Raw genomic sequence first — 67,101 nt, 5'->3', positions numbered from 1 at the left:
TACCAAGATGCCAAAAAGGGATATGAGACAAACCTGTCTTGCTCTTTTGTCAAGAGGTGTCCACGCAGTAAGACGAGGAGCTGAGTTATTTTCATTTTTGGGTGAGCTTGACGATTGTAAAGGTTGGTTCTGCCTCTTTCCTTCTGGTAATTTTCTTGGAGTGTTGCCACCTTGGTACTTGTAAAAATCAAGAATAGACTGACTTCTTCTCTTGGTAACCTTCGATACATTCTCTGGATAACCCAAACTAGGGCCGGTTAAGTCACCAGGAAGAGACTGCTGACGCAACCTGCTCTTTTCCTTGATTCTGTTCAGAAACTCTATTGTCCAGGGAGTATTTTGCTGTGAACTGCCTGAGCGGAGAGCTTTTGAGAGTGGTGTTCCACCATAATGTGATATATCATTCTCGTAGATTTGTAACCCTTTCTTTCGTCCATAAGGTGATATATCATTCTCGTGGAAATGTATCCCTTGGGATTTTCCCCCAGAACTCTTCATGAAAGTCTCCTCTGAGGGCATGTTACGGTTTGTTAAGTGGAAAACATCATGTTCGAGATCTGTATCTGAGTAATTGTTGGCTCCAAGTTGCGAATTTTTTCTCAGGCCTTCTGCAGAACACCAAACAGTTGGAGTTGAGTTGATTTCAGCAGCTGTTGGGAAAGTATGGTGACTGCTCGAAGCAAATGACAATTTTCTTGCAGCTTTAGACCTCCTTGTGGAATCCATTTCCAACTTAGGCATCTGAGATGAGAAGTTCATGGAGTTGCCAATAAAAGAAAAGTCCTCATCTAATACAAGACTGTCTGTTAAGTCAATAACTTCCCCTTTTAGGTCCTCATGCAGAACCTCAGGGTTCTTGTTATAGAAATCAAAATTCTTCTTGATAGGCATATCTGATCCCCGTTTCTGACCTGACAGCTTATCCTTCAACGATGAACAGGACCTTTTTATCTCGTTTAATACCTGAGGCCCTTTGGAGATTTGAGAATCATACGACTCAAAAACCTTAGAAGGATACATCATCATATCCATATCCAAACCCTCTTGATCAAACAAGTCATTCTGAGAGAACCTAGACTTTCGGAACTCATCAATTATTTTGGGGCTTTTTGACATACATGAATCAGTTAGCTTGGAAGCTGTTGAAGGATGCAAGATGCTGGTACTGAATTGGTTTAACGGCTCCAGGTGCAAGAATTCATTCGTTGGTAACTCATATTTGTCAGGACTACCATTGTATTTTTGCTTCTTTCTTTCCGAAACAATATTCAAATTACATCTTCCCGAGTCCAGACTTGAAGACACTGAAGAGGAGCAGTCTGTCATAATTGATTTAGAATCTGCCGGTTCACCATATTTGCATAAAGCACTTAATAGTGTGATACTTTCATCAGGAACGTGGTATTTTTGGAGTACACTCATCCTGGTTTCATGGGACGATTCAAGAAACTCGTTGAGCAAGCCTCCTGAAGACAGTATTGCATGAGCTGTCAAAGCATTTACTGAAGGAAGTTTGGTAAGGAATGATTCTGCAAGACTTTCCGACTCAGGCATTCGAGGATACATAAAGCTTGTCAACTTCGTGGCATGTCCCATGCAGCTCAGTGCAATTTCATCAGTCAACTCAGATGAATACGAGTTGAAAATCTGCAAATCAATTCCCAGGCACGCTGCTGCTGCATAAAGTCCATCTGAGGACTCCATTATAGTGGAGAGGAAGCTGTTTTCTCCCTCAAAGACCTGTTGGAAGAGAAATACAAGAATAAGAAGAATTTCTATCAGTTCAATGTAGAAAAAGCAAACAAAAAAAGTAAAAACTACGAATATAGTTTTGTTAACTACCATAAAGCAGCCACTGAAAGTGAAACTCAGCAACGCCAAAACATTTGTGGCAATGTTATCAATGCACAGAGGTAAGTATGAAGAAGCTTCATCAAGAGTGGTTGCTTTCTGTCCAATGTTTTTAGAGTCATACCACACTAAACAAATTGTAGAACTGATTATGATATCCACAGGTAAATCTGAATCACGTTCTACTAATTGTACCCCTTCTTTCTCCATTGCAAGAATTTTTTGGTAGGTACTTCTTCTAGACACTATCACTTCCTTATCAAGATTTTGGGTGTTTGCAACAATGACCATCTCAGGGAAAGACGCCATGCTGTGCTGAAAACGGTCAGCTTTCATTGCAGATGGCATAGAAAGATTAGGTAGGGGCATACTGCTAGCTTCTGCTTCATCTGCACCTTCTTTATATCTCATATCATTCTTTTCATGACCAGGAAAAATGTCCAAGAGTTCCTCTGATTGCTGATCATTCATGTTCACAACTGGAGGAGATATAGAATAAGACTGCTCTCCCTGGGCATACACCTGGTCTTAGCATATTTGAATAGAGAGGTAAGTGAGTTAGAATTAATTAGCTATCCATAAATGAAACAAATAAATAATGAGATTAATGAGGGACGGATATATTCAAATAATTAATGATTAAATCTTTGGAAATGTAGCATAGCAACTCTGGAAACTGCACAATTACTATTTCCACCTGTAGAGGCCTTTTGGGGATTCAAGAAAAAGTCGATATCATTGAATCGTGACATAGACTTGAAAAGTGAGGAAGCCCTCTCAGCACCTCTTTTATCAATCTGCTCTCCATTTTTTTTCTGTGGAAAAGTGCTGCCTGACAATTCGGCTGAAGTATCTCCAAGATGACCAGCAAGCATAGGAATGCCATCAGAGGGCAACTCCTGTAATTCTTTGGTTTCTTCTGCATTAAACTCCTCTACAGCATCATCGGAGAAAGCAAAATCATACTCCTGCATTCCATCATTATAGGAGTCCCAATCAAAACAGGTGCTCAGTGAATTTGTATCCTCCAAGATTTTCTGATGGGAGAAAGAAATTTGACAATTACATTTATCTTTCTCGAGAAAATGCCAATCCAAGTAAATCCTATCTGATGCAGATAGGGGCAGCAGCAGTAAGTTAGTTAGTGTTTCCTCCATAACAACATATGATGATATCTTTTCATGATCAGAGAGAACGGGCACGGGCAATGATTTGAATGTGTCATTGACCAGGGCTAGCTCATGACTAACAATCAAAGTATTGAAGTTTATGTCTCCACTAAACATCCAGTCACAGGTATCTGGTTCATTTGCTGTTCGTGTACTAATGAGGACTTCAAAATGCTGAGATGAGTCCAAATCAAGAATCTGAGATTCTTCAAAAACAACCGGGCTTAGAGATTGGAAAGAAGCAACTGTGGACGCCCCTTGATATGTGATGTCTCCCTGAATCTATGGCATTTCCACCGTACTTAATAAATCCATTTCAGGAGTAATGTCAAGGGACCCAAGATCAGATCGAAGATCTAAAAGATACTCTGATATCCCATATTCCTTTGTACCCAAAAGCTCCTCTCCATTCAGGTTATCTTTTTTATCCCATTGCTGGGGCTCAATATTTTCATAAACAGAAGAAAGTTCACCCTCTACAGACAAACCCGTGAAAGTTGGCAGAGTTATCTCATTTGGTTCTTGTAGACATCGAAATTTCGGTGAAATGAATGTTAACCAATAATTAAAATTTCAACGCTCACGTGTCACATAAATTTTACATGTAGCGTGTGACTCAACGAAAAATCGAAATAAATTGGAAAGGTCATCAAATAGGACACGTGTCATTACCTGGCAGAAATGATTTATTTCATTTGATTATTTAAATCCAAAAATCAAGTTTTGGAATTCTATAAATAGGAAGCCAAGGCATTCATTTTGAAAAAAAGAAAAGGAGGAAGAAGAGAAAGAAAGAAGGGAATTCACATCACACCAAAACCTTGAAGCCTTGAAACTCTAAAGCTCTCAAGCAAATCCCGAAGGATCAAGAAAACACTCTTCGTTCTTCGTCAAATCAACCTTCAGGATCAAGCCCCAACGGCCCTTGAAGAACTTCCGCCGATTCAAGATCAAGCCCCGACGGCCCTTGAAGAAAGTGTTCATCATTCATCATCCGTTCATTCAAGATCAAGCCCAAAAGCCCTTGAAGAAATCCACACAACCATTATTCAAGATCAAGCCCCGACGGCCCTTGAAGAAAGTGTTCATCGTTCATCATCCGTTCGTCCTAAGATCAAGCCCCAACGGCCCTTTGGATCAACAACCTCAACAAATCCACACATACACTCAGTCTTCAAGATTAGGCCCAAAAGCCCTTGAAGATCCGCTCATCCATCAACCCTCAAGATCAAGCCCCGACGGCCTCTTGAAGAAATCCATACACTCAGTCTTCAAGATTAGGCCCAAAAGCCCTTGAAGATCCGCTCATCCATCAACCCTCAAGATCAAGCCCCGACGGCCCCTTGAAGAAATCCATACACCCAGCCTTCAAGATCAAGCCCAAAAGCCCTTGAAGATCCGTTCATCAACTGTTCATCCCTAGATCAAGCCCCGACGGCCCTTTGGATCAACAGCTCATCCACAAACCTACACCCTACGAAGATAGAATCAGAGGATCAAATTACAAAGAGATTGTAACCCCAAAATCATTAACACAAAAAATATATTTTGTACACGTATTCTTGTCTCTTGTTTCAGGAATTTTTCGTGTTCACAGTTCTAACACAGGGAAATTCTGATAGAAGTGCATTTGGTCCTTGTAAGAACAATCATCTTCAAACATATAAGCCTTTTGATCCGTGGAATACTCTGAATGAAAGTCTTCAACCGTATGAACTGACTCATGAACTTCCCAAGGACACTTCACTGTAAGATTGAGCATTTCCTGAAAGACACATTACCACATAACAGCACTTACACAAAAATTAATATCAGTGACTTGTTAACCATCAAGCTGACTAAGGAGAATGGTAAAACAACAAAATTTGCACCGTAAACTTGATATATTACATGAATCCCAAAATGAAACTTAGTCCACCCAACTCCTTCCATAACCATAATTATTCCAAGATCCACCCCTTCCTCATCAAATGTCTATCCAAAGAATGACATAAGTTAAAAACCTTGGAGTCGCTTTATCTAATATGATAGTCAACAAAAAAGAAACTACGGTTATACTTATTACAAAGTCAATATTAAAATTTAATAACACGTATAAGAAGGACAAGTCACTGGGAGGTTGGGACATGCCAGTGTTATTTGTCATGCGTCAACTAATTAGAAAGACTGAAGCAAATTATAACTGAATCATAAATTTATGAGAAACATGCTAAATTATTCTCAGTTTCTGGAAATTCTTCTGAAAGAAACGGGAGTTACTCTTTCTCATAAATGTAAGCATTTTCCTGCACATACGAGACAAGATATTATGGATGCAGAACCAAATTGTCCATTAGCAACTGGTTAGTAGACATTCAGTTTACCAAGAATACATCCAACTCCGGTGTTTCAAATCGGAGCACTTCATATGGGTGTGCATCTTTCTCTGCATCTCTTCTGCCATTATCCTTCTACAGTAACATAAGCTTGACTTCTCAGACAAGCACAAACATGATAAAAAGCTGTTAAATATGAGAATTCCATTGGCATACTTTTCGGAATGCAGTCTCCAGAGTCTCGGAGCCAAAAGTTATCTGATCCTCCAACCCCTTCTCGTTTTTGAGGTCCTCGGCTTTCTTCTGCAGGTCATAACAATCAAACACGCTATACAAACACGTTATACGAATACTACTAATTACTCGAACTACTTTAGCATATAAGTTCAGTTTCAGAATTCGTAAACTTCTATCAACTTTGACATCAAAGCAAGAGCTGCCCTATGCAGTTAATTAAAGGAGTAGTTTATAAACTTCATACAATTCTGGATTTATTTTTGTTCTGATACATAATACGACAGCAGCCAAACAAAACCTATGATTAGATTGAATAATAAAACTCCGTAATCTATTTTTCTTTCAACAATAACAAACGCAATAATCCGATAATTTAAATTTTAATCCAAATTAAGTTCAATGATCAACTGCATTACGCATAATCAACAAATTCTTAATCTGATTCAGCACATTACCTCCGAGAACTGCAGCCCACGGCTTCCGGAACCGAAATTTCTAGAACTCGGAGACGGATCGCCGGGCTCGAAGTCCGCGACATCGAGAACGATATTCTGAGGAAGAACTTCGTGAGAGCGGCTCCCATCGGCAATTGCTCGATTTGGAGCGAGACTTCGAGTTCGGAGTCGAAGAGGAGGAGGTGGAGGCCGTCGAAGGCGGTGGAGAGATTGGAGGGAGACAGGGGAAGAATCGGGAGGTGGAGGAAGGTTAGGGATTCTAGGGCTTGGGTTGGAGTGGTGGTGAAGTAGTCGATGTTGAGGTAGCGAGTACGCATTTCAGCTTCAAATTTTTGAGACGCGACGGACTGGTTTGGTTTCAGAGGAATTCAGTTTGGCGCGTTAAATTTCCGCTGTTATATTGATACGATGGGGTCGTTTGAGCTCAATGGCGCTTGGTGCGCACTATACCACTGGAACGTGGGCACTCTATCTTGCGTTAGATGGATTATGTCCAAAACGGTCTTCGCATCCAACGGTATCTGTTTAATCACGGTTAACATTATGGTGATATTTTCTCATATAATACATCTATACATTTATCTAAGAGAATATATTTTATAAATTTTTTTGATGTTTTATTTATTTATCAATATATTGTCATCATCTAAGCTAACAAACTTCTCTTTGTCGGAAAAGGATCCTCGTTGGATTCTTTTTCTAGAGATCTTAGAGATTCTGCAATTATGTCTGTTCATTGTACGTCGTACGATCATTTTTCGTTAGATACTATTTATATTTGAATTTTAAATAATTTATGACCACACGATGTACGATGAATAGACACACTTGCGGAATCCCTAAGATCCCTAAGAAAATGATCACCGCCATATCCTCTTCCCTCTTTGTCAATTAAAAAAGCGTGAAAAGACAATTTAATATTCTATTACAAAATAAAATTATAGACAATAATGTAATCAAACTTTCAAGTGTACGTATGGATAGTCATTATCGTGTCAATATTCAATTTTTTTCTTAAACTAAGATTTTTTTATAGGGTAATGCTAAACAGACCAACGATTTAACCTAAAATTTATAAATTATATGATATAGTTGTTGATAATTAGATTCTTTAACTGTTAATTAATGTATTTATTTATTTTAGAGATATATCACTTGATTTACAAATTAAAATTTGATTTACCTAACGTTACTACTTATGTTACCAAAAATATCCTCTATAGTTGCATATCTCCAACATGTCAAATGTTGTAACCCTAGCTAGCATTCAGTTATGGCAAAACTGCATGAGATTATCCATCACACAAAACCAGAAAGCCACGTATAGTGGGTAGGGGCTACGTGGCCGGTTATTCTCCTACGTGTCTCGCTCCCAGAACGACAGAGCCATGCAAAGGTGGCGGAAGGAGCCTCTGTGTTTCCCGTTAAAGCCAGTCCCTCTAAACCTCCACTTCCACTGATCTGTTTTGCACACTACTGATCTGTTCTGCAAACTTAAAGCGCAACACAATCTTTTACTCGCATTTGAATCATGGAGTCACAAATGGTCCGTCCTCACGATCACGAGGACAACCGCCACACCCAGCACCTTGGCACGCACCAAGGTAGAAAATGAGAAACCTCATTTTCGTAGAATTAGTTCAAGTACTTAACAATGGTGATTGGTTTTGTGTTTTTTGTAAATTTTATTTGTTAACTTTGGATGAAGGCGAAGAGGAGGACTACCAGGAGAAGTCGGTTCTGAAGAAGGTAAAGGAGAAGGCGAAGAAGATAAAGAACAAGCTCACACAGCATGGTAATGGCCATGGCCACGAACACGAACACGACCAAGATGATCTCGGCGAGGAAGATGATGAAGAAGACGAAGACCCTGAAGTGCACGGTGCAACAAGTAAGTTTTTCCTTTGATTTATTTTGATCTTAATAATTTAGGGCATGGTCATGTCAGTTTGCTAGTTGGTTAGAGGTGGGTTGGAGGTAGTATTTGTTGAGATCGATTTAATTTAGATTAGATTGAATATAATCGAATTGATTATCTTTATAGATTACAAAAGTTAGATCCAGATTCGATCTACGTTAGAGCAGTTTAGAAATTCAGAATGCCAGTGTGCGTCAATAAAAATTAATCTAAATTAGTTATAATTTCTACTTTCATGGGACATGTTGTGAATATGACGTGCAGCCATAAGGAGTGGTGCACCAGGGCAAGGAGATATTTTGAAGGTGCCAATGGTGAAATTCGGGGACACGAAAGCAGCGATTCAGGATCGCGATCCCAAAGTGCCGCATTTGGAGAGGACCGAACCGATGAAGGAATATGTGCCCACCGGGGGTCATTTGGGTCAAACCAGGGTCCATTTGCACCACCGGGGCTTGGACGATCGCACCCCTATTTCTTCTCATGGAGATCACCAGAAGACCAATGTCAATGTCACCGACCCAAGTCATGCTTTTGCTACAGAGAAAGAAGGGCACTTCGGTCAGTCCAGGGTAAATTTGGACCGACCGAGAGGATTGGAAGAGGATCCACATGCGCCAAAGGCCAATCCTCAAGGTTATACTCCTTCAAACTATGAGACTAAAGTCACTGATCCAACTCATGCAGGTAAACTGTAACATATATATATAATCTTGTCATAAATTCTAAATTTTTTGCTAAAGCTACAAACTAATATATGAGTTTTTGCTAGTTGATTATAATTTTTATAATTTTGTTACATGTGAGTCATGTGACAGGTGGTGAAGAAATTGGAATTTCGCCGATTCTCCACTCGTTTGGTAAGATTAACATTCATGGTGGAGATGCCAAGCCATCATCGAACCAGGGCAGTAGTTACACGGAGAAAGTTTCATCTGCCACTTCCGCTATCGTTGAAGAGGCGATATCTGCAAAAAATGCAGTTGCTTCCAAGCTTGGGTATGGAGGAGGGAACAATGATCAACACGAAGATGTTAATCCGCATGCTTATTCTCCAGCAAATGATTCGACTAATACAGGTAACTACGCGATTAGTGCTTAATTAAGTTGTCCATATGTAGTCGATATGGTTATAACTTATACGTTGTTGATGTGTAAGTAGGATTACACCATTATGTTGGAACAAATCAAAACCCGAGCACTGAAAGCCATGATCAATTTTCTCCTGAGCACCCATCAAACCAGGGCGGTAGCTACACAGAGAAAGTTTCATCCGCCACGTCTGCCATTGCTGACAAGGCAATATCTACCAAAAACGCCGTCGCTTCAAAGCTAGGATACGGTGGGGACACTGATCAACAGCAACATGGAGATCAGGCAGCCGTTAGGTCAGGGTCAGCTGCACCTGGGCAACAGGATGAGGGTATTACAGCCGCAGTTACGGAGAAGCTGACACCTGTCTACGAGAAGGTTGCCGGGGCAGGGAGTGCAGTTATGTCGAAACTCCCCGGCGGTGCTGGGACAGCTGGCAAAGAAGAAGTCCACCGGGGTACTGGTACCACTACTACAGGGGGTGAGTATAACAAAGCCGGGCAGGACAAAGGAATTTCTATGAAGGGCTATTTGTTTGAGAAGTTGAAGCCTGGTGAGGAGGACAGGGCGCTGTCCGAGGTGATATCGGAAACCCTACACATGCATAAGGCAGGGCACCCTGGGAGCGGTGCCCGGCCTGTTGGGAAAGTAACCGAGAGCATGGAGGTGACTCAGCGGTTGGGGCCGGATTATGGGGATGATGACGTCCAGCAGTCTAGCTATGGGAAATTTGTGGCGGATACCCTTAAAGGGGCTGTTGGTTCATTGCTTGGGAAAGCTGATCAAAGCGCCACTTCTCCTCAGTCCCTTGGTTCTTCAAGTGGTAAAATTTGAACCTTATCCTCCCTAAGAGTACTTGGTTAATTTGAATGTGAGCAACGATTTGTTTTGGTGTTGACAGGTACAGAGGGTTTCTCTAGTTCTGGCAGTGGAGTGGCGGAGCGGCGAGGTCGTGGTGGTGCGGAGCGGCGGATACTTCAGGGGTCCAGCAACTGAAGATGGCCGCGGATGGAAGTTTGTTGGTGAATAAATGGGATATTTAGGGTTGTACTACGTGGGAACTTAGACAATGTGTTGTAGTTTGAAGAGTTGTTTTGTGAACTTGAATGTTTTGTTCCCAAGTCGTGTAATATTATCATGTATCTAATGAATTAGAAAACGGAGGGTACTTTAACTTAAAAGCATGGGATTTTAACTGTGCGCACCTTCAATTATCCTCGGCGTTTAAATTTCAATTAAATTACGATCAAGTTTGGAGATGATTTTTCTTGTAAGCATTTGTTTTTTTTTTTTTTTGAATGCCAACGAAATGCATTACTAGAAGCCTACAGAGAGGCAAACACCAAGAAAACATACAAGTAGTGAACAGGGTTAGACCACAAAGACCCCTCCACCAAGTGGAAGTGTCACCCCAATCATCACCACAACTAAATTAATGTGGACATGGCAGATCATCATTATTCAAAACAAAGACCAACGAAGATGGGGGCCAATCGATCCAAACATCACTCATCTCCGAAAAACCAGCCAACGCAAGTTCATGCGTTGCACCATTAGCTGATTTAGGTACTCAAGACCAGCGACAGTACTGAAACTCACCCCCTCCTCCCCCCCCCCCCGGCGGCTGCTTGACCCGAGCCAACACAAGGAAAGACTCCCAACTGCCCATAGACAGAGAACAAGAAAGACAATTAACAGCTTCAAGTGAGTCCGATTCCATAATGACAGAATTAACACTTAAAGCAGCTTCAAGTGATTTTTCTTGTAAGCATTTGTTAATGCTATTGTCTTTAGGCCTTTTTGTCTTATGATTCGCAATGTTTAGCTCCGTTGTCCCACAAGAAAGGCTCATTTCAATTGCGGGACTCAAACTTCTCCCCAAATGGCATGCTAGTACCCGTGTTTTCTTTTTACATCATTTAGTAGCTTTTTTGCCTCTTCATTCCAATCATTTTGAGGTCCGAAAAACTCAAGGAGACATTTCAGGTTCTTTCTGACTGCATTATGTGATTTACCAGCGCTAATAATCAAGTCTATGAGATACCGTGTGGAGTACAAATCTAGAATCATTTCCGATCAATATACAATTTTAAAAACGTGACAATCTAATTTCCTCAAAAGATTGCTTAAATGATAAGGGAAAACAGATAAAATTACATATATACCTATATAATAGGCAAATTTACTAACCTATTAGACTTATTTTGAGTTTCGTTCTCTGGAAGTTGATTTTAATCGTGGAACTTGAACACAGCTTGAGCCATGAGGACCAAATGGAGGGCGTGGGCCAAGAAAACCATGTGGGCCACGAGGAGCATGAGGTTGCTTCTTGAAATCTAAAAGTCATCACTTTATTTTCTGAAACTTGATTTTGATCTTACTTTATTTCCTGAAACTTAAAAGTCATAACTTTACTTTATGTAACTTGATTTTGATTTAACCTTCGTTCATGAACTCAAAACTAAAGTGTTTTTGCTATTTTTCTTACTTTCATATTTTAGTGTGTTATGCAATGTTTGTGAATTTTTTTTTTTTTGGGTTTCAATCTATCTGACACCCTTTTATTGGATATGAGTTTTATACTCGTGCCACGTCAGTCATAAGTGGGCCTTAATTGTGCCACATAAGTAAACTTAATGATTATTCATGAAAATATAGAAACAATCCAAAGTAGAGTGAGTCTTAAGCGGAGTGATAAATTTTGAGTTTCAGAAGACAAAGTGGATCGAAATCGACTTTCAAAGAGCAAAGTGATAACTTTTGAGTTTCAGCAGACAAAATGACAAAAAATGACGAAGGATGCCAGGTTGCAGGGGAAAAAAACCCTATCCATCTAGGAGCATGGCATATGGAAAAGGATCCTCTCTATATTCCTTCCACCTAATCCTCCTCATCAAACAATCTGGGCCCTTGAAATTTGATTCAACAGCTAAAATTATTATAACTTTAAAGTGAGCCGATGTTTTTAGCCGTTTGATCAAATTTCAAAAGTTCGGATTGTTTGATGAGGAGAATTAGGTAGAAGAGATCCCGATCCCTTTCCGTGGCATATAGTGTTTGGTGCTTCACGGGGCGATTCTACTCTCGAAACACCGAATCCCTCCCCGCTTCCCCTCGCTCGTAGGGGTTCATCTCCTAAGCTGCAATACTCCAATGCTTCACTCACTCGCACAGCTAAAACCTCCGGCGGGACTCGAAAGCCAAAAGCTTCAAAAGACCGGTATCGCCCTCATCAAATTGCTTAATCTCCGGTAAGTCCTCCACCACCTCTTCTCACTCTTCGAAGATTACACAACTCAATGAACTGCTTCTGCTCGATTCATTCCGTTTCCCCCAATTTAGTCCCTCCAGTTTAATGGGCATCCCTCAATTTTTGAATACAAAGCATCTAAATTTATTTTTGCTTTCAATTCCTGCTGTATTATTGGGTTTATCGGATTTGATAAGTGCTGCAAAGTTGCAGAGATAATGGGTACCAGTCATGAACTGTATATATCTGTTTGGTCCAAGGGTTATTCGAAAAATTTCGTGTTATGTTGTCGTAGTACGAAAGTTAAGTGACGGGTGCTTTCGCGGCGATAAGGGGGATAATGGGTATGAGGTTGTGGAGGAAACCTTGAAGACAATGTGGAAAAGTTCGGAATTTGATTCGGGTTTGGATGAGAAACATGGTGTTTATGAATCTGAGAACCGTCCCCGGGAACATTTCTCGCTGCAGGGGAACTTTTTTGAGAATGCGAAGATTGATACGGCGAGGGTTCTTAAGGTTCTTAGAGAAGATGGACCTGGTTTTGATACTAAAGCAGCTTTGGGTGAGTTGCATATAGAGGTTTCAGGGCTTCTTGTGAGGGAAGTTCTGTTTGAGATTTTGAAACAGATAGATTATGGGAGTAAAATGCGGTGTGCGAAGTTGGGGTATAAGTTTTTTGTGTGGTCTGGTCAGCTTGAAAATTACAAGCACACAGCAAACACATATCATTTAATGATGAAGATATTTGCTGATTGTGAAGAGTTTAAAGCAATGTGGAGGTTAGTTGATGAGATGATTGAGAAAGGGTATCCGACTACAGCACAGACGTTCAACATTTTGATACGCACTTGTGGTGAGGCAGGCTTGGCTAGGAAAGTCGTGGAAAGGTTCATCAAATCGAAGACGTTTAACTATAGGCCATTTAAACACTCGTACAATGCAATTTTGCATTCCCTTCTTGTGGTGAAGCAGTACAAGTTGATTGAGTGGGTCTATCAACAAATGTTGGCGGAGGGTCACTCAGCAGATATTCTAACTTATAACGTGATGATGTGTGCAAAATATAGATTGGGGAAGTTGGATCAGTTTCACAGACTGCTTGATGAAATGGGTAGGAGTGGATTCACTCCAGATTTTCATACTTACAATATTCTGCTTCATGTACTTGGTAAGGGAGACAAACCGCTTGCAGCTCTTAATCTTTTGAATCACATGAAGGAAGAGGGTTTCAAACCAAGTGTTCTTCACTTCACAACGTTGATAGATGGACTGAGCAGGGCTGGAAATATGGATGCCTGCAAATATTTTTTTGATGAGATGACAAAGCACGAGTGCATGCCGGATGTTGTTTGTTACACTGTAATGATCACCGGGTATATTGTGGCTGGGGAGCTTGAGAAGGCCCAAGTAGTGTTTGATGAGATGATCCCTAATGGGCAGCTTCCGAATGTATTTACATACAATGCCATGATTCGTGGACTTTGTATGGCAAGAAAGTTTGAGGAAGCGTGCTCCATGCTCAAGGTTATGGAATCTAGAGGTTGTAACCCGAATTTCACTGTGTACAGCACCCTAGTAAGTTATTTGCGAAATGCTGGAAAGCTTGCTGAAGCTCATGAAGTAATAACACGCATGATGGAGAAAGGGCAGTATACCCATCTACTTTCAAAGTTCAAGGGATATAGGAGATGTTAAAGTGGTAAAAATTCTTTGATTTGCAATATTTACTTGCAATCTCATAAGAAGAAATTAATTCATTCAGCTCGGTTAACAATATGTAGCCCCAGGGTTTATCAGTTATGCAATGTACCCACACCTTGTATCAGTTATCTCTCGAGGAGAAAAGTAAAGTATGCACTAATTATCTTTTTATCATATTTTTCTAGTGCGAAATGATCCATATATATAAACAGCAGTTTTTAAGTGTTTTGCTTTGTTGTATGTTGCACTTATGCTGTCAATATACTGCTTACGAGAAGTGGCAACGCTCTCATTAGAACATAGATATAGTGCTGGAGGTTTCACTTAATGTTCGAAACACACTCCCTGTGCATTCCCTCACCACCTCTCTTTCGACTTCCTGGTCTCTCTTTTCAATTTTTCATGTCATTTTTATAATCTTTCTCAGGTTCATAAACCACCACACACACGCACACACCCAGTGATACATTACGGTTGCACGTACGCATAGCTGCATACAAATTTCATTTCCAGTTACATGAAGCAATAGGTGCACAGATTGATAAATCAAAGTGTTGTTTTGCTCTGTGTATGTGAAAGACTAGATTCTCATGCTTGGAAACTGTAGCACCGTTCTGCTGGTAAGCAGTGAGAACCGAAGGCAAGGATCGACAGGGAGAACTGAAGTTTTTCTGCAGATTTTCATGGCTGGTATGTATCGCTTAAGTTTGCAGTGTCAACACATAAATTAACAGGTTGTTGAACCATGCAATCTAAATTTGTGAAAATACAGATATATAGTTACAACAACTGTAACTAATATGCTGAACTGGAAGCTTAAGCTAACATAGTTTATACCTTAAATTGGGGTGTAATCCGAAATGGTGTAGCAATACCTCGTACAATTCCGCCATGGCAATACCTTTACTTCTCTCATTTCTCGCAAGTAAACATGACAAAAAACGCTTGAAATTGTGGACAATTTTGTATTATTTTCATTGTCACTCTAGGGGCTTGTGTAAAACTGCTTTTAGAATGACTGAAAACACTTAGAGAAAATGTTTTTAGGTTCCAATCAAGTTTACTTGTATTTTTACTAAGAATTGGTTTAAAAAAACATTTATACTAAAAATGCTTTCAACCATTTTAAAAGCACTTTCAGACAAGTCTTATGACATAACGAGAAAGTAGGTTTTTGTTGCTTTCCAATTCCAACACATACTGATATGACCTTTGCATATAATAGAAACCATATAAAAAAAGGGAATTGTTATTGGCACTCCAAAAATCTTATTTTGCACTCCAAACTTTCTATAATTAGGAGTATAGAATGAAAATTTTGGAATGCTAATAACAGTTTCCTATAAATAATATTCTATATTTTCTGCAATGGTCATATAATTATAAAATTTAACTAAAATCGCCACTTTTTTAAGGGGATTTTTTCTTACATATAATTTTGGAAAGGTTCCTCTCTAGATCATTTCCTCCTAATCCACCAAGTTCGAGGATTTGTGTCGTTGAAATTTGATCCAACGGCTACAAACAGGGGCTTACTTTGAAAGTCATAATAACTTTAACCGTTGAATCAAATTTCAACTGTTCAAATATCCGAATTTAGTGAATTAAGAAGGAGGGATCAGAGAGATCCCTTGCCTATAATTTTGTGCGTTTCGCATGCAGGAAAGTATTTTATTTCCAACGCAAGAATCTATAGAACTGGCTATGGCTGGCCTCCTGCTGTTTGTAGTTATTACAGATTAAGCGTCACAGCCTAACAAAGACAAACGAATAACCAACTGTAACAAGTTGCTGATTTAACCACTAAATATTTTCTATTTAGATTATATCTCAATTGAAAAACTGCTGGAAATAACAAGATTATATATCCTTTTCACCGGCCGTCTCTTTAATAAAACCATATATCCCAATATATCTAAATTTCCCAAGGTTGTAATCCAATGCAAAACTTTCAAGCATTGGTCACCAGATCTGACAATTTTTTGTACGACTCATTACACAAAATGACATGAATTGCACGTTATGGGTCAACTCGTTAACGAGTCAGGTCGTTATTGAGTCATTCATTAAGAACTCGATAAGATAAAGAGCATGACACAAACAACATCCGTTTGTCAAGTCTAGACATCATGATAATTTCTTACATGACTCATTAATTAGATATGACATGACCTTATAATGAATTAGGTCGTTATTGGTCACCTGTTAAAAATTTGTTAAGATAAAATGTTTGACATAACACGACCTGTTAAGATAAGTATGAGACGAGTCATTAAACATGATAATTTATTGCATGACCTATTAACCTAATACAAAAATACGACCCGTTAACAAATCAAATCATTAACGGATCATCTGTTAAGAACTCGTAAAGAATTTAACACGACATAATTCATTAAGATAACAAATATGACTCAAAACAGCACAAACACGACAAACACAAATCAAATAGCATGAAACAGGTCTCTCGCATTTACCACACACACTCATAACCGTATGAGACTCGTTTTACGCAGTGTGTGCAAAAAAGGCATGGGGCTGACTCAACAAAATCATTCATTTCCAGCTCGACGCTAACATAAATTATAGAATTCAATGCTTAATTGCAACCATATCCATCTCAATAATTAATAAAATTAATAAAATACACTGATTTTTGCGCCATAATCAATCACATTCGTACCAACAAGAATCATGAAATCATGTTCATGGAATTCCTTTTCAGGTGAGTGCACGGGGCGTGCCCTGGCTTAGTAGGCGCCACACAACATATTATTCGCACCTTTTTCCTAATTTCAAGTAAGACAATCGACGATCTTATCAATTGACTTGGACTTCGACGGTGTAACCATATTTGATTCTGAGTTCGAATCGAATGTCACTTTCATTGGAATTAAAATCAAATTAAAATAGAATAACGCTTGCATAAAAAATAAAAAAATTAAAAATTAAAAATTAATTAAAATAATTTGAAAACTTTGAATTTTAATGAAAATGACAAAAATGTATTGTAAGTAAATAGTACCATGATTGATTTTTTAGAGTAAAAATGTGATTTTTTGTTAAAATGAATAATACCATGAGTTTTTCGTTAAAACCTTTTAAAAATTCTTATCAATTGATGCATATGTAATCACATTTGATTTTTTACAATGAGTTTAAATCGAAAATCACTCTCCCTGTAATTAAAATCAAATTACAATAAAATAGAATATCGCTTCTATAAAATAAATCTTACCAAATGATGTGGATGTAATCGCATTTGATTTTTTTACATTGAATTAAATAGAAAACACGCTCACCATAATTAAAATCAAATTAAAATAAATCATGTATAAAAAAATCCTAACCTCTCTACGGAAGCCATTTGCTTACAGGCCTCGTTTGGCAGCTCAGACTGTACTGACTATTTCTGTCGGATAGGATAAATAGTCACCGGATAGTACTAACTAAATTAGTCAGGTGTTTGGTGAAGTATCGGACTAGTGACCGTATTATTTATACTGTGTTTGGTATTATACTAGATAAGAGGAATCAAACTTAAAAAAAAAAAAAAATTTTAAAAAGTGAAATCATTTTTTGTTCCTAGATCTCTCCGCACCCCCCAAACACCCTCCTTCTCTCTCCCTTCTTCTCCGACTGCAGAAGAATCCCAAATAATTGTTCCTCAGCTCTCTCCGCCACACCCCCAAACTCCCTCCCTTTCTTTCCCATATTCTTCTTCCCCGACTAAATAATCCGGGCGTTTTGGTTGGTTTTATTAAGTGGGTGTATACCGTGTTATCCTATCCGACCGATTAAATTAATCCGGCACTTATTTAGTACGAGTGAACGACAAACACCCGAGTCCGTATAACTAATCTTATCCGATCCTTTATCCGATCTGCCAAACAGGGCCTTATTTGCTTAATATTATCAGAGTACATAGATTTGCCCTTTTTACATCCCAATCCCATGAAATTAAACAAAACATTATACATAACTCTATGACCAAAAAAAAAAAAAACATAACCGCCAACTTACAAGAAACGAAAATATTACCATGAGAGATCAAATTTGGTAACTATATTTTATTTTTTGTCCTCCTTCTTTTCTTCTTTTTTCCCCTCCTTTCCATCTTTCTGGTCATCTTTCTTTTCTTCTTTCTTTTCTTCTTTCTTCTCTTCCTTCTTCTCTTCCTTGGCTGGTCCGATAGATACTATGTCCACCTTACCAACCTTCTTCAACTTCTTCACTACGGCCACCGGATCCATCAGTCCTATCACTGTTAGCTTCTGGTCCTTTAGATCCGCCGCGATCGAATCAATCCCTGTTCACACCCAATAACAAAGGAAATAAGAGAAATAAAGAAAGCTTTAATTAGGTTTTATCAAAAGCGGTTTTAACAATGTTTGACAGAAAAAGTTAGAACTGTTTCTGGTTCTAATAAAAAAGCACTTGTTTTCAGTGAAAACGCTTGTGAAAATAAGTGCTTTTTGGATATATTTGAACAATTGAAGATGCAAACAAAACTTGGAAAAAATAAATGAAAAGATATACCAATAATATCAGCGGCAGCTTCAATGGCCTTCTGCTTTGTTTTGCCATCGGTCATGGTCAGAACCTTCAGGACCACCTTCTGCTGCAAAATTCACACAAACAATTACAGAAAACAAAAGGAAGGGTTATGCTCTATGTTCTGAGGTGCATATGTATCTGCATCTGCATATACTTGAAGGGATTGTAATTTATAAAATTTAATCGAAAAAAGAAAATTAAAGTTAGAAAAGCACCTGAGCCATATTGCTTTGAGAGAGGAGGAATGGAAGAACACAAACAAAAAGGGGAGAGAGATTGAGATTTTGTGATTTGGCCGCCTTTTTATAAAGGTTCAGTGGGCTTCGACTTGGGGTTGGGTTTGGGTCTGAGTTCGGGTGGGTCATGCATGAATGTGAGTGAGAAGTAATATCCAACTTAAATGGTTCCTCAGGTACGGTTTGGCCACTTAGGCTATCTCCAACCGAAAGATTCAGGGTCAGAAGGTTAAAAAATAGTCTGAAAATCATCTCCAACCGAAGGCCAAGCTAAAGGGCCAACTGGCTAGCCTAACCCAGCCAGCAAACCTTAGGGTGGGCCACATGCTGATGTCATATTTAATTTTTTTTAAAATTTAAATTTTCTATTTTTTTTTCTATAACTTCCTAAGTCATTAAATAACATTAAGTGACATGAAACAACATTAAACAACATAAAAAAAAATAAAAAATTTAACTACATGAAACTTAAACAACATTTTTAAAAACATTTAACAATATGAAAATTATTGACAATCTATAACATAAAATTATTGAGGTAATTTAATTTAAGTAACCATGGTAATTCAATTAAAATAATAAATTATGTTTGGCCCTCGGTTGGAGATGTTTTTTTTCACAGGGCTATGTTTGGCCTATGGTCCTCTGGTCCCTCGGTTGGAGATGATAAGAAATATGATAATGCACTGTTCATTAAAATATTAATTTATTGGAGGGCTAGAGGGCTAAAACGAGTCCTCTGGCCCTCCTTCAGTTGGAGATCACCTTACAATTAGCGAAATAATTTTACTACATAATGTATCTTTCTTTATTATCGTTGAATGAGTTTAAATTTGATGAGAAAGAAACATGCAACTTGGAGCCCAAGACTTCATTACTTTCAAATGACCAATTAACTTTGTAGAAGAAAAACTGCGACATTGTTTTACTTTTGAATGTACATATTTAAGTTTCATAGTATTTTCTTGCCTAAATGACTTGAAAATGGTGTACTCGTCGTTGCAAACTTAAAAATTTTGACTTTAATATTAACCAACTAACTTAACTTTTATTTTTGTCGCTGAAAAATCTTTACAATTACTACTTTACCATACAGCATGTACATGAACAATTGGCTATGTAACATCACTCATTAATTTGGGGCTATCGAGTCCCCTTTTCAAATTCAACCTTCTGCCCCAAGGTGCCCATGAAGATGAAATGTCCAATCAAATTCCACGTTGGGGTTCTAATTAGGCTTATTTACACTAATGGCTTTGGAAATTCAATCCTCCTCATACTTTGCCCCGTAAAAATCCAAATGTATCCCATAACTCTTTAAATGTTTATTGTGTGTTCACTCTGCCCCTTACCATTAAATTTTGTTAAATTTCTGTTTATTTTGTTGACATATCATGCATGTGAGTCACACATCCAACGAAAGAGGAAAGGGTGGAAAAAGAAGAGAAATCTATCAACAAAAACCATTGGTTAGTATCATTGAAAATTTTACAAAATGAGACAAACATCGAGTTTTATAAGGTATTGATGTAAATAAGTCTTCTAATTATGGCATTGGAAACTTGGCAGTGAAGTTGCTTGGGGCACACCTACTGGAAAAGATGATGACTTTTTTTGTTGCTCTTTTTCAAGATTCTCTTCAACGCACAACTTTTTGCTTGGTCTCAATTATCCAACTTTATTATTTCATTCCCACTCGTATCGTGAATGTTCAAACTGCAAGTTGAAAGCTTAATATGCTTCTCCAAGTGTAACGTTTGATTAATCTAACTTAAGTACAAGACTTAATTACTTTGAACACATATAAGTGATTCAATTGTTTAAGTTTGAATAAGTTATCCGATTCACGAATTTTAAAAATCAAATTCATTTAATGATACATAATATAAGTGACTAGTCTAACTTAAGTTCAAGACTTAATTACTTTGAACACATATAAATAATTCAATTGTTTAAGTTTGAATAAGTTTTCCGATTCATGAATTTCAAAAACCAAATTCATTTAATGATACCAAATGTAATCGTGATGATTTAAAATTTTAAATCTAGCCTCAATTAAAATTGACTACCACTTCACTAAATTAACTAATTCATAAAAATACATCTCAATAGTTTTAAAGGAAAATTATTTATGCACACTTTCTTTTTTACTTTTTGAACACTCCTATTTTTTATCGCTGTTGAGTTGAACAATTAAGGTTTGAAAACTCTCACGTAACTCGTACACAACATATTCTCATTTTGAAAACTAAAAATTAAATGAATATCAAACGAACCCTAAATCTTAAAACTCCATAAAAAGAAATGAACAACTCAAATTTAAAGCATGATATTAAAAAGCAAGCGAAAGGAGCTCAAAAACAAGTACAAAATTAACAAATTAAAAAAAAAAATTAATTAATCACATGATAGCACAAGCATGCGGATTGTCGTCGCTAAAAAGCGAAGCAATGGCCTCGTCGGACGCGACGGTGACGGAATAAACCGACGGAGTGTGGAAGAAGGTGTGGACGCCGGTGGTGGTTTCGTTCTTGTAAGTGTCATAGTAATGGTTGACAATGTAGGTAGGGTACTTGTAAAATGAGGCAAAGTGAGAGTATCCAGGAAAAGGCCATGGCTCTGCTGCTTTCCCAGCTCTCTTAATTGCCTTCACGACTTTCTTTTCCTCCAATGCATACCCCCTCACTATTATTTTCTGGATCTCCATTTCTACTTCCACCTCTTCCACTCCTGTTAAAATTGTAAATTACATTTGTTAAAAGTGAAATACAAAATAATAAATTATAATTTGAAATGCTGGGTAGGCCAAGATCTCATAAACAATAATGACTTATTTGAAAACGCTTTTAAATTGTCTGAAACCGTTTTTGAGAAAAATATTTTTAAGTTGCAAAAGCACTTCAAATGTTTTTTTTATATTTCACTTGTATTTAAAATTAAAATGAAAAACTGAGGGAGATTAAGACGTTAATAAAAGAGATACCAACCGTGATTTATATACGAAACGACTTATTATTTGCTTAATATATTTCCATTTCTATTGTTCCCAATTGTAGTTGGTTTGCAGGGGAAAGAAATACATAATATGTGACTCAAAAGCAATGAATACATAATTAAAAATGAAAAATTAAGGAAGACTAAGACGTTAATAAAAGAGATACTAAACCGTGATTTGTAAACGATATGACTTATTATTTGCATATAATGTATTTCCAGTTCTATTGTTCCAAATTGCAGTTAGTTTGCAGTGGAAAGAAATACATAATATGCGACTCAAAAGCAAAGAATAAAAACACCCTGTGTTATTAGGTGGTGTACCTTTGAGTTTGGAGAGAGCTTTCTTCAACTTGGAAGCACATCCTTCACAATCAAGGTTTGGAACTCTCACCTCCACAATCTGCAAAATCTATACATTGTCAATATATTTTCTTATTTCCGCAGTGACTGTCTATTTGCGTATGTGTGAGTTTTTACATCTAACCGCGGATATACATTAGTATCACCCTATCTCTCACTAATAAAGTATTGAGTGAGATAAGTTGATGGTAATATATTCTCGGTTACGCTCAAGTGTTTCTCCTGTATAAGAGAGAGAGAGAGAGAGAGAGAGAGACTCACAGACATGGTTGTGTAGCTCCAAGCCTCCAATGAAGGTATCAAGAGACCCCAACTCTAGCATTATATATGCAAGAGGAGACCCAACACACACACACACACACACACACACACACATATATATATATATATATATATATATATATATCTAGCAAGCATGAGAAAGAAGGTTCACGCGTGGAGTGGGAAAGCGTGAGTTTTGGTAGTTAGCTCAACCTCCAAAGCTAATCCTCTTCTTCTGTAATCTGTATCACTTTAACAACACAGTCTACAGTGCATTTTTCAATTGTTTTGAAACGCTCCAAGGGAATGATGGACAACACTAATCAAAACCATCATTTATCTCCCCATTTGTGTATGGCATGGCATGTAGGACCTTAATACTTAATAACCAAGTGGCCCAATCCAACAGTACTTGTTTAATTGGCTCTAATCCTCAATAATTTTCTTCGCATGACAATCTATTATTGGACTGAAACGCTACAATGTCAGTAAATTAGTTCTATGTTGATCTCCTAAAAGCATCTAGGAGTCTATGACATACAGGTCAAGTCTCTGTCTAAAATAGGTTCTGAACTCCTCAGTGGCTTTTGTTTTTCTGTCTCCACTGCTTACAAAGAACAGAAAACTGTATCAGCTTTAGCACTTCGAAGAGAATTTCACAACATAACAGAACAAAACTGCTTTCGTTTTTTAACACAACTTACAGAATCCCTAGGAATCTGCAGCTTTAAAGTTTAACTTTGAAGAAACATCAACAAAAATGAACAAAGCTCTACACACATACATACATACGTATATATATATATATATATAGAGAGAGAGAGAGAGAGAGAGAGAGAGAGGAGATTGGTAGGCCTAGTCGGTGGCGTTAATATGTTGGAATTGATATCTTATGATAATTTTATTCTCTTCAGTCAGGTCAGTGTTATGTCTCTTCAAGATCAGAGGCTTTACCGTTGCCATAATTTGTAACGCCTCTCTTCGGGAGCATAATGATCGTGACAATAGTTTTTTGAGGAAGAAAAGGCCTTCGGTGCTGGCCCTACTGGCATTCATAGACAGATTCTTACATCTTACCGGGGTATATTATGTATAAGTATAATACTCATCACGTGACTTAAGCGAGATATAATTTGTGATATCTCAATGTTTTTAGGCATCTTAAATTTACGAATTAATATGAACAAAAAAAAAAAACACGTTGGATTATGAGCACTAAGCAGCTGGTTGAAATAAACTCGGAACCGATTAAGGGGAGTGATTTTTGCATCCATATTTTCATCTCTTGTACATTTTGACGAACAAATCAACAGAAAATCATTGAAAAAAATTAACGAAAATACGCACAAGGTCAAAAGGATTGCAAAAATCACTTCTCATAGTTAATTGTTTTAGCTTCAACAAATTTTTGGTTAGATGGGGGCCCAAAGTTGCAGAAAGTAAGCCTGGTTCCGGTGAAGCCATGGGCATGTTCTATTGTCTAATTTCAAGACAAGGATGATGTTGCTATAATTTGATGTATGGTTTTAAGATAATGTATAAAGAGGTAACAACTTTCGGCTCCACCTCCACAAATATGAATTCAAGTCCAATTTAGAAGTGCCAAAAGGCCCATAACGCCATCTGTCTCACATCCATTTTCATTTAATGTAATAATAATACATCATATATAAATTACTGTTGCTAGAATTAGCATAAAATAAAGGAATTTTTTTAAGAAAAACTAATTAATGGGTTTGAAAACTTTGAGTTGTAATGATAATGATAAAATAAAGGGTAAAGTGAATAGTACCAGGTTTGACTTTTTAGTGTAAAAATATGGTTTTTCGTTAAAGTGAACAGTACCGCAGATTTTTCGTTAAAACTCCCATTTTTTTAACTTTAATCATTTAAGAAGATTGAAATTTAAATTAAATCCGGTGTTAGATTACATATTAATTATAATTCCTTGATGTGTCTTTAATTTGAAATAATTAATGTGCATTTTATTTAATGTCTCCCAAATATTTAAATTTATTAATATACAAATTTTAATTTATTTTTTAACCAAAAATAGTTTTTTAATTTATTAATTTTATTTAACATTCTTCAAACTTGAAAGACTCAATTAATGTACCTAAATGTGTGTACCGAAATGTATTATATTGAATTAATGTATTTAAATGTTAGTACCGAAATGTATGTACTAAAATATATGCACCGAAATATATTATATTAAATTAATGTACCTAAATGTGTGTACCGAAATGTATGCACCGAAATGAATTATATTGAATTAATGTACTTAAATGTTTGTATCGAAATGTATATACCGAAATGTGTGTATCTAAATGTATGCATAGAAATGTATTATAATGAATTTAATATAACTAAATGAATAAGACAAAATACATCGAAATATATTGTATAATAAAAATTAATTTACCTAAATGTTTACAATAAAATATATTGCAATAAATGAAGAAATTTTTGAAAGTGACGAGAACACACCCCTAAATAGGACAGGTGGTGTTCCTAACCAATTAAAGTTTGACAGCTAAATTTTGACTTACGCTCACTTGGACTAGGTGATTTATTTATTAATGGTGATTTATTTATTATTCAACGGATAACGAAGCCTTAAGTTAAGACCACTTGTTTCCCCTCATCCTACCAAGTGTGGAAAATGATTCCTGCACAATTTGTTTTTTATTCTTGTTATACACTCTGGACGGTATAAAATGAAAACAAAACTAGTTGGTCCCCACTCAGTTGGAAAACGTCTCATATGTACCTTACAAGTTATGGTGAAAATAAATACTCAATACTAGTGGGTCCCTACTCATAGAGTTTGGTATCAAATTTTGGAGCGAAGTCTTGCAAATATCCTAATGTTGGTAAAATAACAAAAAGAATAATACTTGGTTATTTAAAAGATAAGTACGAGTTCTTACTCAAAATTGTTTGTTATCGATTCATAAAACTTTGTGTTTATGATAGATCATTTAGTCATTGAATTGTATACAACAGATGAATGAAATTTGTAAAAGTATTACGAACCGTCAATATATTTCATAATAGATTGACTAAACGATTTAGTTTTAATTCTTTTTTTTTCTTTTTTAAATAAGTTTTGTAATGTGATTCATAATATGAAAGATTCTGATCATAAGCATAAAACTTCATGATTTGAACACGAATTTTTTTTTAATACTATTCTTAATCTTATCCATCCTTGAATAGAGTTCTCAATCATAGCCAAGCATTGTTGTAACAAAAATATGAAGCAAACAAAAAAAGATGAGCCACATGATCACGTGAAAAAAAAAGGTAATGCTAGGTAAACTAAATTTGTAAACAAAATTTATAAGTTAAATGATGTATCATTAATAGAAAAACGTTTGAGTAATAATCCAATATCAACTTTCATGTCATTTAGTTTATAAAATTTAGACTCACTGAGAAAGTCTATTTTGAAAAATATTAACTATTCACTTCCTGTGTTCGTATTCCTTCCCCCACCTCTCATCTATCTCTTTCTTTCTTTCTTCCTTCTATTATTTTTCCTTTTTCTATCCAACATTTTTTAACCAACTTTCCTTTTTCTCAGTCTCCCGATCTACTGCTAGTCGTACCAAATTTTGCTAATTACCAAAACAATCCTTTTCAATTCGGTCATTTCTCCATTTTCTTAAGCAAGTTCACGATCTAGATCTCATATCATATTTATTCTCTGCCTCCGCCTCCCACATCTACTTCCAGCATTAATTCAACTTCCACGCTCAATTAACCAACAAAAACTCAACCTTTTCTCATTGGCTCCCAACTAAACGCACCAACTTCATCTGCTCCATACAGCTTCAACCAGCCAAAACTAAACCCGACCCCTTTCAGGAAACAAGTTCCTCCTCCTACCCAGTTGACCAAATCCCTGGATTTTTTCCACCTGTGAAGTCAAATCTTGGTTCTCAGAGAACAAGAAGGAGGGCGAAAGGATAATTTAGAGAGTGTTTGCGGAGAAAGGGGATGAGAGAGAACGAAAGTACGCAGAGGCACTCCTTGTACACTCACTTCACGGAAGCTATCTTATATTTGCGGCCATTTATGAAGTCGCCTGCGAGATTTTCCGCTGTCTTCGTCTTCCTCCTCCTTGGTGCGTTTGTCTGTACGCGCCTTCTCAACTTCCCTGTAAGTCTCTTTGCTCTACACTGTTTCCGACACACCTGTTTCCAATATTCTTTTTTTATTTCCTGGTTTTTTGTTAATAGTTTTTCCAAACATTGATAAGGGTAAGAAATTGTTATTAGTATTAAAAAAATTTCATTTTATAATTTGTATTTTTTTTCTAACCGTAGAAAATTTGAAATACAAAATAAGATTTTTGGAATATCAATAATAATTTTATTAATTAAAATAAACGGTCAAGATTAAATTAAGTAATATTTTTATATTATCTGTTAATCTAATTGATATAATGTTGGATTATTAGTATTTATAAAAATACCATTTTATAAATATAAAAAAATTATTTTAGGCTCACAGAGTTGAATAGTAGAAACGTAATATCATGTGCAAATGGTAATGTCAAGAACTTGGAAAAATGCTAGAAGGTACGAAAGTCAAACGACGTCTGTCAAACGGCATGAATCGATGTCGTACGTCGTGAGAATAATGTAGGGCTGCTTAACATTTGCCGTGACTGTCGGTTAAAGTGCTGTCCTAGCATGCATTGATGGGACCAGCACGTAGGGTGGTGTCTCACCTCACCCCTGACGTCTATAAAATGGGGCACCTATACTTTTTTTTTTTTAATTGACGATAAGTGTGCGTCGTTAATCGAAATTGACTAATTCATCCCCAAAAGAATATGTTATTCCCAATCCTGATCATGGTGTCGACTGCATTGTTCGTAGAAAAATGGACAAATGATTATTTTGGTCCAACTAGTTTGGCAAAGTTTTACTTTGGTTTTTGTAGTTTCAGTTGTCGACATTTAGTCATATACTAGTGGTGTTGTGGAAAAACTTTACTTGTATAAGTTTATCTTATATTGTCGATCTCAAACCCGAATAAAAAAGAAAAAAGAGTGCATCAAGTAGTCAATAGCCGGCACTATATTTTTCACGTTCCCTATAACTAATTGTGACATGAAAAATGTTGTTCTCGTCGTTAGATGACAAAGGAATGCATACTTGTTGGTGTTTGCGTTGACGTAAAAAATGTTTACCTCTTTTAGGTTATTGGTTATACTGTTTGACATGCATCTTTGCTTTTGCGTCGAGTGACAAACACAGACTCTAGTTGATACTTCGCAAGGATCAGTAGTAACGACCGGAGCATCCCAAAAGCACCCTCCCGAAACTCCTGATATTCCCAAAAGTCTTCCACCCAAATTGGAAATCCCACTCAACTGCACTGCCTACAACCTCACACGAACTTGCCCATCAAACTACCCTACCACCTTTAGCCCAGAGCAAGATCCCGACAGTCCATCACCACCACCTACGTGTCCGGAGTACTTCCGTTGGATATACGAGGACCTAAGGCCATGGGCCCAGACCGGGATCACAAAAGACATGGTACAGAGTGCCAAGCGTACGGCCAATTTCAAGTTGGTGATCCTGAATGGCAAGGCGTACTTGGAGACATATCAGAAGTCGTTTCAGACGAGAGACGTTTTTACATTGTGGGGGATCCTACAATTGTTACGGAGGTATCCAGGGAAAGTGCCTGATTTGGAGCTCATGTTTGACTGCGTTGACTGGCCCGTCATTTTATCAAGGTTCTATAGCCAGCCTAATTCCACGGCTCCACCACCATTGTTTCGCTACTGCGGTGATGACAGATCACTCGATATCGTCTTCCCCGATTGGTCGTTTTGGGGATGGTATGGTTTCGTGACCTGTTTTTTTTTCTCTTTTGAAATCATGTTTTTCATTGATACAATAATTCATAACCTTAGCCCTTCATGGCTTGTGCTACAAGTTAAGTGAACATACTGATAATCTGCTAGTAATGCTAATGAATTTATTCAATTGGGTGCACAGTGCACCCTTAGAGTATCAGTCCTACACTAAACGAATCACAGTTGACGATCCAAAGATGGATTGTAATGCCAAATGTAGATTGGTGTAATTTTATTCTTATATCCGTTCAAAAATGATATGTAGGTTCCCATTTCGTTTTGTAGGTCGGAGATCAATATAAAGCCATGGGAGCTTTTGTTAAAGGACCTAGAGGAAGGCAACAGTAGGAGCAATTGGATAGACAGAGAACCGTACGCTTATTGGAAGGGAAATCCATTTGTTGCTGAAACCAGGAAAGACCTGCTCAAATGTAATGTTTCCGAGCAAACGGACTGGAATGCTCGCGTTTATGCTCAAGTACCGTCAACCAATTTCTCCTTTGGTTAATTGTTCCTATTGTACCTCTAATCTGCCTGTTAGCAATAGTACCATTAACCAATTTCTCCTTCGGTTAACAGTTCTGACAGTTGCTGTTTAGTAAAAAAATTCAGACCATGTGTAGCAATGGTACAGAATCTGACAATGCTTTTGAAAAATAAATCGCAGGATTGGATTAAAGAATCAAGGGAAGGATACAAGCAATCAGATTTGGCAAGCCAATGCGTTCATAGGTAGAAACATCCAATTATCAGTTGGAGTTTAATTTGGCTGAAACTGCTTTAATTATTGTCAACATATCTATGATCCAGTTTGCCCATGCTGTAACTAATTGCCTGACTTCCGTTTCCTCTATGCACAATCATTGCAGGTATAAGATCTACATAGAAGGATCTGCTTGGTCTGTGAGTGAAAAATACATTCTTGCATGTGATTCTGTTACCTTAATCGTTAAGCCCCGCTACTATGATTTCTTCACAAGAGGTTTGATTCCGGTGCACCACTACTGGCCCATAAAAGATGATGACAAGTGCAGATCTATTAAGTTTGCTGTTGACTGGGGCAACAATCATAAGAAAAAGGTAATAATTTCGATTGTTAGGCTTTTTCCACAGATTTCCATATTTGTTTACTTATTGCATTGGTTTCTTCAGGCACAATCCATTGGAAAGGAAGCAAGCAAAATGATTCAAGAGGATTTGAAGATGGACTATGTGTACGACTACATGTTTCATCTGTTAAGCGAATACTCAAAGCTCTTGCAGTTCAAGCCCACCATACCACGAAAAGCAGTTGAGCTCTGCTCGGAGGCAATGGTTTGCCAAGCGCAAGGGTTAGAGAAGAAATTTATGATGGACTCTATGGTGAAGGGTCCTGCCGAGAGGAATCCATGCGCCATGCCTCCGCCTTATGATCCGGCGTCTCTTTTTGCATTACTTAGGAGACAAGCAAACTCAATTAAACAAGTGGAAACATGGGAGAGGAGTTACTGGGAGAATCAGAGTAAGCAATCATAGAGATAGGGTTTCGTAGATTGATGTATACAGATGATTTTCCATATATTTGTTCCATCCACGCAAACAGAATTCTATACAAACTAGGACAAATGGGATATTATTAAATTATGATATTTTTAGTGGAATTGAAAGAAAATTAAAAATACATATTACTGCTCACTCGGGCCAAGGCCGGCCCTGAGGAGGTTCGGAAGAGGCGATCGCCTAAGGCCTCACATTCTGGGGGGCTGATTCATGTCAGTCACCTTCTCCGGCATCTTCTTTTTCTTGAATTAATTCAGTTTAATGTACATACTGAATTATCTAAATTTTTGGCCGTCGGATAGTGTGTGAAAAATAAAAAGAGATGTGTGCCCTAAAAAATTCGTGCTTTGAGTTTTATGAGGCTCAACCAGTCAAAACAAAAACGATCTTACTATTTCGAGAAATAAGTACCACCACTTAGATCCGTGGAATTTGGTTTCCAACTACGGATTTAGAAACATGGTTTTCCACAAAACTACGAGGACTCCCAAAAACTAGTTAACAAAGATTGTAAAAGAATATACAGACATTCAGAGCCAAAAGTAATTTTTTTTTTTTTTTTAAAGAAAACTTCGGCAGTATGAGGGAGCCAAAAGTTCTACTCGTTGTCGTACGAATCGGATAAATAACCTCGGGGATACGAGGGAGCCCAGGGTACTACTTGTCATCGTACGGATCAGATACTATTTTTCTGTCAACCGGGTCATATATTTATAGCCATTTGAGTTTTCAGACAAGGGCACTATCTTTATCTTGCGGCCATTTCATGGAGTCGCCTGCAAGATTATCTGCTATCTTCGTCTTCCTCTTCGTCCTCGTCGGCGCGCTTGTTTGCACACGCTTGCTCAACTCCTCCGTAAGTAATCATATATATCACTATCTGCCACCATTATTTCCAATATTCATCTTTTACTTTTGTTTTTATTTTATATTTTCTAATCATGAAGAACGTACAAGGCAAATGATGTTTGTCAAAACGACATTAATCAATGTCGTATGTCGCGAGAATATATGTTCCTCGGGCAATCACTTACTTCTAATGTGTTTATTCCGCTCATTTCTATTTTTAAGAAAAATTTTGATTAGAACATTATTTAGTCAAAATATAACACGTGTTACAAAACTAGACCGATGTATCCTCTTACGTTTTAACTAAGCAATGTTCTTGGCAAGTGGAGATACCCATCCCACAAGGCTATATCTTTCCTCTCTCTTCTAAGGCTGAAGGCAATCAACCTGTTACATAGAAGTTTTTTCTGGCATATGTTGCAAGTGTATTCGTTAATGTGAACTTCGTAGGTATTATTGGGCCACATATCGAGTAGAGTTGATTTCTAAAATCCTTCTAAATTGCGCTCCAACTATTTGCACCCCCTATGAGTGTGTTGTCGTATAAGATCAATCATTATGCTCTCTTTAGGTTTATTGGTCTATATAGCATTTTACTAATGAACTTTGTTTTCCTGTTTCTCCATTTTTAACAGACAGAGACTCTAATTAGTACTACTACATCTCAAGTACCTACATTAACCACCAAAACATCCCAAACATACCCTAACAAAACCGGTCAAATTCCCCAAAACCCCTCGAGCCAATTGGAAATCCCACTCAACTGTACTGCCTACAACCTCACAACTACCTGCCCTTCGAACTACCCTACCACATTCCACCCGGAGCAAGATCCTGATCGTCCATCACCGCCCACGTGTCCGGAATACTTTCGTTGGATACATGAAGACCTACGGCCATGGGCCCACACCGGGATCACACGGGACATGGTGGAGAGGGCTAATCGGACGGCCAATTTCAAGCTGGTGATTGTGAATGGCAAGGCTTACGTCGAGCAATATGAGAAGGCGTTTCAGACCAGAGATACTTTTACAATATGGGGGATCCTACAGTTGTTACGGAGGTACCCAGGGAGAGTGCCGGATCTGGAGATGATGTTTGACTGCGTTGACTGGCCCGTCATTTTGTCAGGGGATTATGACGGACCCAACTCTACTACTCCACCACCGTTGTTTCGCTACTGTGGGGATGACAACACACTTGACGTTGTCTTCCCAGATTGGTCCTTTTGGGGGTGGTAAGACTTCTCGACTTTTTCTTTTCTTGTTTCGCAAGAAAATCTGTTTTTTTAGTTGACAATTGGTGAAATATCCCCTTCTGAATGTATTCACTGATCGTAATCTCTTCTCATGTTACTTGGTTCTGTGATTACAAAGAGGGGAGCGTATACTTGAGATTGTTGAGAATCAGGCATTAGGGTTTCGGCCTGATCGACGGTCCAAAGATGAAGGAATACATTGTTTGAACGTGTTTGTGAAATTTGTTTACCTTCTTCCTTGTGTAGGGCTGAAATCAATATAAGGCCATGGGAGATTTTGTTAAAGAACCTAGAGGAAGGCAACAAGAGGAGCAAATGGCTAGATAGAGAACCTTATGCTTATTGGAAGGGAAATCCAACTATTGCTGAACACAGGCAAGAACTCATGACATGCAATGTTTCTGACCAGTACGATTGGTATGCTCGCCTTTATGCTCAGGTACTTTTACCTAGTAATCTCCATCTCATTTTGTTACTGTTCCGGTTTTACCATTGAGACCAAAAGTACAGAAAAAATCAACGCAGGATTGGTCTCGCGAAGCGCAGGAAGGGTTCAAGAGATCCGATTTAGCAAGCCAATGCGTTCATAGGTACAGTTTATGACTGCGTATTTATTGAACTTTCGACATTCCTAATTGCACTACTTTGCTCATTCCATGCACGATATTGCAGGTACAAGATCTACATAGAAGGCTCTGCTTGGTCTGTGAGTGAAAAGTACATTCTTGCATGTGATTCTGTTACGTTGATAGTAAAGCCCCGTTACTACGATTTCTTCACGAGAACTTTGATGCCGCTGCACCACTACTGGCCCATAAAGTATGATGACAAGTGCAGATCTATCAAGTTTGCTGTTGATTGGGGCAACAGTCACAAGAAAAAGGTACTGTAATTCAGTCGTTACGCTTTTTCTGCAGATTTCAACATTCATTTTTGTTAATATCATTGCTTTTCATTGGTTTCTTTAGGCGCAAGCAATCGGAAGGGCATCAAGTAAGTTAATTCAAGAGGACTTGAAGATGGACTATGTGTATGACTACATGTTTCATCTTTTAAACGAGTACGCAAACCTCTTACAATTCAAGCCTAGGATACCTCAAAAAGCGATTGAACTCTGCTCGGAGGCAATGGCTTGCCATGCAGAAGGGTTAGAAAAGAAATTTATGATGGAATCTTTGGTGAAGGGTCCTGCAGTCATTGAACCTTGCAGCTTGCCTCCGCCTTATGATCCGGCGTCTCTTTTTGAAGTGCTTCGTAGAAAAGAAAGTTCAATCAAACAAGTAGAAACATGGGAGAAGAATTATTGGAAGGATCATGAGCAGTCATAGAGAGGGTTATATATAAACACATACACATGGATATATATGTACTGGTGTATACAACTAGTTTTGAGTACTTACAGCTTAACCTATCTTATGATTACTCCTTTCTAAATATTATTAGCAGAAAGATTTTCCACCACAAGAACAACAACAAAGCCTTATTCCACTAAGTGGAGTTGGCTATATGAATCCTAAAACGTCAATGCGCTCGGTTTTACGTCAAATCTTCTATTAGCTCTAAGTACTTCATATCTTTTCTTCAAGTCTCCGTCCAAGTCTTCATGGGTCTTTCTCTAAACAAACATATCTCAATTTACTTTTCTTTCTTTTTTTTTCTTTTGAACTTGTCATCTTAATTCCAATCTTGAATTTTCGACCACTTGATGAAACCTTGAGATTCTGAAGCAGAGATGAAACCTTGTATTGACTAAATTAAACACATTGATGCAAGAAGTTGCAAATCATAAAAGAATTCATAATATTACAATAAAGTACACGGTTGGTATTGAACCCATACAAAGAAGAAGAAAATTACAAAAACAAAACATCTTCTCAGAAAAATGGACAAATGTAATTGTCAAGTAAGGGTTGAAGATCTGCTGCTTAAAGAGCTCGGCCTTTAATAATGTCGAGGCTCATTTCGCTCGGATCAGTTGCCTGCAACTCGACTTGAATGCCGTCAAGTTCCCTCTTGAATCGATCTCTAGAGCTTGCATACACCATCTTCATTCTCACCTTTGATATCTCAGGAGACCTAAGAAAATCAAGTTTCATGCATAACATTAGCACCTTAGAAAATGACGCTTAATAAAGGAAACAATTAACGCAAATTAGCTCAGTCAATTGATTACCATGCAATGAAGAAGATCTTGCTTTTCTGGCAGTTCTCAGAAGTGGTGAAATCAAAATCGAAGACAGCATAGCGGCACTCATCAGCAGGCAGCGACTCCGCGAAATCCTCATATGTTTCATCTGGGCTGCCAAGTTTCTCTACCACCACTTCTTGTTTGTCAATCTTGAATACAATGAATCGGTAATTTCTCTTCGCTTTTAGCTCCCCGAACTTGAGTTTGCATTCATCACTCACGGCCATGCCAGATACCGCCTACCCCAAACCAAAACCAAACCAAACCAAACAACCGTATTAAAAACCTTATACATATTACATATCTGAGGGGGAGGACGTTGCACGAGCGATATTCTAATCTAATCCAAACTATAGGGAAGGGAAGCGCGTACTCTGGTCAACTTAACTACGATCATTTCTGCCAATTATGTATTGTTCACAAAAAAGATTTCAAAAAGTTTTTGTTAAATCGAAGCTAGATTAAACTTGTAGCATGCGTCTTAACCTTTGTCATTAATTATTTTATTTTGAGAGAGATGAGACATACCATTTTGTCGTCGGAAAAGAGACGGGAGTGCAGTGCGAAATGAAGAAGAACGCCGGAAAAGAAAGAGATAGATGGAAAGTATAGCAGCAGAGGGAGAGAGAGCCTTATTTTTTGGGGGAGAAGGGCATAAGAGACCAGAAATTTGCGGGGAAGTAGAGAGTTTTAAGGGACGAAATAGAGGTTGAGAATTGTCTGAAGCTTCTATGGCTGATCATGTCCACAACTAATCAACTCCTTAATTATGTTATAATGTTTGATTTGGATACTTTAACATAAAAAGAAAAGAAGAAAGGGAAGTTTAACGAAAAGCTCTCGTACTGTTCACTTTAACGAAAAACCATATTTTTACACTAAAAAATCAATCCTGATACCATTCACTTTACCCCTTATTTTGTCATTATCGTAAAAACTCAAAGTTTTCAAATCTTTTTCATTGGTTTTCGTAAGAAATAAAGAGTCCTTTATTTTAGGCAAGAGAACTCGAAACAAATTACGATAAATAACAACTCAAGGTTTATACATTAAGAACTACAAAAATCATTTCTGAACACCGTCAGACTATTTTAGACTACGGCAAAATCGTGATGGTGCCAATGCTACGTGACAGAAGTGAGCCGTGCCATACAAAAGAACGACTGGAAAATTGACATGATATTCTTCTTCGCTCGTGAAACGTCATTATCCAACGAAATTCACTACTTTGGGTCCTTGTTTCTTCTTCTTTGATTTTACAGTACTTTCTTGTGAAAGAGATGCAGAACCAACTACATCTGCAGACTTGTCTTGTGTACCGCCACTTTTCTTCTCATCTATGAAACTGAAATCGTCCTCAAGGTCGTCTCCACTGAGAAATTTTGTAACCTTTCCTCTTGGCAGATCACTTTCTTTCCCTGAAAAGTAGAAGGCACAAAATATTCAAAATCGACGAGAGTACTTTGTAAAAGACCTGAAAATACCACAACTTTTGTCATTATATAGTACTAAAATTGTGAGAGGGTGAAGGGAGGAGCCGACATCAGTTTTTTTCTAAAGTAGGTTATCCAAACCTGCCCAAGAATTAAAACCCGTTATTAAGAATATGATTGATATCGTATAATTGGACAAAAAATTCAGAATCATTTGCAGAAACATGATCAAGGTGATTGTAGTTTTGCCTAATCCTGAGGGAGTCAGTATTCCCCACAAGATAATGAAATCAGAAGAGTAAGGAAAAGGTAGATATTTCTTTCCAACGCCTTGGTCTAAAATCAAATTGCTTAAAACTTAGACCTGCGCATTTATGCCACCTTAATCTGCTACTAATTTGTTGGTTAGAACATCAGATGATGAAAAAGTAAATTGAGAACTCAAGAACTCCAAGGAAAGACAAAGTAAGGAATTCTAATGGAAGACTTACACGAGTGAGCAGATCTACCAGCAGACATCGAACTGTTGCTTTTGTTAGGACAATCCTTCGCCAAGTGTGTTACACCCCCGCAAATTTTACAACTACCACCCTGAGAGATGAAATTCATTCATATAGGGAAGTGTCAGATTTCATTCATGAAGTAAATTCGCTCAGATGGCTCAACCTTCAATCAGTAACATCTATGTCCTGAAAGTTCAACCCCTTTGCTATGACAAGTCAATTAACAAATATTAATTCATTTACCTTTGGATAAATCCCATGAGTATTTTCAGGGCAGTTCTTGCTCAAGTGACCTGTCCCATTACAGATAAAGCACTTGGCAAATTTAGTTCCTCCTGCATTACCAGATAAACAAAATGATTAACAAAGCAGTAACATACCCATAGAGTAAAAATGTTATTATCAGAGTGCACATGTCCCCCATATGTAATTGGGTACTCGAAGTGACATTAAACCCACTCAACATGATATATGCTACTTGCGATGTATAATTAAAAACTCGATAATGACAAACAAATATCCCATTTGCAATTATCTGAGTAATGTGTACAGCCCAGTAGAACTTTGGGAAAAAAGAACACATGATGAAAGACTGGTGGTGGGAGGAATTTGACAACTCATATGAGCTTTCGACAAATATCCTCTTCTAGACTTTTTCTTTCAGTGGCATGCAGTTCTGAACAACATAATATATGTCAAGTTTTCAACCCTCCTAACTATTCAAGTTCATGTTTATTCAAGCTACATTCAATGTCCCTCCATAAATTTTTTTGGATAATACGTCAACAGTGAAACCAAAGATTTTAGCGCAACGATTACTAATTTCAGTAAAGGTAAATGATTTCAGCTGGAAATTGTTGAAACCTAGTGCTTGCCAATAATATATGCTACTTGTGAATCGTGATGCTATAAACCATTGCATCGCTCATGTAAACTTCAAATGCATGCTGTCATGTTTAAAAGACCGGTTGATCACCACTACACAGACACACTAAAGAACAGCCAATTAACAGCTTCCCATATGTGCCATCCGAATATTAAGCCAACTTAACATAAGTACATAACCTAATCGATTAGAAGGATTACCGTCTTCAAGAGGGTAGGGGCAGTTCGAAAGCGAATGTCCATTTTCCCCACAATTATAACATAACTTCTCAGCCACAGAATCGTCTCTCTTGTTAAGGCAATTCTTGATGCTATGCCCACGTTGCCGACAATATAAACATATCTGCAAGAATCAGATAATCATGACGATATCAAAACAGGAATTTCATCCACTCCACAGTCCACAGTCCACACCACAAATAACTATATTTCAAATAAAAATCTAACTCCATTAACTTCTGCAAATAACCATTCAAAAAGCCAAATTCGATTCAAGCATCCACCACCATTTCCAATTACTAAGAGCTAAACAAAACATACCCACAAACCCATATGCATTTATAATCCATTTTTCCAGTTACACTCATGAATTTCATTTCGACGACATGTACCAAGTTTCATCAATCCGAGAAATACCCAGATAAAGAAAACTCAAACTAAATCGGCAAATTGAAAAAAGACCACACCTTGTGCTTATCCCACTGAAATTTCTCGGGGCAGAGCTTGGCGATATGTTCGGTGGATTTACAGATGAAACAGCTGTCGCCGGGCTTCATGCCGGGGACTCTGAGGGGGTGTTTTCTATGGGGGTTTTTGCTGGGTTTGGCTGGGTCGCTGGGTGCTTTTTTGCGCTTGAACGAGCTCTTCTTCTTGTCCTTCTTCCTAGTTGGGTCTTTGGGCGGAGTCGGCTGTTTAGCCAGTTCTGGGTGTTCTGCTCGGAATTTCTTGCGAGCTTCTCTCTGTCTCTTGCTCACCATTTTTGTCTCGGACGCCGAAACGAGAGCTCTGGGGGTTCTGGAGGGTTTTGGGAGAAGCAGTAAAGGGTTCCACAGTTCAAGGGAACTGGAACGGTAACTCTTCGTATCAAGCTGCTGACTTGGGCCACGGGCCCCATGGGCCTGGCGTTGTTTGTGTTGGTCCGGTAGGAGTGATGACTAAATGGGCCAGGCCTTCTAACTTCAGCACGATTCTATTGGGCCTTGGGTCCAATACAATTTCAGCTACCATCCGATTTTTCTTGCACGTTTCGATTGAATGAGACTACTCTCCGGATCTTTTATGTGAGGATTTTAAGGATCTTCAAATTATGTCCGTTCATCGTATATTGTGTAATCAATTTTTGTCAGACACTACTCATATTTAATTTTAAATAAAAGTACTTAAAATGATTTCTGACCAAACAATATACGATGAACGAACACGATTTGAGAATCTCCAGGATCCGAAGAGGATGCTCATTCATTTCAATTAACTTATCTGACACCTCCTCCCCACCAAAAAAGGATCAAAAGAGAAACTGCCGAACTCAAGAACATGAATGTTGGGTTTGCTTGGAATGTAAGCAAACTAAAGGTGTGGCACTGAACCATGTGAGAGCTATAACTTTTCAGCTCTTTGCCACTGGCCTCCTCCTAAGCCAATAACCGCCCTTTGAAGTCGGCGAATAACTTTTGTATAACGGAATTGTTATTGTTGCGGTCCTATAATAATTACAAATTAATCATATATTGGCCTTGTATTTGAAGCATGAAAACGCGTGGTAATGCATAATTCGCTTTGGATACAACAATTGTGGCATTCTTGTTGTAGTTCAATATGTACTGTAATATATAGCCTTTTCATTATAAGTTCATATCCTCGTATTACGAAAAATTAGTCTTCATGCACGCGCTCATGCGCGTGCAGAAGACATCTTTTGAATCACGGTATGCTAGTTACAACTTACATGTTTTAAATGTATTTGTATGCATAAATTGACAAAAAAAAAAGTCAAATATTTGAAGTAAATGAATAATTTTAGATTATCCTAGAAGAAACCCTTCATAAACCAATTAAAGTAGTCAAATTCACATAATAAAATCTGTGACATCCCACATCATCCAGGGGAGTGATCCTTAAATGTATATTCTCATATCTACCTAGCACGAGGCCTTTTGGGAGCTCATTGGCTTCGGGTTCCATAGGAACTCCGAAGTTAAGCGAGAAAGGGGCTAGAGCAATCCCATGATGGGTGACCCACTGGGAAGTTGCTCGTAAGTTCCCAAAAACAAAACCGTGAGGGAATGGTAAGCCCAAAGCGGACAATATCGTGCTACGGTGGTAGAGCGGGCCCGGGAAGTGGTTCGCCCCGGGCCGGGATGTGTCAAAATCGGTTTCTATAGAATTTAGATTAAGAATAGAGAAAATAATATTTAATAAATAATTGATTGAATCACATTAGTGCTAGTCCATTGTGATGATAAATCAACCCCCTTCCCCTTAATGTAGATAATATTGTTTGTTTAAAAAAAAAACAATCATTTGACAATTAATTTAATCACATTAATATCCGCGAGCAAAATACTTTTTTTTTTATAAAGAAAATAATATTTAATAAATAATTAATTGAATCACATTATTGCTAACCCATTGTGAGGCTAAGCCCACCACATTTTCCTTAGTGTAGATAATATTGTTTGTTAAAAAATATATATATATTTGACAACTTATTTAATCACATTATTATCTATGTTCGAAATACCTTTTTATAACCGACATTACACGCCTCTTAAGATGTTTTAAACACAACATTCATGATTTTTCTTATTTTTTATTATATTTTTTTTCCCCTTCATAGGCACCATCAACTTTCACTCATCCTTCTATTTTTTTTTCCTCTCTTCCCACTTATATTTTATAATGATCAGATTACCAAATTACCCATGCATTATTTGATATATTCTATTAGGCTCCTTTTGAATTTTTTTGGTTGAGGGGCAATTTTGTCCTATGAATTTTTGTTGAAGCTGTGACCCCAAAATGGGGCTCTGGCTTTCTATATAAAAGATAAGTTGTATGTAACAGGTTTTATAGCTTCATCTCTCTGCATTCTCATCACGTAAAATAAATAAAGTTGAAACAGGCTACAAGTAAGTCTCTGCAAAAATGAGTGCACATCGTGAATCAATAGCAATCAAGTGACATTGTGATAATGTTAACAAAATTTGGTCTTCTTTGGTAGTGGGTTGTTGCCATATCTTAGTAGCTTTAAAATCATGGAGTTTCTTAGCTTTGGCACGAAGGGTGGAATGATGGGTACACTTGATCTAGCTACTTCCATCTCATTCCATGATGATTATGACGATGACGAGGACAACTTGCTTATTTCTCTTAGATGGTGATCCACACTTCTCTTTTTACCTCTCACACATTTTTCTCAATTTTTGACTATTGAATCCGTGAAGGACCATCGGTGACTATGCTTTCATAAAAGCATTATTGGGTGGTGGTTCCTCTCTTTTCTCCTGAACCCCAAACAAAAAAAAGATATCGCCATCAATTCAAATGAATTGAAGAATATCAAATGACATAAATTAACAAAAAAATATATGCGATGTAAAAAAGATTGTGTGGGTAGCACTACCCAATTTTCTTGTGGGCCACTTTCACTCATCAAAGATTGAGTAAAAGGTGGGGTTGGTATAGACCATGTTTATTTTAGTCTCCAACTAATAGGATCTCACTTCACTCGTGGGCCAAAAATATAATAAGAAAATGCTTGAAATGTGACATTTAAACCATCTAAATAAAGTCTCTTAATTTAAGTGTCGATAAATATACACCACACTTCATGCAATTGGTTTCATATTCAATAGATGTGAGAGTCCAAACCAATATCGACGACTTGTTCTAAATTTTCCCAAATTGTTTTTAGCTGTTTTTTATTAATGAAAATAGAGATTCAAATTTAAGACCCGTTCGACTATTACAAAAAGAAAATGAGTAATACGATTAGACTATGTCTTAGGACTAGTTTATAAGTGATTATCCATCAAAGATATGTTTTTTTTCTAATATTACAAATGCTAAAACCTTATAAAAGAGATATTCTTGTGTTCGAATGACCACATTGTGCACTATACACTAAAAGTGAGATCGCAAAAGAAGGGTGGGATCATAATACAAAAAGATGACGTGTTTTACGTTTATGACCAAATAATCACATAATTTGATCGTCTGACCTAAGAATTAAGACATAGTGTGAAGGAATAAACACATGCTTGGTGATGTATCCCAAATTTTGAGAAAAAAAAAAGATTAAAACACTTGCTTAAAAAGCACTCTCACCAAAATTAAAACATAAACACACACTAAATTTCCTTTTTAGTGATTATTTAAAATAGAAGTAACAAAAAGGTTCAAAGTGCTACTCATGGTCACTCAGTATTACGGTCCGGTGGTATTCCTCTCCATTTAGAAGTGAGAGGTTTTAGGTTCGAATCTCGTGGATGGCGAATTCCATACCAAATTAGGCTGCCCATTGTGTGACTTTATCGAACTTCTCATCATATAAAAATATCGATATACTAAAATAAAAGTGCTACTCACGTGACCGACCCTCTATAGTCCATTCCAGTCACGTGTCCCGGCGCGGAACTCACGTGCGACTCTGCAAGAGTTTCTCTTTTCTCTGTGTTCCCATCCAAACCAAATCCAGCATTACCCAGTTAACCCACAATTCCGCTGGCGCGTAACCGTCATTCCCCTCACAGCGCGTAGAACACAATCTCTGCAGTCGTTTCTCAAGCGTTAAACACCCCATCCCTGCAACCACACCAGTCCTCCGTACTCCTTGACATCGAACCGTCCACCAAAACAGACTCAAACATACCGAACCAAATCAACTGTTGAGATTCTCTCAAGTCTCTACCATAATTGCACAGGATCGGACCCTTCTGGCTTCCAAAATTACACGTTCGCTTTTCAAAATTTAAATTCCCACTCAAACCAAACGGCGCCGTCAAACATGTCCGTCATCTCACCCGCTATAAAATACCAGACGTCAGTCCCTTACTCTCCAAAACCCTTCGTCTTCTTCCTTGACCATTTCTCTCTCCCAGAATCTTCTTCTCTTTCTTCACTCTCTCTCCTCCACCAAAATGCGTGAGATTCTCCACATTCAGGGAGGCCAGTGCGGCAACCAGATCGGCGCCAAGTTCTGGGAGGTTGTCTGCGCCGAGCACGGCATCGACTCCACCGGCCGATACCAGGGCGACAACGAACTCCAGCTCGAGCGCGTCAATGTCTACTACAACGAAGCCAGCTGCGGGAGGTTCGTCCCACGGGCCGTCCTCATGGATCTCGAGCCGGGAACCATGGACAGCGTCAGATCAGGGCCCTACGGCCAGATCTTCCGCCCTGATAACTTCGTCTTCGGCCAGTCCGGCGCCGGAAACAACTGGGCTAAGGGTCATTACACCGAAGGCGCCGAGTTGATCGACTCGGTCCTCGACGTCGTCAGGAAGGAAGCCGAGAACTGCGATTGCTTGCAAGGTATTATTTCGAGTTCGATTTTAGTTTCTAGATCATTAGATCCGTGTGCATTTTTTGAAATTTGGAGTGTTTGGATACAAGATTTTGATTAGACTCTGTTTGGATACAATTTCTTTGTTTAGTGTGTGCGAATTGTGAGGTTTATGACTTGTTTGGCTACAGGATTTCAGGTTTGTCACTCTTTGGGTGGCGGGACTGGGTCCGGAATGGGAACTCTGCTCATTTCCAAGATCCGTGAGGAGTACCCGGACCGAATGATGCTTACATTCTCCGTGTTTCCGTCGCCGAAGGTGTCCGACACCGTCGTTGAGCCATACAATGCAACTCTCTCAGTTCACCAGCTTGTTGAAAATGCAGATGAGTGTATGGTTTTGGACAACGAAGCGCTCTACGACATTTGCTTCCGAACACTGAAGCTCACTACTCCCAGCTGTGAGTTTTCTTTTCTTTGTATAATGTACCCTGTTGAGTCATAATCATAGTTTTTGAAGTTGAATTTGAATGTGTTTTACGGTACTCTCTCGGATTTAGCATTTATCTGCGGGATTAGATATTTTGTATTGTATGCTTATGTCGTGTAAAATTTAATTGGAATTGTGAATTGGAGGAATAGTGGTTAATACATTGGTTTTTCAAGAGTGAATTGTTCGTCTTTTCTCTGTTTGTATTTGTATTGAAAGTGCAGATGATTAACTTTGTATGAAGTATTAGTTGTGCACTTTGGGCTTTTGATTATTTGTGTGTTTTTCTGTATTGACAAGATATGGTTGAGTCTGTTTGCATTGGTATGGTTGTTCTTTTGCCGCTCCTTTTGTCTCGGGTCACTGTTTTGTAAGTTATGCAATTTGACTAATTGGTTCTGCTTATAAACACAGAAGCTGTAGCCTTGTGCAATTTACGTTCACCTGTACCCTGTAGCTTCTTTTGATGCTACCTTTTTCGAATGCCTTTAGAAATTGTCTTAAAAATGGCTCTGTGGTTACGTTTTGTATCTTATAAATGTTTATATGTTTAGATTCTTACTTGTTGGTCTAGTTTGCAAGACAATTGAGGGCAGTAGATGTTTTTGATATTGAGTTCCTGTTGCTACGTGAAACACGACGTGATCTAACCAACGATTTCTCATTGGTTCAGTTGGCGACCTCAATCATCTTATTTCTGCTACCATGAGTGGCGTAACCTGCTGCCTTCGTTTCCCTGGTCAACTCAACTCAGATCTCCGCAAGCTTGCTGTTAATCTCATCCCATTCCCCCGATTGCATTTCTTCATGGTTGGGTTTGCTCCGCTCACATCCCGTGGATCCCAGCAGTACAGGGCGCTGACTGTTCCAGAGCTCACTCAACAGATGTGGGATGCAAAGAACATGATGTGCGCCGCTGATCCACGTCACGGGCGGTATTTGACTGCTTCAGCCATGTTCCGTGGCAAGATGAGCACCAAGGAAGTTGACGAACAGATGATCAATGTTCAGAACAAGAACTCATCCTACTTTGTTGAGTGGATCCCGAACAATGTCAAGTCCACTGTTTGTGATATTCCACCAACGGGTCTGAAGATGGCTTCGACCTTCATTGGCAACTCCACATCCATTCAGGAAATGTTCAGGAGGGTGAGTGAGCAGTTCACTGCTATGTTCCGCAGAAAGGCTTTCTTGCATTGGTATACCGGAGAGGGAATGGACGAGATGGAGTTCACCGAGGCAGAGAGCAACATGAACGACCTTGTTTCGGAGTACCAGCAGTACCAGGATGCTACAGCCGATGAGGAGGGTTACGACTATGAAGAGGAAGAGGAAGTTCAGGAGGAGGCTTGATCTCGATCGCAAACGTTCTCTTTTTCGTTTGAGTTGTGTTGCGGATTTAAATACGGTTCTGTTTGGGGTTTGGATTGCTGGATTCTGGTTCGTTCTTCGGCCATGATTCGCGTGTTGGTTTTTTTCATTTTCCTTAGTTTTTAGATGATAGCAGTTGAGTTGTCTGAAAATATGTTTATCGAATGTGTTAATCGAGCCTATGATACGAGGGTGGTGTTAAGTAAAGATTAAGATGATTAAAAATGCATTTTTGTTTCTTTTGTCAAATTGTTAATCTTGGATTTGCCTTTAATTACTACCTTCATATGCATTTTATTCATGAATTGATAGAAAGTTTTGGTTCGTGTTTTTAGTTTCGGTTTGATTTTCAATTGGTTCGGTATTTAATGTGATTTTTTTCAATTTTTGGTTTTTCGAACCTACTCCTATATTTTGGTGTCTATAAAAATTCCCGTTTTCGATAATCAGATTAAGTAGGCTATCCAAACCACTCAGGAGCCAGCCTTTGCATTAAGATATGTACCTACATGGAGGTAAATCTACTTTGTTCCACTGTTTGACACAAAAATGTCTTTTCGGCCCAGCATTATGTGGTTTCACCTGGTGTGAAAGTTGTCTTAATCATTAAGGATTGAGTCATACCAAAATCTTTTTCTATCCGCATCAATGTTAATTTTATTGATTGCGGACAATCACTCAATAAATCGGTCTGCTAATGAAACTAAGCCATGGCATTTCTTAATTCTGATGAAATGTTGAATGTATGTGGTCGTCCTTTGAATTGAGTTTGGGTGGTTGTGAATCTGGTGATGGTGGGGTAAGTTAAAAGCCACCATACTAATGCGTGCTTTCAGTTAGATGTCTCTGTCGTTCGGGCCCCTGGCTAAGCCCTAAACCTAAACCCACCAACCAACCAATGTTTATATTGAATGAGGATCCTTTCTAGATCCTCTTTGTGAGGATTCCGGAAATCCTTTAATCACGTCTGTTCATCATACATCATGCGGTTAGTTTTTATCAGATACTGTTTATATTCAATTTTAAATAAAAAAATTTACAATAATTTCTGATCGCACGATGTATGATAAACGAACATGATTGGAGAATTCCCGCAATCCTCACAAAGAGGATCCTCATTCGTTTATATATGAATGCAATTTGACAAACAAACTGATAAATCATGATGCGTAATTGGCAACCATTGAGGATGATGATGGTGTGTATTGTGTAGTGTGTCCAAAAGCATATGATGCGGCACACTGTAATTAAGTCCAGCATAACTCATTTAGCCCAATCATTCGAAAACTTCGCCGGTTTCTCATCTTCTACACTTTGAAGTTATTCGAGAGAAATTCCACTCATGTATCTCGAGTTCAAAATTTCATATTTTCTTAAATTAATGGGAAAATGCACACCAATTAACCTATCAAACAAGGTAAATGTCCCTTTAATTTTAATTGACCATTTTGTTTTTGGCACCATGCTATACATATTATGGTACGTCCACTACTTGTTGGCCAGGCTAATTTTCTTTTTACAAGAAGTGATTTTCATATTCGAATTTTTTTATGCATTTTTTATTTTTTACGTAATTTTCCAAATTTTCCGTCAATATTCATGTTAGCATTCAACGAGAGTCATCCTATAAAAATTATCTTCAAATTTCTAATTCCGCCCTTGACGCCAACTCAAGAAGCAAACATACATATAAAGGCTGTAGAAAGCATTTTTATTATTAAATCCATCTGAAAATTAAAGCATACAAAAGCTAGAACACAAGCTTTAACAACACACATAGCTCACTTAATTAATCTACATACGCAGTACTTCTGAATTCTAAGTTCCATATATTGTAATAATTTAAACAACACATAAAGATATTTTGGTGCAGAATATCGAGCCCGGCCGGATACTCAGCCCTTGGTGCATTCATGATGGTGTACTTACTAGGAGAAATTTTTTTTTTTTTTTGTGACCGGAACACGAGTGGTACACCACTTGTTTTTATATAAGTGATGGAAAATTTTATTTTTTTAGTTATTAACTTTTTAACACACATATCTCACCATTTGTATAGTGACACAAGATGTACCATCCCGTGTTCCCGTCACACTGAAAAATCTCTCTTAGTAAGGAGCCTGGGCTGGGGCACCCTCCGCTGGTGTATAAGAAGTTGCCAAGTTCACTGAGTTGATTGGCCCTGGTGCTGTTAATTTCGCGTTGATTGGTCCCGGTGCAACATATCCAGAGCTACGAATCTCCGACATCTCTCGACGAGCATTTGCTCCTTGTGCTTCACAAAGTTTTGGTAAAAATACACCTTCACCAGCAGCAAGATTGAAGTAAAGGTCAACAATGTTGGGGCAGTTGCCGTAGCACTGAGGGGAGCAAAGTTTTTGTGTGAATCGAGACTCCAGGAGAGAGTCCGATGAGATGCCGTAGGATTTGCGGTCAAGCCCACAAGACTTGATGCACTTCTCGCTCTCGATCCAGTCCTTCAAGTTATCGGCCTCAATTTCCGATGTTCGGCACGTGTACGCTTCCTCTCCGCTTCTTCTCACATGCTTCTCAAGCACACAGCGTTTGCCGGACGATGACACCGCGAATGCGCATGCATCGTGCTCTAGATTCTCACATGTTATTCCTCCTGCATGCATGCATCGTATTATATATTTTTTGCAAATAATTAGCTGGTTATCTCGATAAATATTGATTGATAACAAGTTGTTTGATAAATATTGTTGGTTTTCAACGAAAACTGAAAACCGACAACAATTACTAAACAAGTTTTCAATTTTTAACAAATGAAAAAATGAAAACTGAAAACGAATGAATATCAGACGATATGGTGGTAATGATCACAAACCAACCTAGAGTGGCTTGGACACAAACCGCAAGGGCAAGAGCCAACACTGCAAGGGTCTTCAAGCACAAGTTAGAAGCCATCAAAGAAGCTAGGGTTTCAGAAATATAAACTTTGTGCCTGAGCTACAGAGAGATGAAGAGGAGGAGAAACTTTTATTTTAATTTATATTTTGTGTAAATGCATATGGTGGGGGGAGTCATTATATAGTTGTAGGGTTAACTGTAGCATTTAGAAAGAAAACTATATATTTTAAATTATTAATTAACAGATGGTCGTCGACTTTGAATAAGTGAAAAAGTGGACACGAACCCTAGTTTAGAATTTCGTAGAGAGAGAGGTTTGTTTATCATGACCTTAATGCCAATTTTGACATACTAGTCAAAGTTTATGTGGCAACTTGTTCCTCCGCTATCAACGGCATAGATGCATGGTTTTATATTTATATACCAAAATACCATGTAGATATATGCCATATTTTATATCCATGTATATATAGTGCTGTCTGTAGCAGTGAAAAACAATCTTTTCTATGCAAGTTGCTACGAGTTTGATTTCAACTGATCTCCGTCCTCCCTAATAATGATTTGTTTAACCTACTAACGCTATCGATCTACTAATATATATATATATATATATATATATATATATATATGTGTAGTATGATTCATGATTGGAAATGCTAATTAGTTGAAGGCTCCGTTGTTTGAAAGTTAATCAATTGATGTTGGTGATATAATTTATGTTATGCTTTTTCTAGTGAAACAAACAAATTTATGCTATTTTACTTAACCTAATTTGCTAATCATTCTGGTCATGTAATGGAAGACAACAATATTAATTATTTGCTCAAATAGCATCACTCGATCGATAACGACGCTTAAAACGTAAAAGGATCCCCATGTAAAACCAATTTGATACTTTCATTTCCTTTTAGGCTTTAGCAAATCGTTCCAACGAACGCAGTGACAAAAGAGTACTAATTAAGACAGAAACACTTTGCGTGACGAAATAATGAACGAATTTTTCGTCAAAAAATACTTTTTGCCGATTAATTTTGACTTTTACCTGGTAATTAAATTGTAAACCATGTAATGATTAAGTTCGATCTATCTGCCTAACTTTCAGTTGTATCGTATAAATATATATAGTACACATTTCACCATCCAATCCTTTTGTGTGCCATTTTGCTTTCATATTATTATCTTGCCCTTTTCAAAAACCCACCGTCAAATTATATGTGACAGCTTGCAAACTAAAAGCAGGTCCATGGCTATGGCGGCAACCCACTCATCACCGCCACCTCACAAATACGACCATATTATATATGGATTAATTAACGAAAATTTCAAATTAATTAGGCATATGCATGCAAAGTTGTGTACGAAACTGCATGATTTACCACGTTGTACGCATATATGTAATGTCACAAACATCAAATTTGATTTGATGTTGTTAATTTCTGTAACGGTTTTTGTTTGTGTCCTGATAATTTCAGATGGTTCAAATTTCGTAGGCTGCAGATCTGTGGTTTTTGGACTGATCTTAAAGCCCCTTTTTTGTCAATTCTTGGTTAGCTTGATGGAGAAAATTAACACAATATACACATATACAATATGAGAGAAGCTAAGGAGACTTTATCAAATGTGAGATTCTCTATGGACTTTCCGACACCTCATTTTTTTGCACAATTCCCGTGTCAACATTATAAAATATTGTGCTAAAAACATGAGGTGACGAAGAGTCCTACTTAAAGAGAGTCTTCTTAACATTTCTCATGTAATATAACACATGTTTTCCTAATTTCTTGGCAATTACTGGTATTTGAAAGAAAGTATTGAAAAGTAAAACGTAGACCTACTGGAAGTCTGGAAGAGCTTAACACATCATATGCAACTTATTTCTAGAAAAGATACAATACTGAGTATTAATCTTTGATTTCTTTTAAAACAATAAGGTGGTGTTATTATTTTGTGTAAACAACATTGTTGATAGCTTGATATGTTCCGCTTTTAGGGTATATTCATAATTATCCGTATCATAATTTGAGATAACTTCATTTTATTGCCTCAACTTTCACGAAAATCGTACTTTACTACTCACTTTTTTCATCTCACTTTCATACTTAAAGTTTGTTTTTTCTCCACTTAATACTTCTGATAGTCGATCTTCTCGTTAATATCCTTTGTTAACCGATGACATGACATAATTTTGATCCACCAAGTATGTGCCCCGTGGAATTTGAAATTAAATAAACTTAAAAGTATGAAAGTGAGACAAAAAAAAAAAAAAAAGTGAACAACATATGATTTTCACAAAACTTCATGGTGAAAGGGGAAGTTACCCAATAATTGAAGTAATATAATAATACAACGGGACTGTGTTTCAGATACATAAAAATTAGTTCACATATATAAAGAAAAATTACTTCCACATAATATGGAATGTTCTCCTCCGCGGTTTGCGGAGTCAAATCTTTAATATTAGGGAATGATTAGTTAGAGATTGTCGTTGTTAGGTATCAACGGACTAAGATATCACTTTAGACTTTCAAGTCTGAATTCTCCTTTTTACCTACAAATTCCATGCCCGGCCATATATATTTAACGACCAACTAATGAGTGAGTGTGAAACGGCGAGAGAGCCATGCTTTTCGCAGTTCTTTGAATTTTTGTTACCCCCGGAATTACCTCCGGGAGTGGGAACAGTGGTGTGATGAGACCTAATTTACTTTTGAATTTTTAGTTAATCACTTTAACTAACTGAAATGATAGTTCAATTGATTGTGTTAAGCATTAAGTCGTAAGTAGGAACGAGAGAATCTATCCTGCAACATAAGGTATTAGCTCCTGGTGTCTGCGTAATGCGGATGCAAATCTGTCGACATGATGATGCACTATTTGTGACGCAAAATATTTAACATGATACACATTGATTGCTTTGGACCTCAGTCACAATTTTATTTAACAATATTTGATAATTGGTATTTTTTTTTGTCCAAAATAAGGGGTCAGTTGGTGGCTTCGTCATGGCAATCCACCATTTTGAGAGCTGAGAAGACTATAGAGGCATTATAAGGGGCCAGTTGGTGACTTCGTTATGGCAATCCACCATTCTGAGAGCCGAGAAGACTCATAGAGGCATTTCAACCTCTCCTTGGCCACCATTGTGTAATTTATCAGCTCCAAAAATCGAACACAAGGCGTGCCATGTGAAATATGGACTTGTAATTCGTCCCCAACCACTAAACTACCGCCGTGGTGGTTGATAATGGATATGAAAGACCTTTTTTCTTTTACAAAAAACGATAACGAGATTTTATTGATGAACCAACATGATTACAGAGGTAGGGTTGCACAAAGGGTTTATGGTTTAGGATTTGTTTGCATGGAATCCAGGTATTGAATTGCAATTCCATGCATGCAATCTGTGAGCCAGTGACTTTTAGACATTGTCTGGGCTTCTATTATTGAGCTCTCGTTGAGATGGTGTGGGCTTCTTAACCATTTTTTTTTAGAGAAAATTGTAGCAAATGATCTTTCAACTAAAAATTCATAATTATTGGTTCATTAACTCATCAAAACGTGCAGCTATGGTTCTTTTCGTTAACTCCGTCAGAATTCCGTGAAAGAGTTATATTGGAAGGACTATTGCTATAATTTGGTTAAAGTTGAGGGACCATTGCTACAATTTTTCTCATTTGGTTTTACATATTTGCTCCTCGATTCAGCCTCATGTGCATGATATACGACTCATTTTGACAGAATTTCTACTGAGTTGATGAAAGGGACCATAATTGCACGTTTTAAGGAGTTAAGGGACTTATGGTCATTAATTTTTAGGAAAACTAATGAAAAAAACTTGAAAACTTTGAGTTTTAATGATAATGACAAAATAATGGGTAAAGTGAATAATACTAGGTTTGACTTTTTAGTGTAAAAATATGGTTTTTCGTTAAAGTGAACAGTACCGCAGGCTTTCCGTTAAAACTCCCTTAACTTTTAGTTGAGGGACCATTACTCCAATTGAGTTAAAGTTGAGAAATCATTGCTACAATTTCCCCTTTCTTTCCAAAGAGAGATGGTGTAGGCTTCTTAACCATTTGTTTCCAATGAGATCCAATTACATTTTTTCAAACCTTTTTCTTTTTTAATCAATATGCATTTCTTACTCTCCGAGGAATTCTAATTCTTGAAGTCCAAAGCTTGTGATGAACAATAGCAGAGCTAGAAAATTTTTACCGGATGGGTTAGCTTAAAAATTTAAATCTTTATAGATAAAGAAATTTGATACCGTATTTTTTATAGTATCAGCTAGCTTAAAAAAATTTCCCAAGGTGAGTAAAAAAGTTTTGTAATTAAACAAATATTTGTTAAAATTAAACACATCCAAACTTGTACATGTACAAGAAGCGATAAGAAAAATAATTTAAGAAAAAAAAAAGTTCGTAAACTGTATTGTATAATTTTATATAATTAAACCTAGAGAATTTGAATTAGTGACTAAATATATGGTGGGCTACGTTTGAAAATCAATCAAAATTACATGTAAAATTTTGCCACCTGGGCTATAGCCCATGACAGCCCTTAACCTGGCTCCACCAGTGGTGGTGAATATGTGAAAGTATTTCTCTCATGTTTTATGAATGAATTCAATTAACCATCCAATTTGGCATTTCTAGACAAACTAATATCAGAGACGACCGTGATCGCCAACATGCCAATTCTCATTCGAATTAACATGGGAATATGATGCAGTGCCCAGAATGATAGAAACGAGTCGCTAGCTAAATAGCCGACTACTGTGATAAATATTCGTTCATGAATCATGTGGGGTTTCTTCACACCTGCCATGTCTATGAGCACATGTTCATATATATGTATATACATATCTACATACATACATACATACATATATATATATATATATATATATATATATATATATCTACATACATACATACATATATATATACATGTAAAGCAACATATTATATTGCAGAGATGTATTGATGCAGAAAGATTATTAAGGTGTTAAAGAGATAAGGAAGAAATGTAGAGAGAAAGAGGAATGTATTACTGTAATGTTTTTCTATATTACTCAATTACATTCACTACATTTGTTATATACTAACTTTACAAGCTTGTTCACTAAGACTTGTTATAACTGCCTTAACCTCCTTATAACAACCCTACTAATCCATTGACACATGGCACACTATCTAACCATTCACTATATATTGTTAACATCCTCCCTCAAGCTCAGGAGGAGGATCACGAAGGCTGAGATTGCAACAATGAGCACGAAACAGTGGTGCAGAAAGTCCTTTAGTCAAAATATCAGCGAATTGCTCAGTAGACGAAACAAACTGCATATGAAGTAACTGTTTAGCAACCCTTTCCCGAACAAAATGAATGTCAATCTCAATATGTTTGGTTCTTTGATGCATCACTGGATTGCAGGTAAGAGCAATAGCGGACAGATTATCACAGAACAATATGGAAGGAGTCGATATGACAATCTGCAGAAAAGCAAGAATCTGCTTGAGCCAATCGATCTCAGTAGCTGTTGTAGCAATAGCGCGATATTCTGCTTCAGTAGAGGAACGAGAAACTGTTTGTTGCTTCTTGGATGACCAGGATATGGGATTATGCCCTAAGAAAGCAACAAAACCAGTTGTGGAGCGTCTGTCATTGGGATCCCCTGCCCAGTCAGCATCACTAAATGTATTCAGCTCCATCTCACCTTTGACATATTGAAGACCATAGTGTTGAGTCCCTTTAAGATAACGTAAGATCCGTTTGACAGCCAAGTAATGAGACTCCATAGGGCAATGCATGAACTGACAGACTTGATGCACAGAAAATGCAATGTCAGGGCGTGTGAAGGTGAGATACTGCAAAGCACCCACGATGCTTCTGTATAATGCAGGATTAACAAATGGTGTTCCATCATCCTTGAGGAGCCGATGATGAGGCAAGCAAGGAGTGGCACAAGGCTTTGACAGATGCATCTCTGTCTTGGTCAACAGATCATTAACATACTTGTGCTGGGAAAGAAATAACCCTTCTGCAGTTTTTGTAATTTGAATGCCAAGGAAGTAGTGGAGTGATCCCAGATCCTTTATATCAAACTCGGCTGCCAATGCAGCAATGACTGCTGGAATTATAGCTGTTGCACTCCCTGTGATGATTATATCATCTACATAAAGAAGGAGAATGACAACCCCAGATTCAGTGTGTTTGACAAACAAAGAAGTATCTGCATAGGTTGTTTGAAACCCCAGAGAAGGCAGAAAATTAGTAAACCTCTCATTCCATGCCCTTGGGGCTTGTTTGAGACCATATAGAGACTTGTGAAGTTTGCATACTGAGGAGGAATAGATAGAGTCCACAAACCCAGGAGGTTGGGCCATGTATACCTCTTCTTGGAGGATTCCATGCAGAAAAGCGTTTTTGACATCAAGCTGTCTTAAATCCCAACCAAACTGTGCAGCTAAAGCAAGAACAAGCCTTACTGTAGTAGGCTTAACTACAGGGCTGAATGTTTCACCATAGTCTATCCCTGCCTCTTGATTGAACCCCTTGGCTACAAGCCTAGCCTTGTATCGGGAGATAGTTCCATTGGCATGCCTCTTGATCTTGAAAACCCACTTACACCCCACAAGATTTCGATTTGATGGTAAGGGTACCAAAGACCAAGTGTGCTGGGAATGTAAGGCTTCAATTTCCTCCTCCATAGCTTTAACCCATACAGGAGATTTCAGAGCAGATTTGTAAGATACTGGTTCAATCTGGGATAAATCCACATCTGTAGACTCAGAGACCAGGGCAAGAAATGCTTTCTTCTTGACAATGCCACTCTTTGATCTTGTTTGCATAGGATGTAAGTTTAATGGAGGAATAGGAAGAATGACTTGTAACGATTCTGGGGAACACTCAGGAGCCACAGGAAGAGCAGAGGAAGTACACTGAGGTGAAGTGCCAGTAATGGGGTAGCTTGTGTCTTCTGGTGAAGGGGACTGAGATGGATCCAGTAGATATGGAGACTGGGGAAATCTGGCAGTGGCAGAGGTAGGGGTAGCACGAGGACTAGACACAGAAGTGGGTGATGGTGCTCCAACAATAGTATTGGTATTAGTAATCGACACTGAACTTACTGGAATTGGAGAGCTAGACCTCTGGGAATTGAGATATGACTTAGAGACAAGAGAGGAATATGGGAAGTCACACTCATCAAATAGCACATGTCTAGAGATATAAGATCGTTTGGAGAGAACATCAAAGCAAATATAGCCCTTGTACTTAGATGCATAGCCCAGAAAAATGCATAAGTTGGTTTTAGGTTGCAGTTTGTTCCTAGTATAAGGTTTTAAGAGGGGGAAACATGCACAACCAAAAATCTTTAGGTGTTGAACATCTGGAATAGATTGAAACAGAACCTCAAATGGGGATTGGTTATTTATAGTGGAGGAAGGCATCCTGTTTATAAGGTAGACTGCAGTTTGACAAGCAAAAGACCAGAAAGATGCAGGTAGAGATGCAGTCTGTAACAATGTGATTGAGGTTTCAACAACATGGCGATGCTTTCTTTCTGCCAGGCCATTTTGCTCTGGAGTATAAGGACAGGAAATTTGGTGAGTGATTCCCTTGGCTATCAGAAAAGATTGAAACACAGAACTGGTATACTCCCCACCCCCATCACTTTGGAAAGTTTTAATACTGACTGCAAAGTGATTAAAGATGAAGTGATATAATCGAATAAACACAGAACATACTTCACTTTTATTATGCAAGGGAAACAGCCAACAAAATCTAGTGCATTCATCAATGAATGTCACATAGTATTTGTATCCATCAATAGAAACACAGGGAGCAGGGCCCCAGACATCACTATGCAGTATTTCAAAAGGAATTACAGATTTGGAGACAGATGAGGAAAAAGGTAACTTGCTGAATTTGCCTTGTAAGCAAGAATGACACAAAGAAGGTAATACATCAGAAGAAACTGGAATATTTGATTTTCTAAGTATAGTGGAGACAATAGAATTGGAGGGATGACCTAGTCTGCTATGCCAGAAACTAGAATGCACTTGCTGTCCAAGAAATGCAGCTTTAAACCCCTGTTGCTGAAGCAGACCTGGTCTGGATATTGGTATTGGATATAACCCATTACTACACTTCCCCTTGTACAGAATCCTCCCTGTGGCTTTGTCCTGAATCCAGAAATAAAAAGCATCAAAAATTAGGCAACAATGATTATCAAGACAGAGTCTGTGCACAGATAACAGATTCTGAGTAATTCTCGGAACAAATAATACTGAATTAAGCTTCAACTTTTGAGTAGGTGTATGAACGACAGATGAACCAGTATGTGAAATGGATAAACCTGCACCATTGGCAGTTTGAATGGTCTCTGTGGATGGGAAAGGTGTAGCCAAGGAAAGATTCTGCAAATCTGCAGTGAGATGATTTGTTGCTCCTGAATCTGTAAGCCAGAACTGCTGAGAAGAAGCATTTGATGTTGGAGTGGATAATGAGGAATTGACATGCATTGCAGACATTTGAGGGGTAGTGCCAGACATAGTTGCATTACGAAAATGGCAAAATTGGGCAGTGTGGTTCTTTTTGCCACAAATCTGACATCCTTCAGCTATAACAGCCTCAGTGTTCCGGAATCGACATGTATCAGCAAGATGACCAAGTTTTCCACATATTTGACAAGCTGACTGTGAGGGAGACGCACCAAGAATCCCAGAAGCAGAAGTGGTGTAGACATTTCTAAAGTTCCCAGATCGAGAATTAGGATTATAGTTAAATTTACCTCTGCCCTTATGCTTATTGTAACTGTTCTTGAAGTAGATATGTGGAGGATTTGTACCAGAAAACCCCGAAGACTGAGTGTTCGAATACCCTTGACTCAAATTTGCAGAACTCCCTTGATGAGAACTACCAGTATACCCGTTGGATGAATAAGACGAGTTCTTGGAACCAGATTCAGAATTCTTGGCCATCATTGCAGAAAGGAATGGTGTAACAGCAATATTCTCAACCATTGCTTCTTCAGCAAGCAACTGAGATCTCAAGTCTTTGAGAGAAATTACACTGTCTCGACCTCGAATGATGGATCTGATAGTATTATAATCCCCTGACAAGCCATTGAGGGTTAAGATGACAATATCATCATCTTCGAAATGCACTCCTGCAGCAGTCAAATAATCGCGAGCTTCCTTAATGCGCTGCAAGTACTGGGATATGGAATCAGGGCCTTTCTTGATATTCTGTAATTCAGACTTCATTTGGAATATGGTGGCACGAGAAACAATGGAGAATTGTTCCTTGAGTCGAATCCACAGTTCTCGAGCACTTGTGCTGCCAATGACACAAGATACCGCTGATGGGGAAAGTGTGACAGTGATGAGCTGCATCAAGGCGCGATCATGCATTTTCCATACCTTGTATTCATCTGTATCAGTTCTGGATGAAGAATCCCCAGAATCAACATCAGACTCCCCAGACCCCGACAACAAAAACCGTGCAGGACAGGGAAGAGAACCATCCAAGAACCCCATAATTCCATGGCCTTCAAGGAGCAATTGCATCTGAAAGTGCCAGGTGAGATAGTTGGACTCATCAAGTTTGACAGTAACCGACGTAGGAACAGTAGAAATAAGAGAGGTGATTGGCGATTGCAGAATTTGTAGCTGAGTGGCAGTCACCATTGCAGCTTGTGAAGGAAGAAATTCACACAGGAAATATATCAAACACTTGGCGGGCACGATTGTAAAGAGAAACAATCGGGAGATAGGGAACTTGTAGAGGCCCGAAATCAGAGAAGAACACACAAACAATACCAGAGAAGAAGAAGAAGAAGATCTAGAACAGCGGAATGAAGAAATCCAAGATCGAGATAACCGTGCAAGCAAGAGGTGCTTAACCGGCGAATGATACCATGTAAAGCAACATATTATATTGCAGAGATGTATTGATGCAGAAAGATTATTAAGGTGTTAAAGAGATAAGGAAGAAATGTAGAGAGAAAGAGGAATGTATTACTGTAATGTTTTTCTATATTACTCAATTACATTCACTACATTTGTTATATACTAACTTTACAAGCTTGTTCACTAAGACTTGTTATAACTGCCTTAACCTCCTTATAACAACCCTACTAATCCATTGACACATGGCACACTATCTAACCATTCACTATATATTGTTAACAATACATACATATATATATATATATACATACATACATACATACATACATACATATATATATATATATATATATATATATATATATATATATATATAATTGGCCCTGATTCCAGAACGACAAAAGAAATCAGGGCAATAATTAATCATAGTGGTTCAACTATCATTGGCCTTGAGGCCCCATTGCTCATGGGGCATGAAATTATCCGACAACAATTACTATTTTAGTGCTAAATTTGTCGATGAGACACAATCATGTTGGTTCTTGCCTTCAACAATTGTCTGAGAAAATATCTCGTGCAGGATTAATTCTGTTGTGTAAGAAGACTGTTCCTAATTTTAATTCAGTGAATGTAGAACATGACAGTTTCTTGACATGATAACATGCAAGACTATGAATTTAAAAAAACAAAAATGGATAGTGAGATGATCGATCTTTTAGCCCTGGGTGATCAGAGCAGGCACATGGTGAACTGAATTGTATGGAAACTATGAAGATAATGGAACAAACTAAGAAACCTAGCTATTATTCGCAGTTATTTTCCAGTTAAACAAAACCTAGCTAGTGAGAGGTAGTTTCTGCAAACATTCATGCTTTACCCGATAACCAGCTGCAAATTTAACAAGAGAATATTAAAATTAACTAAATAATAACCAATATGTTAACAAGCTCTCAAGAAATTCATCAAATTAATTCACAAAGTAATGAAGGTCTGCTTTCGATTTCATACCAGGATAAACCGATTTATATCACATGAGTTAGAGATTTAGAGCTGATGATGGAAACGTCCGAAGGGATCGCATGATCCAACTACACAGACGAAAACATAACCGACCATATGTCTGTGCGGATGATGTTTGACATGTCTGATCAATTAGATCAATGCGATCCCTTTGGAAGCCTCCACCTGCACTACTGTATTCCTCAAAACCCTAACTCTCAGAAGAAACATGCATATGGCATATATGGTGATCCAAGTCTCAGGAACTAGTTATTTGGGTTGGGTTCTTGATCAGTTGAGTTATATACAAAAGGAAAAGGTTGGCTGTCTCTTATAAGCACAAGCTCCCTTTTTCTTCTATTCATGCGTTTCATGTGATGGGAAGGTTTGCTTTCGCATGAGTCATGAGATGCTTCTTTTCCTATCTATCTAGCTACTAAATGTTAGCTAACAAGTAATGCTGGCGATCACACATTTTGTAATTAAATGTTATACACATACGTGATCAATGATGTACACAATTAAACTAATATGATGTTTCGCCATGTAGTACAAAAATGAGATCTCCTTAATATTTTCTTTTTAAATGTTTCTTTTTAGGTTAACAAATATATGTACATATGTGGCCTACGGCATTGAATCGGTTCAAAAGTAATCAATCTCTACACGGGGTGTGTTAATTAGATTTAAGGGGAACCGACAAGATAATATGGAATTGCATTTGCATGGTTATATAAAGCGAATCCGGATTCTCGAATGATTTTTTTTGTAAGGATCTTGGGGATTTGTGAATTATGTCCGTTTATTGTACATCGTACGGTCAGAAATTAATTTTAATATTTTTATTTAAAAATAAAAGTAAACATTACTTAACAAAAACTGACCGTCTAATATACGATAAATGGACACAATTCACGAATTTCTAAAATCCTCATGAAAAGAATCCGAAGAAGAGGATCCTGTTGGGATATAAAGCAAGTAAAAGTTGTAATCACACAGCTATTCTTGCTACCAAAAAAACTCCGCATTATTCCCTCTATAGATGATGACACTGGACTTCCTCATTTATTTATTATTTTTAATTATTTTGGGCATATACATACACGACTTATATTTATATTGAAAGAATACTGTTTTTAGAGTAATGTTAGATAAATTATTTTTTTATACAATATTTACAAATAATGTGATCCGTTATCAATATGAAATAAACATATTAATCAACACTTAATAATAATTCAATTATTAACAATCACGTTTTATAATTTATAGAATTAATGCATTGGATTGCGATCGAAAAGAAAATGTGTTAAAGACAAAATTTAAGATCAAGGTTGCACAACTACTGCTAGCAAATGCATAGTTTAATTTGCGTATTAACCATGACTACCCTCGCAAGTCTCAACATTGAATCTGACATATATTCGTTTTCAATCATTCATAAATAGGGAAAATTTGAAATGTCTTTCTGAACGTCCACTTAAAATAAAAAATCTAAGAGACGTCATCTCAGCACATCGCCTTGAAGTATATTTGTTAAACTTTCCATCAATTCAGAAGGTGATGGGTGATATTTTTATTCCATACAAACAATAATGAAGACAGAGGGAATCCAAGTAAGGATCTCGGGTTTAGGTAACGGATGCTCTAATAAAGTGCGCTATAAACTCTTTACAAAAGTAACAATGCTTTTAAATTTGTACCGGATCCTTTTTCCTAGAGATCTTATCATCTTATTTTTTCATCGTATATCGTACGATCAATTTTCGTTAGGTATTATTCATATTTAATTTTAAATTTTAAAATGATTTTTGACCGTACGATATAAGATGAACGAATGAGATCATGAGATCCTTAAAAAAAGATCCAACGATGATTCTTTCCTTTTAAATTTAACGAATCGAGATGATGTCATTTCTGTCCGAAAAAAAAAAGTTGATGTTTCTCTGAACAAGTATAGTATAGAGGCTGTCATTAGGCCCAAATTTCGGATCACCAACTAACGGTTAAAATTTGGGCCTTTTTTTATCGACCCGTGTTAGCTTACTAGGGTTCGATGGGCTTTGTTTGAATTAAAGAAACCAAAAAAAAAAAAAAAAAAAAATGTTGAGACCCTGCAAGTTTGCAACTCTCGCCTGTGCAGCTTTCTGAGTTCTGATTATTTCCCGCCCATCTTTGCCACTCGTCAACTAAGAAGAAGAGGATGCTGGCCACCCACTTCGGCGTCAAGCACGCCGTACAAATCATCACCTCCCACTTCGGCAATCTCGTCGCTGTATTCTCTCTCTCTCTCTCTCTCTCTCCAAAGCTGTCACCTTTTTCCCCTCAATTTTTTCCCTAATTTTTCTGTAATTATTAGTGATTAATTTGTTTCCGGATGCAGAAAGTGTGTGAAAGTCTTCTCAAAAGAGGACCCCTAACCCTAAAAATCCTAATTGGGTTCACGGAGCTCACCCCTCAGCAAGTCAAGAACTCCCTCCTCATCCTAATCCAGCACAACTGCGTTCAGCCCTTCTCCGTAGACCAAGCAGGTGCTTCTCTCAAAACCTAAAAATCTTACTGTTCTCTGATATTTTTGTGTCCCCTTTTGGGATTTGATTGATTTGATCAATGTGCATGATAAAGTGTGTGACTTGGTTTGTGAATGTTTGTTGTGAATGTGATTCAGAGGGTCTGAAATTCACTCAGTATGTAGCGCTGTTCGATAACATACTTCATCGAGGGAGGTTTTCCAAATTCATGACGGTTGTTTCACAGGAGTTCAATAAAGAGGTTAATTTTTTTCACCTCTTTTGGTTTTGACTTTGGTTTGTTGTTTTTAAGGGATCAATTCTCAGATTACTGCCTTTTGTTCATTTGTTTTGCAGTGTGAACTGATTATTAAAGATTTGCTTGAGAATGGTAGACTTACACTAAAACAAATAACTGAAGGTAACCCCATTTCTCGGTGTTTGATTGCATTTTTTATTGATTGTTTTTGCTTGAATTTACAACTAAGTGGGTGCATTGTGATTGAGTGTACGACTAGTATCCATTCCCATACGTTGCTATGTTTTTTGTTTTGTAAATGAAAGGTTTTTGTTTTATTTTTCAAAACAGGGGAATATGCAGTTAAGGATACTGTTGAGAAAAGCTTTCTTAAACTTGTGGACGCTCGTTTTGTGGAACGCTGCCCGGCTCCTGAAGCAGTTCTTGAAGAAGCAAGTAAAGACGCTCCAAAGAAGCGAGGTCCTAAGTTTTCTAAGGTAAAGATACTCCACTCATATGCTACAAAATTAAGAAAAGAGATATTTGGTTAAGCACCTCCTTTAGTTGCACATTTTTTAGTTTGTTTTAAAAAAAATTGTGTATATTTATTAAATCATTTTTGGAATTTTAACAGATTGTTGAAGTACCAGAGACATTAGAACAACGTGTTGTAGCAGCAGCAGCACCTTCAGGAGCTATGAGATTTTCAATCCTGACAGATTCTGAAACCGATGCTCATGGGGGTAGTATGAGTACCGGGGACAAGGTTGGTGTAAGTATGGTCATTTGTAGACACCAGGGATAGTTTGTTCTAATATGCGAGTTGTTAAAAGGCTACTGTATCCGAATGTGCTATTTTCTGAACTTATAGCGCAAGCATGATGCTTTGGAGTTGGATGAAGAATTTGCTAATAATGAAATGGTTCTTTGGCGTGTTAATTTTGAGGAATTCATTCGCTGTCTAAGGCACAAGGTTGGTTTTCTTTCTGCTTGCTATTTGAATTATAATTATCCATTTAAACTAATGAGAGCAGTTGGATTTTCTAGTTAAACAATATATGTTGAGAATGTTTTGGCATAATCTGAATTTCGTTTATGCGGATGCTCTGGATTGATACTACATGTCAAGAGTGAGTTAAATGTTGCCATGCTTTTCGAAAACTACATGTCAGGTTTGCATTTGAGTTCAAAGTTCAAACTCTTCTCTCTTTTGTAATTATAAAGTAGCGTTTGATTCATGGAAATGAACCTTGGATTAGACTGAACATCCAAATGGGCATTGCTTGGTTGACAAAAAGGAATTAATTATGTAAAGGGCAATCCTCTGTGGAATGTCCAAATACTACCTGAGTTTTTTCTTTGCACTGTTAATTGTGTTCCCATACTCGACCTTTATTTTTTTCTGAGATGCATTCCTTTTTATTTTTATTTTATTGCGTAGTCTACCTGAAGTGAAAATAAATTTTCATATCGTCGTCTAGGTTTGCATTGAGAATGTGAGAGCACGTCTGGATGATGGAGCTGCACTTGTCTTAAGGGCAATGCTTAAGTCAACTAGAACTGCAGAAAAGAAAGTAAAGACAGAAAATTCAGGTAAACTGGAAGTTTGGATTATTGCGTGGTGGATCGGTTATTTTCAGTTCAATTTCTATCGGCCAACAAATGTTGATTCAGAATTAGTGTGGCATTGGCAATGGTAATGAGTTTAGAAATAACATGAAACCTTAATGATTTCTATAGGCCAAGAAAGCGTTGATTCAGAATTACTTAAAATACAAACAATTCAATGATAGTAATTGGGGAGGAGAATGACCAAGCATGAAAGCTTAATAAATGAAACCAAGGAATAGTTACATTCATTGTTTTGCTGATTGATTTTGCAGTTCCTGTATCATTTAATACTATTTATGAGGAGGTGATAAACAGTGAAGCTGGTCGTAATTTGACATGTGATCGTGTCAAAGCTTCCCTCAGCCTGTTGTGTGATGAAAGAGATGTAGATGAGGATGAGTCATATAGTGTTGGTACAATCCGCTTCTTCTCATACAATCGATTTCTGTTTTTTTTTTTTTTTAACTTCTTTCTTATGGATAATATAGTAATAGTTTGTACTGGGTTTTCATTGACACATTTATTTCTTGTACAGACTTGAAGAAAATTCTTGAGCTGGCTCGGAATGATGAGGTTTTTTTCTGATTTTTTTGTTCTTTTAAGATAATATGAAAATTCATTTTTATTCACCAGGACCGATGTCCAAGTACCTTTTCTTTTCTGCAGGTGGAGTCAATTGTTTTGAAAAGATATGGGAGAGATGCTTATAAAATATTTCGGCTACTGTCGACTTCAAGTCGTGCACTTGAGACGGATAAGGTAATAACGTTGTTATGAGTTCCCTCGCTGGGAACTCCGAATGTTTCCTCCATATCATTACAATTTTTTATATTTTGCTCTTCTCTGAACTCTGTATGATGAATTAGTCAGTTTACTACGAGCGTTGGCAAAATGACCATGAAATTTAAAGTGTTTGAAGCGAGTCAAGGTTTTTGTTGTTAGAATAGCACATTTGATATTTTGTTTACTTACTCCAGTACCTTATAGATTTCAGATATGACACTTGTTGAAAAGAAGGAAACTCCCACAATTCTGTATAAGCTGTGGAAGGATGAGTACTTGCTTATGGAGGTAAAGCACTTCCCTTTTTACGTCCCACGCGCACATGCACACGCATTCACAATGTTTCATCTCGTTGCAGAGATTAGCTGTGACGGGAGCCAGACAGGCGCAATTCTTGGTGTGGAAGGTAAACAAGCCCATTGTATGGAAACATGTTTTAGACGAGATGTTCCACGCTGCGCTGAATCTGACTCTTCGACTGGCATATGAGGATGAACAAATTAAAGAGGTTCGTGAAAATTTGGAATGTTTAGGTTCTAGTTTGTTCAGTTTTGAAAGGGTTCCGGTTCGTAATCTGAACAACGAAGTTGTCTCATGTTGCAGGTACAACTTCTCCCGGCGCACGAGCGAACGGGGCCATTAGGGAAACAATGGCAACGATTTAGAAATGTGGTTTATGTTATGCACGCAACCCTTTTGAAGATTGATGATGCTATCATGCTCTTCCATGACTTCTGATCCAACACTATTTGTAACACTTTTTATTATTATTTATTAATAATAAAACATGTTCAATTTTTTATGAAAACTTAAAAGAGTGTTTCTTGAAAAATCCGTTGGCAGTGTTTCTATAAACAGTTTTAAAAATATTCACGAAACTATTGATGTTTCCATTGAAATATTTGAAAAATCAAGGGTCAATATGAAAATGGACGTGAAATGCAAACTTTATCATTTATCAGCAAGATATAAATCAATTAATACTAATGATATTTATTATTTCACTACAAAAACCCATAGCAAATTTTAAAATTTTGAATTATTATATATATATATATATATATATTTTTTTTTTTTTACTTTCGACTGGATGAGTTGTTGTACCCAATCTGTTGTAATTTTCCTAATTTATATTGAAAGCAAGCGATATTGGTATATTCATTCATATTTTTATATGGAAAAAATTTCCATATCGATATTTTCACTGATCATAAAATGTTTTCATAATTCAAAAACATAATCATAAACATTTTTAGTTGTCAAAAAACACTTATCCCTTATGGAATTGTGCCAACCATGTCAAGTGTAGTAAAAATGACAAACCATTTCAAATTGGATCATATAAAAAAGCAAAGTTCGTGTTTCATAACCGAGTCCCAAAATGTAGCAGCAGATTACCATATTTGCCATCATGAGTAAGTCTGTCACAAAATTGTCCATACAAAACCTCTTTTGCCATCAGCATTCTAATGTGTAGCCTTTTCCCTAATAAGATGCAAAAGCAACCGGTTTTGCCGCCGGCTTCTAACTCACTCTGCTATAGACGGTGTACAATTATCAGAAAACCCGGTCGTTATGGCCAGATTAGCGTCTCCCAATCGATCGTTGCTGCTTCGATGTGCCTCCTTCGTCACCCCACAGTAGACTGGTTTAGTGCCGTCTGCGGAAAATGTGATGAAGTTCCAACCAAATGCTGAACCGCCCACAATGTAGCTTCCCTGTAGTTTGCAATCAACTGGTTTCTTATTTGCGCTGAGAGGAGCCGGTCGAGTACTGTTACCTTGTACAGAATTTTGAACTGAGCACCTTGGTTGAAGCTGCTGCGGCCCTTTCCCATCTTGGTTTTCTTTCGCAGGCTCGCTGTCACGTGCCGGATGCTGATGTTCTGGCACAAACTTCCCCTGTGTGCCGGTATCCTTGGCCATCTGTTTGTGTAGCTCCATCAAAAGATTCAGTTCTGCAAGTTGCATGTTTACATGATTTTGTCAAACATGCATCCGAAACTAATTTTAATTCAAATCGACTTGCTGCACATCAACTACAACCCATGAAACACTGAATGAAATCGATCAACCTATCGTGCTTTCGCGCGAGCATAGCCACAATGCTAAATGCTTCAAGTTCAAACTATCCCGGTAATTACAAGTGGAGTTTCAGATGAAGGAACACCGCTTATACGAGAAACCTCGACGGAAAGTGAGTAGAATGTAGGCCAAGTACTCCATGAACATATATGGAATACAATTATATATCTATAAAAACTCACCCTTTCGAATTTCATCAGCCGCTTTACAATTCCGAAAATCCGGTGTTCGAAGAACCTGCATACAGATAAAAAATTGATCGTCCACAACATTAGTGATCCAAAAATAAACAGAGAAAATCTGGCGTGGAGTTCAATCAATATTATACAAAACCCTCTAACATTTCTACTATTCTCTCCCTCTCTCTCTCTCTCCTCTCTTTGTTACCTCAATAAATCGGGGACGAAGCCGATGAACGAGAGCGCGAATTTTGAAATGTGGGGAGTGGTGGTGGTGGTGGAGGTCCATGTTGAAATTGGTGGTGGGCTTTCGTTTCTTGCGGCAAGGAGGAAGAGAGGAAGTGGTGGTGGATTTGGGTTTGGGTCTTTGTTGGGCGGAGCTCGGTGGTCGTGGGGCGCCATGTGGCCTTGCTGTTACGTGTCCCTTTGCGATCTCAACACCTTTTGGTTTTGCAACTTCCATGGATTTCTTTTCTTTCCACTCGAGATTCACGAAAGCAGTGACTCTTTCCGCAAGGTGTCGTTACGAAAAGAAAAGTAGAATCCTATGTTTCTCATATCTTAACCATTTAGTCCGATCAAAAATTATTTAAATTTTATTATTTAAAATTAAACATAAATAGTAACTAACGAAAATTAATCGTATTATATACGATAAACGATTAGAATGTGAGAATCTCTAAAATCGTTACAAAGAGAATCCTCATCCGTTGTAATATTGTTGTTTTATGACAGATTTGGTTGGGCCATACGGCTGAAAGCCTGAAAATATTTGAGTGCTATACCATGGGCTTTCTTATGTCCCCAAATATCGGAGAAAGCATTGGCCCATATTATGTAGAAGACTTTTCAGTGTTTTCAGAACACGTTTTTGTACATTACGTGTTATAATATAAGTGATTGAAAAGATAAAAAATTTCAACCATTTGTATTATAACATTTTTGGTATACCGAGTTGTGTGCCCCGCACCTTGAAAAATTCCTCCATATTATGGTCCTCTCCTTTTGTTCTTTTGTTACATAATTGGATTGAGATGGAATTAAATTATGGATGTATCATAATTCTAACTAAGTACTTGATAGTATGAGAAGTTTTTCGGTGTAACTATCACGATATCATTTAATATTATCAATCAATTCATGATATAACACGTCTTTTTGTTTATTGATGTTACACCTATAGTATGAGAAATTTTTTGATATAAGTGTCACGATATCATTTAATATTATTAATCAATTCATGATAAAACATGTTTGTTTATTGATATAATTCATCTCCTAAAATACTTTTTGAATCATAAGTATTTTTCTCAGTAAGCAATTCCAAGCTTGTGTCACTACAAAATTTGTAGTTATAGAATATCGAGTCAATCCCAGTTGCTTCGCTCCTATTTATATATCTCAGCGAGTGCCTTCTTCCGATCCTCGCAAAGCAAAGAACCTTATGAATTTGAGGTCGCTTTTTAGTGTTACTATGAAACTAGCTATGACTTTTTCCTTACCAATTATTAGGTCATCTCCAACCGAAGGGTCCATAGGGTCGAAAATAGCCCTAAAACCGTCTCCAACCTAGGATTAGGCCAAAAGACTTGTGGACCCCACTAGAC

The 67,101-nt window shown here is 37.6% G+C and overlaps 12 protein-coding genes across 16 annotated transcripts in view; 6 read left to right on the top strand and 6 right to left on the bottom strand.

Annotated features, from left to right (window-relative positions):
• LOC137721108 (protein SHORTAGE IN CHIASMATA 1-like) overlaps window positions 1–6,369 on the bottom strand; it is a 6,540-nt gene extending 171 nt beyond the window's left edge. Inside the window, exons 1-8 of the mRNA XM_068460220.1 lie at window positions 6,028–6,369; window positions 5,552–5,663; window positions 5,384–5,470; window positions 4,911–4,994; window positions 4,729–4,785; window positions 2,493–3,302; window positions 1,843–2,373; window positions 34–1,740 (exon numbers count right to left, since the gene is read on the bottom strand). Of these exons, the coding sequence (XP_068316321.1) occupies window positions 34–1,740; window positions 1,843–2,373; window positions 2,493–3,302; window positions 4,729–4,785; window positions 4,911–4,994; window positions 5,384–5,470; window positions 5,552–5,663; window positions 6,028–6,344 (3,705 nt within the window). The 5' untranslated portion in view covers window positions 6,345–6,369. The remainder of the gene's footprint in view (window positions 1–33; window positions 1,741–1,842; window positions 2,374–2,492; window positions 3,303–4,728; window positions 4,786–4,910; window positions 4,995–5,383; window positions 5,471–5,551; window positions 5,664–6,027) is intronic.
• A 1,140-nt stretch (window positions 6,370–7,509) lies between these two features.
• Window positions 7,510–10,193, top strand: LOC137719429 (low-temperature-induced 65 kDa protein-like). The gene is made up of 6 exons (XM_068458467.1): window positions 7,510–7,631; window positions 7,736–7,918; window positions 8,210–8,632; window positions 8,764–9,024; window positions 9,108–9,860; window positions 9,939–10,193. The coding sequence occupies exons 1-6, from the start codon at window positions 7,559–7,561 to the stop codon at window positions 10,031–10,033; spliced, it is 1,788 nt and encodes a 595-aa protein (XP_068314568.1). The 5' UTR covers window positions 7,510–7,558; the 3' UTR covers window positions 10,034–10,193.
• Window positions 10,194–12,137: 1,944 nt separating this feature from the next.
• Window positions 12,138–14,874, top strand: LOC137721148 (pentatricopeptide repeat-containing protein At3g60050-like). The gene is made up of 2 exons (XM_068460257.1): window positions 12,138–13,986; window positions 14,568–14,874. Exon 1 carries the CDS (start codon window positions 12,519–12,521, stop codon window positions 13,980–13,982), a length of 1,464 nt encoding a protein of 487 aa, XP_068316358.1. The 5' UTR covers window positions 12,138–12,518; the 3' UTR covers window positions 13,983–13,986; window positions 14,568–14,874.
• Window positions 14,875–17,927: 3,053 nt separating this feature from the next.
• LOC137719456 (heavy metal-associated isoprenylated plant protein 39-like) lies at window positions 17,928–18,653 on the bottom strand. Its single transcript, XM_068458489.1, has 2 exons — window positions 18,528–18,653; window positions 17,928–18,297 (listed from the first exon to the last, which is right to left on the bottom strand). The coding sequence occupies exons 1-2, from the start codon at window positions 18,580–18,582 to the stop codon at window positions 18,059–18,061; spliced, it is 294 nt and encodes a 97-aa protein (XP_068314590.1). The 5' UTR covers window positions 18,583–18,653; the 3' UTR covers window positions 17,928–18,058.
• A 2,347-nt stretch (window positions 18,654–21,000) lies between these two features.
• On the bottom strand, window positions 21,001–22,475 carry LOC137719547 (heavy metal-associated isoprenylated plant protein 31). Its single transcript, XM_068458584.1, has 3 exons — window positions 22,400–22,475; window positions 22,100–22,178; window positions 21,001–21,511 (listed from the first exon to the last, which is right to left on the bottom strand). Exons 1-3 carry the CDS (start codon window positions 22,403–22,405, stop codon window positions 21,183–21,185), a joined length of 414 nt encoding a protein of 137 aa, XP_068314685.1. The 5' UTR covers window positions 22,406–22,475; the 3' UTR covers window positions 21,001–21,182.
• Window positions 22,476–25,953: 3,478 nt separating this feature from the next.
• Window positions 25,954–29,943, top strand: LOC137720333 (uncharacterized). The gene is made up of 6 exons (XM_068459385.1): window positions 25,954–26,566; window positions 27,673–28,265; window positions 28,569–28,761; window positions 28,951–29,015; window positions 29,153–29,363; window positions 29,436–29,943. The coding sequence occupies exons 1-6, from the start codon at window positions 26,405–26,407 to the stop codon at window positions 29,796–29,798; spliced, it is 1,587 nt and encodes a 528-aa protein (XP_068315486.1). The 5' UTR covers window positions 25,954–26,404; the 3' UTR covers window positions 29,799–29,943.
• A 645-nt stretch (window positions 29,944–30,588) lies between these two features.
• On the top strand, window positions 30,589–33,257 carry LOC137721509 (uncharacterized). Of its 2 annotated transcripts, none has more exons than XM_068460605.1 (6): window positions 30,589–30,678; window positions 31,313–31,908; window positions 32,176–32,368; window positions 32,455–32,519; window positions 32,602–32,812; window positions 32,898–33,257. In XM_068460605.1, exons 1-6 carry the CDS (start codon window positions 30,589–30,591, stop codon window positions 33,255–33,257), a joined length of 1,515 nt encoding a protein of 504 aa, XP_068316706.1. The 2 variants fall into 2 exon arrangements, with proteins under 2 accessions (XP_068316706.1, XP_068316705.1); XM_068460604.1 differs by having other exon boundaries at window positions 31,307–31,908.
• A 416-nt stretch (window positions 33,258–33,673) lies between these two features.
• On the bottom strand, window positions 33,674–37,979 carry LOC137720847 (actin-depolymerizing factor 7-like). Of its 3 annotated transcripts, XM_068459957.1 has the most exons (7): window positions 37,625–37,979; window positions 37,140–37,281; window positions 36,297–36,388; window positions 36,042–36,141; window positions 35,414–35,454; window positions 34,103–34,356; window positions 33,674–34,005 (listed from the first exon to the last, which is right to left on the bottom strand). In XM_068459957.1, exons 1-7 carry the CDS (start codon window positions 37,913–37,915, stop codon window positions 33,855–33,857), a joined length of 1,071 nt encoding a protein of 356 aa, XP_068316058.1. In that variant the 5' UTR covers window positions 37,916–37,979; the 3' UTR covers window positions 33,674–33,854. The 3 variants fall into 3 exon arrangements, with proteins under 3 accessions (XP_068316058.1, XP_068316057.1, XP_068316056.1); XM_068459955.1 differs by lacking the exons at window positions 33,674–34,005; window positions 34,103–34,356 and having other exon boundaries at window positions 35,079–35,535; XM_068459956.1 differs by lacking the exons at window positions 35,414–35,454; window positions 36,042–36,141; window positions 36,297–36,388; window positions 37,140–37,281; window positions 37,625–37,979 and adding an exon at window positions 34,646–34,717.
• Window positions 37,980–42,014: 4,035 nt separating this feature from the next.
• On the top strand, window positions 42,015–44,563 carry LOC137720555 (tubulin beta-1 chain). The gene is made up of 3 exons (XM_068459638.1): window positions 42,015–42,470; window positions 42,633–42,902; window positions 43,605–44,563. Exons 1-3 carry the CDS (start codon window positions 42,077–42,079, stop codon window positions 44,282–44,284), a joined length of 1,344 nt encoding a protein of 447 aa, XP_068315739.1. The 5' UTR covers window positions 42,015–42,076; the 3' UTR covers window positions 44,285–44,563.
• A 1,366-nt stretch (window positions 44,564–45,929) lies between these two features.
• Window positions 45,930–47,305, bottom strand: LOC137721496 (uncharacterized). The gene is made up of 2 exons (XM_068460592.1): window positions 47,155–47,305; window positions 45,930–46,931 (listed from the first exon to the last, which is right to left on the bottom strand). The coding sequence occupies exons 1-2, from the start codon at window positions 47,228–47,230 to the stop codon at window positions 46,411–46,413; spliced, it is 597 nt and encodes a 198-aa protein (XP_068316693.1). The 5' UTR covers window positions 47,231–47,305; the 3' UTR covers window positions 45,930–46,410.
• Window positions 47,306–60,209: 12,904 nt separating this feature from the next.
• LOC137721429 (uncharacterized) lies at window positions 60,210–64,030 on the top strand. Of its 2 annotated transcripts, none has more exons than XM_068460523.1 (14): window positions 60,210–60,364; window positions 60,473–60,620; window positions 60,758–60,861; window positions 60,957–61,020; window positions 61,189–61,334; window positions 61,472–61,603; window positions 61,715–61,810; window positions 62,319–62,430; window positions 62,721–62,861; window positions 62,984–63,021; window positions 63,115–63,207; window positions 63,436–63,519; window positions 63,590–63,739; window positions 63,835–64,030. In XM_068460523.1, exons 1-14 carry the CDS (start codon window positions 60,293–60,295, stop codon window positions 63,967–63,969), a joined length of 1,515 nt encoding a protein of 504 aa, XP_068316624.1. In that variant the 5' UTR covers window positions 60,210–60,292; the 3' UTR covers window positions 63,970–64,030. The 2 variants fall into 2 exon arrangements, with proteins under 2 accessions (XP_068316624.1, XP_068316623.1); XM_068460522.1 differs by having other exon boundaries at window positions 61,709–61,810.
• A 730-nt stretch (window positions 64,031–64,760) lies between these two features.
• LOC137721105 (uncharacterized) lies at window positions 64,761–65,783 on the bottom strand. Its single transcript, XM_068460218.1, has 3 exons — window positions 65,703–65,783; window positions 65,498–65,552; window positions 64,761–65,188 (listed from the first exon to the last, which is right to left on the bottom strand). Exons 1-3 carry the CDS (start codon window positions 65,781–65,783, stop codon window positions 64,761–64,763), a joined length of 564 nt encoding a protein of 187 aa, XP_068316319.1.
• Window positions 65,784–67,101: the final 1,318 nt, after the last annotated feature.

The sequence above is a fragment of the Pyrus communis genome, chromosome 16 (assembly GCF_963583255.1).
Source record: "Pyrus communis chromosome 16, drPyrComm1.1, whole genome shotgun sequence".
Lineage (NCBI taxonomy): Eukaryota > Viridiplantae > Streptophyta > Magnoliopsida > Rosales > Rosaceae > Pyrus > Pyrus communis.
Note: the sequence above shows the minus strand (reverse complement) of the source record. Positions and strands in the feature narration are given on the sequence as shown.

What these genes read in the sequence shown, in the direction of transcription:
- LOC137721496 (XM_068460592.1), bottom strand. Translation starts at nt 47,230, where the DNA reads ATGGCTTCTAACTTGTGCTTGAAGACCCTTGCAGTGTTGGCTCTTGCC. An exon ending in TTGTGTCCAAGCCACTCTAG is followed by an intron (nt 46,932 to 47,154) that starts GTTGGTTTGTGA and finishes GCATGCATGCAG; the next exon opens with GAGGAATAACATGTGAGAAT.
- LOC137721105 (XM_068460218.1), bottom strand. Translation starts at nt 65,783, where the DNA reads ATGGACCTCCACCACCACCACCACTCCCCACATTTCAAAATTCGCGCT. An exon ending in TTCGTCCCCGATTTATTGAG is followed by an intron (nt 65,553 to 65,702) that starts GTAACAAAGAGA and finishes ATCTGTATGCAG; the next exon opens with GTTCTTCGAACACCGGATTT. An exon ending in GGCTGATGAAATTCGAAAGG is followed by an intron (nt 65,189 to 65,497) that starts GTGAGTTTTTAT and finishes TGCAACTTGCAG; the next exon opens with AACTGAATCTTTTGATGGAG.
- LOC137719456 (XM_068458489.1), bottom strand. Translation starts at nt 18,582, where the DNA reads ATGACCGATGGCAAAACAAAGCAGAAGGCCATTGAAGCTGCCGCTGAT. An exon ending in AGCTGCCGCTGATATTATTG is followed by an intron (nt 18,298 to 18,527) that starts GTATATCTTTTC and finishes GGGTGTGAACAG; the next exon opens with GGATTGATTCGATCGCGGCG.
- LOC137721509 (XM_068460604.1), top strand. Translation starts at nt 30,589, where the DNA reads ATGGAGTCGCCTGCAAGATTATCTGCTATCTTCGTCTTCCTCTTCGTC. An exon ending in CACGCTTGCTCAACTCCTCC is followed by an intron (nt 30,679 to 31,306) that starts GTAAGTAATCAT and finishes CATTTTTAACAG; the next exon opens with ACAGAGACTCTAATTAGTAC. An exon ending in ATGCTCGCCTTTATGCTCAG is followed by an intron (nt 32,369 to 32,454) that starts GTACTTTTACCT and finishes AAATCAACGCAG; the next exon opens with GATTGGTCTCGCGAAGCGCA.
- LOC137720333 (XM_068459385.1), top strand. Translation starts at nt 26,405, where the DNA reads ATGAGAGAGAACGAAAGTACGCAGAGGCACTCCTTGTACACTCACTTC. An exon ending in CGCGCCTTCTCAACTTCCCT is followed by an intron (nt 26,567 to 27,672) that starts GTAAGTCTCTTT and finishes TGACAAACACAG; the next exon opens with ACTCTAGTTGATACTTCGCA. An exon ending in GCAACAATCATAAGAAAAAG is followed by an intron (nt 29,364 to 29,435) that starts GTAATAATTTCG and finishes TGGTTTCTTCAG; the next exon opens with GCACAATCCATTGGAAAGGA.
- LOC137719547 (XM_068458584.1), bottom strand. An exon ending in AGCTCTCTCCAAACTCAAAG is followed by an intron (nt 21,512 to 22,099) that starts GTACACCACCTA and finishes CAATTTTAACAG; the next exon opens with GAGTGGAAGAGGTGGAAGTA.
- LOC137721429 (XM_068460522.1), top strand. Translation starts at nt 60,293, where the DNA reads ATGCTGGCCACCCACTTCGGCGTCAAGCACGCCGTACAAATCATCACC. An exon ending in CACAGGAGTTCAATAAAGAG is followed by an intron (nt 60,862 to 60,956) that starts GTTAATTTTTTT and finishes TTTGTTTTGCAG; the next exon opens with TGTGAACTGATTATTAAAGA. An exon ending in GAGGTCCTAAGTTTTCTAAG is followed by an intron (nt 61,335 to 61,471) that starts GTAAAGATACTC and finishes GAATTTTAACAG; the next exon opens with ATTGTTGAAGTACCAGAGAC.
- LOC137720555 (XM_068459638.1), top strand. Translation starts at nt 42,077, where the DNA reads ATGCGTGAGATTCTCCACATTCAGGGAGGCCAGTGCGGCAACCAGATC. An exon ending in GAACTGCGATTGCTTGCAAG is followed by an intron (nt 42,471 to 42,632) that starts GTATTATTTCGA and finishes GTTTGGCTACAG; the next exon opens with GATTTCAGGTTTGTCACTCT. An exon ending in GAAGCTCACTACTCCCAGCT is followed by an intron (nt 42,903 to 43,604) that starts GTGAGTTTTCTT and finishes TCATTGGTTCAG; the next exon opens with TTGGCGACCTCAATCATCTT.
- LOC137719429 (XM_068458467.1), top strand. Translation starts at nt 7,559, where the DNA reads ATGGAGTCACAAATGGTCCGTCCTCACGATCACGAGGACAACCGCCAC. An exon ending in AAATGATTCGACTAATACAG is followed by an intron (nt 9,025 to 9,107) that starts GTAACTACGCGA and finishes ATGTGTAAGTAG; the next exon opens with GATTACACCATTATGTTGGA. An exon ending in GTCCCTTGGTTCTTCAAGTG is followed by an intron (nt 9,861 to 9,938) that starts GTAAAATTTGAA and finishes TGGTGTTGACAG; the next exon opens with GTACAGAGGGTTTCTCTAGT.
- LOC137721148 (XM_068460257.1), top strand. Translation starts at nt 12,519, where the DNA reads ATGAACTGTATATATCTGTTTGGTCCAAGGGTTATTCGAAAAATTTCG.
- LOC137720847 (XM_068459957.1), bottom strand. Translation starts at nt 37,915, where the DNA reads ATGGTGAGCAAGAGACAGAGAGAAGCTCGCAAGAAATTCCGAGCAGAA. An exon ending in CTCATGGGATTTATCCAAAG is followed by an intron (nt 36,142 to 36,296) that starts GTAAATGAATTA and finishes TTCATCTCTCAG; the next exon opens with GGTGGTAGTTGTAAAATTTG. An exon ending in AAGATCTTCTTCATTGCATG is followed by an intron (nt 34,006 to 34,102) that starts GTAATCAATTGA and finishes TGATTTTCTTAG; the next exon opens with GTCTCCTGAGATATCAAAGG.